This window comes from Stegodyphus dumicola, chromosome 3 (assembly GCF_044657685.1).
Source record: "Stegodyphus dumicola isolate Sdum_Otavi_A_Nest chromosome 3, ASM4465768v1".
Classification (NCBI taxonomy): Eukaryota; Metazoa; Arthropoda; class Arachnida; order Araneae; family Eresidae; genus Stegodyphus; species Stegodyphus dumicola.
In genome coordinates this window covers 51,547,409-51,619,497 of record NC_140770.1, presented here as the reverse complement: position 1 = coordinate 51,619,497, position 72,089 = coordinate 51,547,409, and the positions used below count along the sequence as shown (strand labels likewise).

Sequence of the window (72,089 nt, the reverse complement as noted above, 5' to 3'; positions counted from 1 at the left end):
AATGCGTCGTTGTTATTCACTGACACAGATTCTCTCACGTATGAAATTCGTACGAAGGATGTATATGAGGATATGAAACATCGCAGCGACATTTACGATACATCAGACTATCCCCCTAATCATCCTCTTTACAGTCAGAAAAACATGAAAAAAATTGGATGTATGAAAGATGAATTTTCATCTAAATTGGTTTATGAATTTGTGGGTCTGAGAGCAAAAATGTATTCCTTTTTATCGGAGACGGGGGAGAAGAAGACGGCAAAGGGCGTTTCACGTCACGTCATGCGAAGTAAAATCCTGCATGAGAATTACAAGCACTGCCTTCAAAACCTGCAGTCTAGACGTGAGATTCAATATAGAATTGCAAGTGAAGAACATCATCTTTTCACTCTTCGCCAGAATAAATTAAGTCTCTCCCCATTCGACGATAAAAGGTATATTTTGGAGGATGGCATCCATACATTAGCGTACGGTCATTATAAAATAGAGGCTGATAAAGAAAAAGTAAATTAATATTTTTTTGAATGTCATCATTGGTCAATGACTTCACAGTGGAGTTGTGGGAAGGGGCTGGCACCTGGGAATTCAAAAACAACCCCATGACTGTGAAACTGTGAAGAGAAACCCTCAGGTGTCAGAAAGCTGAGGCTTTCGATAAAAGCCCATGTGTATGTGTGTGTGTGTGTGTGAAATTTTAATGAGTATTATGTTATTCTTTGCAATATTTTTAACAGTTATTTCTTTGCAGAAAAGCAGATATTTTGTTTCAGGGTTCGATCCTATATTTTGAATCATAGAACATTTTTTTAATAAAAGAAACTTCTAAATAAATTATTTTCTTTTTTCGTCCCTAGAGGACGCCATGACCCCGTTGCCAATTAAAAAAAACTAACTTCAAATGAAAAGCAGGAGGTCTACAACTCAATCAGCAATCTAAAAACAACTCAACTCCACTCGAAACCACGCCTCCTAGTGTGATGACGTTGCCTTTGGCCCCGCCCTCTGTGTGACGTCATTGGCCACGCCCACACCGCACACCGCGTGTGGGTGAACCCGTGTTTTCTATCTACTGCCGTTACACAGCAAACGGGGAGAAACCCCCCCCCCGGTTACGGATCCACACCGCTCAGAGCATGCCAGACCCCGAGACCGGCCAATAAGTGACCTTTCCTAGGGCCTTCAGAACCACCAAGTTCATAAATTTTATACCCCCGTGGCCGAGACTGCCTAGGTACAGATCCTAGCCAGTAGCTTCGGAGAGTTCTCTACGTCGACCCCCGGGCGGGGGAAATCAGCAACACAGCTGAAAGAATCAGTAATCAGCCTTCAGGCTACAACGGTGAAGACAGCTTAACGGCAAAACACTAAAGTACAGCTTCCGACGCGGGCGATCGCTTTCGCGGCTCAAGACACTACTACTGAACTCAACATACTCAAGACACTTTCCAGATAAACTCGATGATACTCTGCTACTCCGCGTACAGGCAAGGTTTATGTAGCTTTTGACCTGCCATCGAGAACATTCTGGGTTAAACCGGTAAGAATTCGTTCTAGAATGTTCTCGCTTCGTCTATGACATATCGACAATTTTGTTGCCAAATGGGTTATTTCTCGCTAAATTTGGCAACACTAAACCCTCTTACCGCGTCTCGGCATTTACAATCGTAGAAAAGCTACGATAAATACGCTGAAACAATCAGCAATCAGCCTTACGGCTATAGGCTATGTCTTGAACAGTAGTCTTCAAACTTTGTTAACTTATGAAACTCTTAGAGAATTATAAGGATTATTCGGAGAATATCTTAATATTTAAAGCAGATCAGTATGTTTAGTTACTTTTTGTAAAGACAATTAAAGAAACGTGTTCAATTTTTTAAAATAATTCTAACATAAAATTAAAGTAATTTAGTTAATAGCATTAATTCATGCTGGCAGTGCTGGCAGGTAGCCATAATTAACGGCCAGTCGCCCATCCCATCGTGGTCTCGGTCAGGCTGGGACGGTGGTTCTAGCTGAACCGTGTTTAGCAGTGGATTAGGCTAGACTTTGAGGGAGCTTAAATGTGTTGGTGTTTCGGGGATGTGGAACTCTGGTCCCAACAGAAGTGTTACATTCCATCCGTTGGGTGGGTTGACTGGTGTTGCGGAACCGGTCCCTGGAATGCCGTTAAGTTGACGAGACAGGTACGAAATCAAGCATATAGTGTCTGTGCGGGCAAGGAGATATTCCAAATATTGAAGGAAGGTGACTAGAAGGTCAAAGTGAACTTTTTATTTAGGATATACATTTATGGTGCTCCCCATACGTTTCGACATTTACTTACAATAGATTGAAAATAGTTTTTACTTTTGAGGAAATACTGTTTAACTAGATTACGAATTTTATTCGTTATATAAGGTATTTCTCCCGCTTTCTTAGCGTGCCTTCGTGGTGTAGTGGTCTGCATGCTGGCCGCGTATTCCAGAGGTCCGTGATTCGACTCCCGGCGAAAGCGTTGCTCATTTTCCATCTCTCCTGCTTCTAAAATACCTAATGTCTCTACAATTAGTAATCGAAATTTTAATTAGAAGAAAAGTATTCATTTTTTAAGTTACATATTATTTCAAATGCTTATTTAGTCGCAGTAATCATTACTTAAATTTTTATTTTGACTATAGAAATGTGGGAGATTGTTGGACCTCTCCCGAGGGGTTGCTTTCTCTCAAAATTGGGGAGGAAGCTTAATAACTAGCAAATCTCGACATGAACGCACAGATGTGGACCTTGCTTCTACTTGTACCTGTTCTTACGTTCGAAAGTTTCTGTTAAATCAAAAATTCTCCGACAGACACAGATTTCTATTTAGCTGCTGCTATATTCTGTTCGCCGTATATGATTTATATAAGCTTCTTGTTAACATTTAGACTCATTCCATGTAAATGAAAGCAATTACATCTGTTTTAACTGCTTTTAAATATTATTTTAATGTTATTGTAGCAGAATCGATTATTATAAACTTCCTAACCTTCTTGCATCTTGGATAAGTTACAACCCAACTCTGCTCATAATCGCAGTACAATATATTTTCTAAGTTTCTTGTTTAGAATTTGCATGGAATCCAATACTTACGCATCATTTGACCTTTAATCTTTCTTCGTTCAACTAATGTTAAGTTAATCGGAATGCAGACACGTTTGTCAAAGCTCGGCTAAACGGCTTGCTGACGGGAAATCTTTAATTTCCATAACGGCAGCTTTCCCTAGCGTCCAATTCATCGGAGGCGAGATCAACTCGGAAATTGCACACATCTTCATTTCCGCCGACCTTTACGAGTGGGTGAAGAAAATGGTGCCGCTTTCTCATTTGCGTTCCCATGTTTATTTCCAGATTAGAGAACGGAATTACCTTGTTTGGCTCCATTTCCTCCATCTGATCCATTCAGCTCGAGTTTGGCGCAGAGAACAAATTGAATTTTTATTGCTGAGATTTATGAAGCGATTTGGCGGATCGAGGGGAACCCACTCGCAAGAAAACATCCATGCGTAGGATATACATGTGTGATGTTCCCCATACCTTTTTTCATTTACTTATAATAAATTGAAAACTACTTTACCGTTTGAAGGAATAATATTTAACTGAATTATGAATTTTATTCACAATTTAGTAAGCCCAATTTCAGTCAGAAGAGAACTATTTAATTTTTAAGTTATACGAGTATATTACGGCAAAGCAATATCTGCCTTAGGGGAGATATATTTATAAAGGATTCTGTAAAGGAGATTAATTTTTGTTTAAATTCTACACAGAGTAAGTGCGAAGAACCACTTAAGCAGGCCTTTCAATTGCTAAGATCAGAATACGGGACTGTCTGTTCCTGAAAACTGAAAATACCAGTTATTAACTTGCAAGATTGGTCTTATCTATTCTGGTATTATTATTTTGATATCTGTAAAATTACGTCATAATAACGTTTGCATTAATAGGAGAAGGTAGAAGAGTTTTTGTTTACATTCAATTTTTATTCAACATGTGTCATTTCGTGAAGGGTAATGCTTACTGCGACTAAAATAATTATTTAAGAAATTAATATCAATAACACATAACTAGAATATTCAATTAATTGAGTTAATTAATGAAAACATTTAAAATTTATAGTAGTTATCTCTACATATAATAAAAGAAAGAGTCTATGTGTCTTTCGTTCGTACTGCGCGTAAACTAATAGACCCAGGGCTACGAAATTTCGTATATAGGTGCATCTAGACTCGTTTAGAAATGTGGTTTTGGCAACAGTTTTTCATTCAATTGCCCAGCAAACTGAGAATTTTTATTGAACAGTTGTACTTTTTATGTTCTTGATCCTTTATAAATTTCATTCAATTCCCGGGAATTAAATAATTTAAACTGCTCTTGTGACTTATCTCACTTGTCTGAAAGTAACATCAGAGCAAGATAACTGGATTCATAGTGGCAAGAAGTGCAAGATTGCGCCTGTGATAATTTAAACTAAAAGATATATTAGAAGCTCTTAAGTTATAAGCTAAAATGCATTTCCATAGAACACTTATGTTGCCTAAAAACTCAAAGAAGATTAGGTTAGGTAATAATAATGATTGTTATTAATTACGGCAAAGCCTCGAGGGCTAACTGCTTAAGGGGAGAGATGCCTTCGTGGAGGACTTTCTAAGGAAAACTGGCTCGTATACACGTTACACATGGGGAAAACCACGAAAACTCAAGAAGAAGATTCAAGAAGATATTCTCAACAAAGAAGATATTCTCACAAAAAAATCTGAAAGCTTTCAGATTTTATATTACGCTCAAAGTTTTTTTTTTCCCTTAATGTTTTGTATGTTACCTATATTTATTAAATATCATGTTCTTCGCATTTAAACCAAACAAAATTCGATTTAACACCAATATCACAAAATATTTAAAAAGAGTACACATTTAGAATTTTCGATATATAGACTCGCGGTTGAAGATAATTACCCCCCCCCCCCCCCCGTACAGTGTTGGCATTGCTCGCTTTGAAAGCGTTGAGTTTATTAATAAAAAAAATTCGTTAAAGTTTTACAAAACATGAAATAAATAATAAAACAAATTGCAAGTTCTAAATTTGGGCTTTCAGATGCTCATACATTCGAGTGGAGGACTACGTTATTCAGAATTTAATGGACTCTAGGTACCTTTGTTTTTTCAAAATGCGAGAAACATGCATGCATTCACGCAGATTCTTCGTTATTTAATTTCTTAAAATATAATCCAGGGCTCTAACATTTGGTGGCAACAATTTGAAAGTGAAACGCTGTCTTACAGTAGACGACACAAAATGCCAAAACGTAACTAATAACCCTTCCGGGCAAATTGCGCCTTTGGGCTATTAATGCATTACAAAGAATGCGATTCAATGAAAGCATATAGCTTATTAATAGCATATAACTAGGCTTTTCTAATAGAGCTTTTTTGTTATGCCAGGAAATAATGATTGTTATTATTTAACGAATTTATTTGCTGATAAATTTCGAATTTAATCATTGAGTGTAATCAGAAATGAATATAGTTGATGATATTACCAACTAATCATTTTAGTATTCCTTTTTATGACTTATGGAAAACTAAAGTAACTAAATTTTAATTTTTAGGAAGTAAACGTAATACGTAAAAAATAATTTTATATAATTATTTACAGTACAATATTTGTTTTAAAGCAGTAGTTGCCGAAAATGTAGCAAACCTTTTAATGACAAAATATTTTCTCTTATGTTCAACAGATGGCGCTACGTTATTTTTAATATCTACAGCAGTCGACTTTTCATTCTTTAGATTTACTTTTGAGCTTGTATTTTAATGATCTTATTAAGATTGTAAAGAGTTTTAGATTGAAAGAAACCTGTAGCAGAAATAAAGAAAACTGAAATTCTTAGACAAATTTTAAGACTTTATTTTTACTTTTTTCTCACAATAATTTCTTAAATGTTAAAAGTATTAGAGCTGCTTGTTTTATATCAAGTAGAAATTAAATTAATCCTGTATACAATGGAAATTACTACTGAAAGTCAAAAGTGAATAAAAAATATCAGATGTCAGTACCCTTTAATATGTAAGATATTATAAATATGCGCATATATATGTACAACGTCTTTTCAATCACATAGGGTTTTCGACACAAATGTGTATAATGTGGATAATTGATTTATCTTTATTAAGACTATGTATTTTATCTTGAGGCACGGAAAGGTAAGTTATAAGAATATAATTTATAAAGGGAATCCGAGAAAATAGTATGCTAAAAACTTTAGACGTCATAGATCATAATTTAAAATTAACAAGTAAGAGCATTAAGTTTATACTTGTGTACTCCCTCCGTAACGAAATTATTGTCTTATTTGCGTAATTACGTGAATCTAAATAATTATTTCATCCTAAAAAACAATGTTTTCTCCTTCTGTGTCACTAATTTCAAGGCGTAGGAACAATTCATTAATACGATAGAATTATATTACTATTTAGAGCTATAACTTTTATAAGTGGCCGCTTATAATTATTCTCTCCGCCAAACTGCATAGTGCATTCCATGACGTGCTGCAAAGTTTTAAAAAAGAAAGTTTAAGTTTTCGATATTTAAAACTTTGAGTGACATACAGCGGCTGTTCGCACATTGTTTAGACGAATTTGGTAAGCGGTAATAAAACATCGTTTGCTGCCAAAGAAGTAATTGCAATTGTACTGTGTTTTTAAAAGTTAAAATTATCGTCTGTGGCTTGAAAGTTTTGTTTTTATTCAAAATGGCGAATTTAACAAAGCAGTGGTTCGAAGGTTACATTTACACTCATTCGAAAGAGAAATATGCATACTCCGTTGTCCAAAAACGATGTGAGAGTCACGGGTTTGTGATATTTAAAGCGTCGATAGGTAATATCATCAACAAGAAAGGAAAAAAACGTCAAATTGGAGCCTCAAGTGGGACAAAAATTCCAAACAAGTATCCAAGGAAAAAACGGACATCTTCGACTATTGCAAAGGTACGTTGTTTAATGTTAAAAGAAAATCCCCCTAGTCAAAGGACAGTTGCAAAATCATTAAAATGCTCGGCGTCCACTGTAAACAAAATGATAAACTTTGATTTAAATCTTAAGAAAGCGAAAAAACGCAATGTGCATCGACTTCTTTCAAAGCATATCGCTCAGCGAAAGACACGCTGCAGAATTCTATATGAGAAACACTCATCCAAAGAAAAATGGAAAACAATTGTCACAATAGATGACGCATGGGTGTATTTAAATGACTGTAACAAAAAAAGAGCCATTTATTATCATAAAAGGGGAGGAAAAAATTTAAGTACATAGTTCAAAGAATCGAAAGAAGGTTTGTCTAAGGGATTCATGATTGTTGCTGGTTTTTCTTATAATGGCAAGTTAAAATAAAGAGAGTGCAAAAAAATGTCAAGATAACTCCAAATACTATCAGGAACATATTTTATTGCCAATTTTTCTGAATGAAATACCATCGCTTTACCCACAGTGCCATCCATCTGTGAGACTCCATCAGGACAAAGCTAGCAGTCACACATCAAAATCCACTGTAAATTTCCTAAAGGAAATGGAACAAAAAACTGTTTTCAAGGCCATACCCTTCACTGATATCCCTACTAAATCTCCTGATGTGTCATCTATGGATTTTTGTGCTTTCAGACTTTTAAAAACTGCATTATCCAAACCGTTGTCCACAAACCCTAACGGGACTCTGGAAAGATGTTCGGGAGGAATGGGATAGAATACCTATTCTGCCACTTCAAAAAGCATTATTATCCTGAAAATTGTGGTCTCGAAAGATAGTTCAGAATAAGGGATGTCAAATAGAACATTTAAAACACAAGAATTGTATGTAATTTAGTTTTGTGAATACAATATACATCGTCTAAAAAATGTGTGAACAGCCTCTGTACAAGCAGCTTGAATAATTTGGTCTGTACTGCTGCGCACCACTTGACGTTGTAATGCTTGTATAGCATTAAAGTATTACATACCCAAAATGCTAAAGTCAGGGCTGTTGGGAGGTTGACAACGCAATTTTGTCCTTATCTTTGCCATAGCATATACTACCGTTGCAGTATTTAAGAAAGAATTTTGACCGACACATCATGCTTTTTACCAATAGCCGCCACATTACCATGCTTAGGTCTTTCAATTTTAAAGTTTCACAATAACGTCTGTAGAACCGCATTTTTTTCTAAAGACTTTGAATTGCGTTTCTTCCTCATAGCTGTAAAGTAGCAGCTGTATAAAGCTTCATAGCTGTATAAAAAAGAATGAAAATAAATTGGAATATAGTATAAAAATTCTATTTTATAAAAGTAGAAGGCAACATATTCAAAACCACTCTATCTACTTTTATCGAACAGTCAAGAATGAGTTACCGAAAACAGAAATTTATAGTCACTTCAATCCCCTCCCATTTGCGATTGCATTTTGTGTCGTCATCAAAGCAATGCATTTGTTTTCTCCACATCATATAGATTGCAGTTCAAATTAGCCTTCAGCAGCGTGCTTTTCATGAAGCGAAAGGCTTTTTACCTTAGCAGTTTTTTCGTTGATTATTAGTCAAATCAGGAGGCAAAAAAAGCTTTTATTTTAATGTAACAGGCAATTTCTGTTTAAGAATTTTGCCCGATTCAGTAAGCACGATACTCTGTGCCTGGTAAGCAAAAACATAAAACAAATTTGTTTTTTAGTTTCTTCGCAATTTTAAGCTTGTTTTAGTAAGTTTTAAAGTTGTTTTCAAAAGGAATCGGTTGAAAAAACACTGCGGAGATGCTCACGGAAAAGATAAAATAAATGAATAAATAAAACAATATGTAAACTGGAAATTTCAGTTCCAAAAGAAGTGCTTAATATTAAAAATTAAAAAATATGGAAAAAAAAAAATGGAAAAATTCTGCACCTACTTCGCTCCTTCTCTTAAAAATAATATCTATTGTTTTCACCGTGTAAAACTAAATCTTTACTGTTAAATGGCAAGATTAGCTTAGAAAGAACTTCAGTTTTAAAAAATCCAATATTTGTTCCTGCATTATATTTATGAAAGCAAACGGTTATAAAAAGAAGAGCATCAAAATATTGAAAAAGTATATTATCGTTTGAACAAGATTAAAAAATAAAGATATGTATAGACTGACAAATTAAATTTTTTTTTTATAAAACTTCAAGCCGTTTAATTTTATTTTCAGGAAAGTAAGATTTTTTTCGACAGCGAAAAATATGAAAATTTCCGTTATTAATAACCCAACTGTTTTCTTAGTAAGTCGTTGCATAATCATTTATTTAAAGAAGCTATATATTATTATTATAATGTTAAAAGAAAAACTTAATTTTTATTTTCAATATCATATATTTGGAGAAAAATCTTGAAAGCTTCTTGAAACGATAGATTTTGAATACAGGATCATCCTTAGGAAAATATAAAAAATTTTCTTATTCATAGAGTCACTACAAATTTGCATTGATCGTTACAAATTTATTCAGAAATTAAATAAATTCTATTTTTATTCTAACATATAGAGTCACAGAAATTGGAAAAATTCTTTCATTCAAGAATGTTCGAATTTTTATAAAAATGTTACATGTTTTTAAACAAAGTCAGTACCTTAATAATGTATTTCTTCTTGGTGAAAAATTGCATAATTTAAGTAGATTCACTCAATACATTTAGGTAAGTAACAGGATAAAACAGAATTTAAGGGTTTTTTTTTTCCAATACCAGATTGTGAACAATTACGAATGTAACCCAGTCCATTAATCTATACAATGCCGGATGTGGTCGTCTCTTTCATGGAGGCACCTAATAGGTGGGCCAAAATCGTCTTTCCTATGAAAGGAGGGATAGTTACAACCACACCTTCTACTGTATTCGAACCCAGGCCCTTCGGCATGGCCCTACGGCATGGTGTGTGTGGTGTATTTAATTATGGCAAAGCACACTAGGGCTATCTGCCTAAGAGGAGGGATGCCTTTCGTGGAGGACTTTCTAAGGCAAACTGGCTCGTATACACGTTACACATGGGGAAAACCACGAAAACGCCCATGCAGCCAGCCCGTTCGCGGGATTCGAACCTCGGACCGAACTACCAGTGTTCAGCGACTTTACCGCTCGGCCGCTGGTGGGCCCCTACGGCATGGTATTCAGCCTCCCTGACCACCATACCGACCGGGCGGCACACAATTTAAGGTTTGTTTGTTGAATAGGATTTTATAAGAATATATGTAAATACTGAAAAAATTTCGTTTGAGAAAAACAGAAAAAAACGAAACAATTAATTTTTTTAAATTTATTGCACCATAATCATATTGTGATGATTGTTCTGCACTTTCCTATTTCCTTTTATTTTGCCTTTTAAATATTTTTATTGACAGAGTGATTTTATGAATCATTGTTTCAACTTTAAAAATCCGAATTTGTGAATTTTTCGAAACCCATCTATGTGTATTATTATAAATCAAAGTTAAATTTTGAAATTATCAGCACTTCAGTTAAACAACAAAAAATTCTTTAAAACATATAATTATATATTCTCTCCAAATTTTAAGGATTTTACCCCAACAAATCTGTTTTTAGAAGCTTCACTCGTCCATGGAGATGCCCAAGAAAATCGAATCGAGACCTCTAAAAAGTTATTTTATTGCTAAAAGACGTAATTCATACAAGAAATGATTATGTGTAATACCGCTGACATAAACAAAGGATACTATTTAAGAAAAATAGTGACAGACTCATCTAAAAGTTATTTAAAAGACGCATAATTGAAAATTATCTTTTTAAAAAGGCGGTGTGTCTGTCTTAATTTGCAGCTTTAGTCTTGATTTATTAGCGTTTGATGTTACAAACCTAACCATGTTATGTATCTTTGAAATCACCAAGATTAACGTTAATTTTTAAGATCAGAATTGAAATATCTATTCTTCCAAGAATCATGGGAGGGAATGACGCCCCAAATAAAATTTAATACAAATAAAACTGTAACTTATGTAGATTTTATTTCAGCATAAACGATTTTAAAATTATCTTATTCGTCCTTTATGATGCTCATAATACAAAATAACACTTGTCTCAAAACTCTGTTAAAAAAACCCAAGTAAAATAAATTTTTAATTGGCAAACTTAAAAAACGTAATATTAACACATAGAAAACTGAAGCCTTCGCTAACATGAATGCTTAAAATACCGAAACGCCCATCCCATCCGCTTCTTCCCCTCTCCGTCCATTAACGCACAGAGAGATAGGATGATTTCAAATAACATCCTTTTTACTTCCTAACAAAGAAGCTTTCATTAGCCTTTTAGGAACAAGCTATCCGCAATAAATAGACATAATGCCATTTGGAGAAACTGCATCTGCTACTGCATACCTTAGGGGGAGGAAAAAAACAATATCGTAACCTCGGCCGTTTCGGACGGATGTGGTCGTTTAAATGAAAGTCTATCTCGAGCGTTTTGGCCTTCAAAGGGTTAAACATGCTTCGATAATACTGATAATAAGTGAAAGGCTTATTTACCATTGACTCGCTTCAATATGGCCGACTCAAAAAAGCTAAATATTTTATTTCTATCTATTAATTGGTGGCTCAAACGTCCTCTATTTTATTCAAACTTATGCTAAATGTGAAAAAGCAGTTTTGTGCAGACAACTGCATTTCATTTTGAAAGTCAAAACTCAAAATGTCTTAATTTTAATTATAGAATTTATAACAAACCGTTGAAAACTAATTAAAGTCTGACATACATTAATTACAAACTCACTTTAATCCAAAATTTATACCTACGTAAGAGAGTTCATAACTCTGATGAGTAATACTTCATGAACGTCTCAGAAAAGATGTTGGCAGACGTCGTATTTTCATGAAAATCGTACGTTTCTACTATGCACTGTTAAAATTGTAAAAAGGCAGTCAAAAGACATATGTCAATTGGAACATTAAATAAAGTAGAAGCGAAAATCATGGTGATAATAATTTATTAATACCTGGCCCTTGCATGGCTGCCAGACATTTCCTTTAAAGCAACTGACTATTTTTCTAATTAAAACAATGAATAAAATAATAAAAATAAAGGACTCTATAATCAAAACGGGTCGGAAAAAGGGTTTAAAATGGATTCAGAGGAGATTTTTTTTCGTGATGTCGATGCTTACTTACGTATGTATAAATCGCACATAAGTCAAAAACAAGTAGCCTCAAGACGTTGAAACTCTGTATGTAGAACTGTTATGGCATGTAGCTGTGTACGTCCCGTTTTGATTGCAATCGGCCGTGCCAAACGCAAATATATATCCCACTTTGTTAGCCGGCTTAGTGAGCTCAGTTTTTTTATTCTTATATGTTGGTAAGTTGTGAATTTTTTGCTTTAAAATGATTGAATTGTGTTGTTCTTATCTTCCGGTTAAGGGCTTTATGCCTTTAGATCATCTGCATGCAATAGTTGTAGAATTAACAACAATTTAAAAGTTTTTTAAGTGCGGCTAAGCCTAATTTTTTTACCATAGCAGCCATATTTGTTTTCATTTGAAGCTTAGCAGAACAATGAATTAAGTGAGTTTGTGCACCTTCAGTGTCTTTTCGCCGAGTGGGACCGAAAGTAGACTTTTAGCTTTGCGCGCCAAAAAATCTGCTTTCTTGCCTGCTGGCCGAATTGTTTGCCTTTTGCGTAGAAGCTCTACTTTTAATTGCAAGAGTTGCTTTTTAATTGTTTTAACTGTTATTTGTGTTTTACGTTTTTCTGTATTTTTCAATTTTTAATGAGGATATTTTGAAGTTTTATGCATTTTTTGCCGTGCCGTGAAGTGAGAACTCAATTAACTGAATGATAACTATATCTTTAATGTAATTGGAGGAAATAAATTTAAACGAAACGCGGGAAAAAATGGGTATAATTTAATATTCCATACAAGGCAGTCGTGTAGTGTATATATCAGATTTTTATTTATGGGCATGTTATAGACGTCCATAAAAATGCACATAACATTAATAAAATTATGTTTGTCGTGAGTTTGTAATTTATAATCTTGACATCCCTTAAGGAACTGTTTTCCTTACGTCTTTTTTTTTTTTTTAGTTTGAATTTTTTAAGATGCTCGGGATTTAATTCTAACATATATGCCGAAATACTTTCTGAGTACAAATGCAATTAAAATCCCATTAGCGAATGGGGATGAAAGTTTCTATCTCTTAATGCTGCCATTCCGTGGAAATCGAATTTTATTTTCCGTTCGGGAGGTTACACCTGATAGGAGGCGAGAGAATCAAAGCGAATATATTTGTTTATCCTTTCTCTGAAAGAAGTAACCGTATTTTTATTTTTCTCCTTCTCTCAATATTCTCGACTCACTACAGCTTCACGTGTAAATTTCATTTCCGCATCGCTTACGTTGGCTGAAATACTACTGTTACCATAGATACGGAAGTCCCGGATTTCCTTGTAGTTTAAATTAGTGTTTTATTAATGCTCTTTCTCATAATAAACAGCGTGAAGATTGCACGATCATCTCATTTTGGTAACTGCAAAGATATATATGTTATTTGATTAAAGAAGCAGTTTATGTTTGAAGCCGAAAAAATATAGTGAATCATTTTTTAAAACTCCAAGTTCAGCTTGTTAGGTATTGAAATTTGTTCGCAGTTTGGTTCGAACATTCCTATTTTTAATTCTTCAAACATTATGCAGGGCATGACAAATATAAATAAGCACCTGACTTTGAAATAATATTATTTATGTTCTACGGTAGGAAGGAAGACAGAGCTAATTTTTTAGTCCAAAGGTTCAATTTGCCCAGAAGGACTATTAATTTCGTTTTGGCATTTTGCGTCGATTTACTACAAGCGTTGTTTCATTTTTCAAATTGCTGCCACCAAATGTTAGTCCTGCAATATATTTGAAGAAATTAAATAATGAAGAATCAGCATAAATGTATGTTTCTCGCATTGTGATAAAACAACGGTACCTAGAGCCACCCAGTTTTGAATGACGTAATCTTACTGCGAATATGGGCATCTGAAAACCGAAATTTAAAATTTGGAATTTGTTTTATGATCGATTTCATATTTTGTAAAACTTTAACGAATTTTTGATTAACAAACTCAACGATTTAAAAGCGAGCAACGGCGACACTCTAGAGGTGAAGAAAAAAAAAAAAAAAAAAAAAAAAAAAAAACCTTTTTATCTCCAGCGCGCGGAACTGTGTATCGGAAATTCTAAAGATAGGCTCATTTTAAAATTATTTTGCGACATTGCTGTTGAACTGAATTTTATGGTTCAAGTGCACAGAACATGATATTTAATAAATAAATGTAACACACAAAACGTTAAAATAACTCCATTTAGACGTAATTTAAAATCTGAAGCTTTCAGATTTTTTAAAAAATATTTTTAGTCCAAAGGGGCGTCGTCCCTGATCGTTTTGCGATTTTACGTTGGTTCACTACAAAGGCCCGTTTCACTTTTCAAACTGCTGCCACCAAATGTTAGAGTCCTGCATTATATTTGAAAAAATTAAATAATGAAAAATCTGTATTAAATGTATGTATGTTTCTCACATTGTGATGAAACAACGGTACCTAGAGCCACTAAATATTGAATAACGTAATTTCCTGCGAATATAGGCATCTGGAAACCCAAATTTGAAATTTGGAATTTGTTTTGTTGTCGATTTCATATATTGTAAAACTTACGAATTTTGAGTAACAAACTCAACGATTTGAAAGCGAACAATGGCAACAATCTACGGGGAGGGAAACCTTTTTATCTCCAGCGCGCGGAACTGTGTATCGGAAATTCTAAAGATAGGCTCATTTTAAAATTATTTTGCGACATTGCTATTGAACTGAAATTTATGTTTTAAGTGCGATGAACATGATATTGAATAAATAAAGGTAACACACAAAACGTTAAAAAAGCGCCCCTTTAGACGTAATTTAATATCTGAAACAACATTGATTAACAAATTAACAAATTTGATTAACAAATTCAAGGATTTCAAAGCGAGCAATGGCAACGTTGTACAGAAGAAAAAAAAATTATCTCCAGCGCGCGAGACTGTGCATCGAAAATTCTAAAAATATAATATTTAAAATTATTTTGAATATTGCTCTTGAACTGAACTTTATCGTTTTTTAAGAGAGAGAAGAATATTATATTTAATAAATAAAGGTAACACGCAAAATGTTAAAAAAACGTCCCTTTGGACGTAATTTAAAATTTGACACATTTCAGATTTTTATACTTATTTTTATTTGCTTGTATGTTCCTTGCTGAAATTAAATATTCATATTTAATTCTTCCTTATAATTGGAAATAATGTTTTGCGATAATTTTGCTTAAAGCATTCGAAATTCACTTACCTCCAAACTCTAAGCACATGCCTCGGGCAGCTTACTAAGAATTGTATATATAATAGTGAAACAAATATTTTGAGGTATGAGATTTGAAGCTACAGATTTCATTATACGCAGTGTTTCATAGACCTTAAAAATACATGAATACATGAAATACATGCAATTGAATACATGAGATTAGCGGTTATGCTGCTTTGAATTGAGTTTACGATTCATGTAACTAGATAACAAATGTACAGTGCGACAAAAAAAAAAAAAAAAAAAAAAAAAAAAAAAACTGAAATGTTTCAGATTTTAAATTACGTCCAAAGGGGCGTTTTTTAACATTTTGTGTGTTATCTTTCTTTATTAAATATCAAGTTCCTCGCACTTAAACCATAAGATCCAGTGCAACAGCAATATCGCAAAATAGTTTTAAAACGAGCATATCTTTAGAATTTCCGATACAGAGACTCACGCGCTGGAGATAAAAATGTTTTTTCTGCACAACGTTGCCATTGCTCGCTTTGAAATCCTTGAGTTTGTTAATCAAAAATTCGTCAAAGTTTTAAAAAATAGGAAATCGATCATAAAACAAATTTCAAAATTTCAAATTTGGTCTTCCACATGCTCATATTCGTTGGAGAATTACGTTATTCAAAATTCAATGACTCTATGTACCATTGTTTTATCACAATACGAGAAATATACATACATTTATGCAGATTTTTCATTATTTAATTTCTTCAAATATAATGCAGGACTCTAACATTTTGTGGCAACAGTTTGAAAAGTGAACCGACATTTATGAGTCCGACGCAAAATGCCAAAACGAAACTAATAGTCCTTCGGGATTCAAATCCCTTTGGACTAAAAAAGGGGGGGGCATGGGGGAACAGTCTTTTATCTCCCGTTCTACTGAGCCGATTGACGAAATTCAACTTGCGTATTTCATGTTTCGAAAGAGCAACTTGAGATATGTATTAGATTTATATATAGCATTGTTAAAATATACGTATTTTGGCACAAAATCGGACTTTTTCTGAAATGAATGCGAATTTCTTTCCACATTTCGATTCTACGACCCAAATTATGCCAAACTGCCAAGTTTTGTTAAACTCGTACGAGTAGTATTTAAACAATTATCTCCTCCACGTTAATTGAATTTAGTATATATTTAGTAATATCACTTTTTTATTAAACTTATTTAATTCCTTCTTTCACATTTCGAAATTTAGGTATATACTAAATAAAATTCGCTCATTTTTTGTGATTTAGTTTTAAAATTTGTATTTTAAAATCATTTTTACAAATTTTTGGAAAACGAATTTAAATTATAACCTATCAAATGTTTGCCATCGCTTTAAGTAGATGTATTTCTAAGCGTACCTGCAAAAAATTATAGTTGTTAATTCAAAATTTCCTAAGATATACGTGAATTTACATTTTGGGCCGTTTTGAAGTTTGGCATATTTGTTATAAGCAATAATAGCGCCAAATGTGATTTGTGCACTTTGTTAAAATTATTTGAAAGTAATGAACGATGACGATTTTTTCGCTCGTGTGCAACGAAAAAAAAGAAAGGAGAAAAGGTTGCTGTAAATTAAGAAGTTCGCGAAGTGAATTATTCTTGACGCAAACTGAAAAAAATGGCCAAGATAAATTTTTGAATTTCTCCGTAAATTTCAAACCAAATTGTACAAAATTGAATATTTAGGCATAATGTGAGTCGTCGAATCGAAATATGTAAAATAATTGTCAAGTACAATTTTGTGTCAAAATACCTATATTAGAACAATGCTATATATAAATAAAATATATATCCTAAGTCGTGCTTTCGAGGTATGAAAAGCGCAGTTTGAAGATCGTCAATAGGTACAGTAGAATATAGAACTGTTCTTTTTTTTCTTTCTTCCCCGCACAAGTTTCGTTCAAGTAACATTATGCACCATGACACGGAAGACATTGTAATAATCATTATGCACCATGACACCATGACATTGTAATTATTGTATTTATCCATCCAACTAATCGCGATCTAGCACCCGTGCAAAGTACCTGAGTCAATATTGTTTCCAATGCAAATTATGTGCCATTAATATATAACTGTGTATTATGAATGCTACAATGTAAACAAATTCCCGAACATGTTGTTAGCGTGCCCGGTCAGGGTACACTTCTGTAGATAGTTAGTGCAGTGGAGCGATAACAGCTTTGTCCATGGCGATGTTTTGGTGCCTCCTGTACTTCTTTCTGTCTGTCTGTTTGTGGGCGTAGTGCAAACACCCATACTTTACTTTCTTGTTGGAACGTCAAAAAGTGGAGGTATGTTTTCATCGCCAGTTACGATTTTAGAAATAGCGCGGTGGCCACCATCTTTAAGCAATTTAAGGGTTTCTTTATTGATTTTCACATGCTCATATTTTTGGTTTTCAGTTAAATTATGGGAAACCCAAAGGCAAACTAGTTTTTTCATATGCAATTCTTCAAGAATGATTTTATGCATGGTAGCGGATCCAATGCTAAATTCCTTCTCTTTCATTTGATAGGTGCTTCGATTATCATCAATTAACATTTTCCATATAGCAGACACATTATCCGAGATTACTGCTTACAGTGAGTGGCCTTTCTGTGTGTACTTTATTGTTACGAATTTGGTATTTAAAAAGCTAATGTTTGTTCAATTATAAATTAAATGGTTTTATTTCTCGCGCAGTGCAGCGCGTGACGAATATTAAAAGAAAGCTAAGCCGGAAAATTGAAAATGCAAGAGCGCGTGCATTAAATAAATAAATATCTCTTTTTGATTTCGAGAAAGTACTGGAAAATTCTAGCGCGTGATTTTAAAATCTTATAAAAGGAGGAAAACATCTCAGTTTGTAGTAGTTGTTTAGTTTGTTGTTGTTTAGAAAACTGCTCTTGTTGATTGTAGCGAATTCGCATATTAGCGTTCTTTAGCTGTTTTGAATTACGTTCTATTGGACATTTGAGTAGTTAAAAGAAAACTACTGTGAGATATTGTAATACTGCGTGATAATTTGAGAAAATGTAAGCATTTTTGTTGCGATAATAATAAATTTTTGTTCATTTTTCATCGGACTTGTGCATTCATTTCATAACGAACCCATACGCACGCAACATTATTCTAAAGAGAGTTGGGACCTCTGTGAAATTCTGGAAACCATCTGAATACTCTAGCAGGAGATGGAGCTTAATTTCTAAATGCTGGCTGTAGACGTTGAACGCATTCTTCTTGATTTAATCTCGCTTTAAAATCATAGAAAAATCATACCGCTATAATGATCTGGCGTCAGCTCCATTTTTCCTGCTGCCTAAAACTTGTTCTACGCTAAACTACTTGCAACTGGCCAGTAAAATATCATCTGCTAGTCTAAAATAGTTAATATTTTCAAATCTTACCATTAATTCTTTTCTGTAGCTATAAGTGCGCACATCTCAAGAATTTAAGAGTAACCTACGTATTTGCTTATCGCAAAAGAGGTTTAAATCAAGAGAGTTTTCTATGCTATTTAGGAGATTAAAATTCTGGAACTTGCTTAAGCTATTTTGAAACCCAAACAAGATTGTTGTGAAACCTGGTATATAATTTGCATTGCAGACAATATTGACTCAGGTACTTTACACGGGTGCTAATAGATGGCGATTAGTTGAATGGATGAATACAATAATTACAATGGATAATTACCATAAGTTATTTACAGATGTATGTACATATTTCTTTTATGTTTCCGTTTGGAGCTTCTATAGAAGGTTTGATAGCTCAATGACATCTCTAGAAGCTCCAGGATGACCTAGACTTGATTAAGAAAGTCTGAAAATTCTAGTCTGAAAAAGTCTGATTCAAGAAAGTGGGCTTCTATTCCCACATTTTTGATTTCATCAACACGGAGTTGATTATTACTTGAATAAGTTTAAACCCACAGCCTGATGTTGGCTGCAGTTCTAGAATTCTATAGCTCAGATATCGGTTTACCTGAATAGTCGTTCTCTTAGTCAATTGCTTAGTTGTTTGGTTTCCTTGGGTTTTCATTTATTTATTTCGTAGTTCCAACTCAGATTAAGCAAATTAGCGCATAAAATCTGTTGCAGTCAAACATGACAAGTATCTGTTCTTTTCATGCCTCTGGACAAGTAGAGCAAGAATTGAATTTAATTATTAAGTTTATAAGGTATTTCTCCCGCTTTTCCTTCCCCCCGCTTCGTGGTGTCGAGATGAAATTATGCTTTAGCGATAATTCGGTAGCGCAATAGCGATGCAGGAATCCATATCCATTATGTTTAGCCTTTTTTTGTATAAATTATAATAATGATCTGAAATAGTTATTTACTCTTATGATTCCATTCAGTTATGTTTAGTCTTTTTTATATAAATTATAATAATAAAAAAGTATTATATGAAATTAACCTTTCATATAAATTAAAACAATAATCTTTAGATAGTTATTTACTATTATACTTCCTTTCTTGCGTTAGGGTTGCCGCAATTATTTTTGGCAGCACTGGCATCAACAATAGTTTGGCGATTTTTTACGGTCCTCAAAACGGAATAGTACCACTTTTAGTTCCAGAAGTAATTTAAATGACGAAACTATTCATGTTGAAGCAATTTCAAAATAAAAAAAAATTACCTTTCGACACATAGCGGATTCTAACTTTTAATGCGGTCTCCTTTTTCCTATGCTTAAATTTGGGAAAGTATTATACTCGTGATGAAAAAATAAAATTTTAAGAAGTTTAACTCCCGTACTAGAAAAACTAAACAAGATGTATAATTTAAAAAAGAATTGTGATTTTTTATGTCATATTCAACTTGCCTTGGGGGATCGCTTAATTAAGCTAGAATAATTCGAAGAAATACATTTGAATGAAGTGCAGCCATAAATGTTTATAATTTAATAGGACTTACAAAGAAATCATATAGTATCCAGAAAATAATGAGGGCTCACTTTTAACTTTTTAAACTATTTATTTATAAGCATAGCATATTATATGTTACAGAAAACTGCAATATCAGCATAATTCTATTTTTATATGTATCGAAAAGTATTGCCAATCACAGGTTACTAAATATTAAATATTGCCATTTACAAATTACTAAATATTAAATGTTACAATGTCCACATCAGATTTTTAAATTAAAAAGCAATCGATGTTAGATAATTGAGTCTAATGTTTTGGTCGCAATATGCATCAAATAATCAAACTAGATTGTGTATAAAATTTCATCTAACAAAGGCCTGAATATATTCGGCGATGTGCAGATACAAAATTATCTGTATTATAACAGAAATGAGAACTCTTTTAAAACATCTCAAACATCTTACTTCGAAATGCCTATTGTTTTCAGCGTGTAATTTGCATTTTGCCATTTAACAGAAATATTTTTTTTAAAGCCTCGTGCTCAAGCATTGTGTTAGACTGCAATTTGAAATTTTCAGATTTTAGTAGATTTTCGATAAAATTTTAATGTATAAAAATATCACAAACTTATAAAATATATTAGTTTTAAATTGCTTGAATAACTAATTATTTAAATTCTTTTAAAGACGAATCAGAATTTAATTTTAAATTGGCCGATGATCAAACAATACATTTATTAGTTATTATTAATTTCTTTTAAGTCAAACGTGCATTTAAATTACATCTCAACTCCACAATTACAGTTAGTTGAAAATTTAAATGAAACAAGAATTCTTTCTAAATTATTATGGCTCCTAAAAGTGTAAGTAGTTATTTTTTTCCTTTTGTTTTCTCTTTTTAAGAAATTTTACTTTCATATAAATAGAGAAAGAACAGCTTAATAAAGCTAAACTCGGAGGTAATTATCTAGAAATTTGTAACTGAGTGTCTTTTGTTTTAAAAATTCGCTTTCGTTAAAAATTCATTACTGCTTAAATTCTCTGTAATGGATGAAAATTATGAAATTTTAAGATAAAGCTCAGTTTTTACTTCTGTGTACAAAGAAAAGGAAGTATGCTAAAATTTCAGGTATCACATTTCAAAATAAATATCGAATTCGACCGCGTTGGAATCAGTTTGAACAATTTTTTTTGCGTGACATCTCTAAGTAAGGACAGAATAAAGAACTCGTTTTTTCAAAAATGAATTGTAAAATGGATTTGAAATGGATTCAGAAGAACGTTTTCGAGACATCTATATGTACTCATGTATGTATCTTGCATAACTTAAAAAGTGTTAGTCGCAGAATGTTGGAAGTTTGTATATGGGATTGCTATCTGTGAGGTCAAGAATTTTGCGCATTGAGCTGCAAAATTTGAAATAAAATTGAAAAGTAAATTCTAATTCTTCAAGCTATAGCCTATGAGCTAAAGTGATACTTTTCCTTTGCAAAATTTTAAAGTTCCTTTGCAAAATAGTATAAACACAAAGTAAAGATCCAACTGTAATTCAAAACTTAAAAACACAATACGTATGATATATATATATATAAGAAAATTAAATATTAAATTATTAAATTCAATTATAAATTCAATTGCAAACAAAATACATTGGTTAATTATTACTGGGAACCAATTTGCAATATCATTAAATTCAGAAAACATAAGTAATTGAAGTGCAAGCATGTAAATACAAGGAAAAATGTAGGTTATATATATATATGACAGGATAAGAATGGTGCAATTATTTTGTAAATAAGATTATTGTTTAAAAGTTTGAATTTTAAGAATTTTCTAATTACTTTGAGAATGAAATATAAATATAAATGAAATAATTGTTAAATGCGAGAATATTAAATATTGTTAAAATTAATATACAAATACTAAAGATTTAAAAAAACTGAATAATGGTAATAAAATTTATATGAGAATATAATTAAGAATAAAATGTGTTAAAATTTGTTTGGAATTATGGTAAATGAATGTTGTAATTATCAATAATCGTATGTTTAATATAAAGTATGTTGAGGGAGTAGTGGTTCAGAAACAGAGGCCTATTTTACCTCTGGCGTAATTGTTCCTTTTACCCTCATGTAATATAAAATTTGAAATTTTCATACAGGATTTTTATTTTTTTCATATAATGGAGTGTAATTTTTTTATAAATGAAATGTGTAGTGCAATTCATATAACCACTCATGAAAATTTTAATACATGAGTCAGTTTAAAGTGGATATGCACGAATAGCTGGATACGTGTGCACTACGAGAAAGCTGTGGGGTCTTCTAGTTTGTGTAAAATACGAAAATTGTAAAATGTAATAATAAAAGTAAAAACCATAATTTTAATCATGTTATTACAAATGATAAAATATTACTTATAAACGTGAAAATTAGTATGGTGGAAGATTTTAAGATTTGTGATTATTCGTAATAATTAATGGATATATAAAATTTTTAGAATTGTGATATTGTGTGCAAAAAGTTTTGAAAATCCTTCCCTGAAGTATCAATGTGAATGACCCAGAAACAAGAACTTATTACAGATTGGACTCAAATCTTAAGAGGACTTTAAAAATGTGCAATTTTTTAAAACAATATGGAGCTTAAAATTATTTTTGAATTCAAAATTTTACATATTATAATTTTATTGTTCAAAAGCTAATATTATGTTTTGTGTGTTTCAAAATTATATTTCTCATATTTTGCTACTGTAATGCTTAACTCAAAAAGGCTTCTCTATCGCTCCGCCTTTTTTCTTTTGAAAGGGGGTGTGTGTAAGATAAAAAATATGAAACCAAACTTCTGAATTTAATTGGCTATAACTTCTCTTATTTTTATTTAATTTGGGAACTTCATCTTTCTGAGTTGCTTCTACAAATGCAGCAAACCATAAATTGAATTTTGCATTTTATTTTTTGCACATGGGATTAAACAAATTATAAACTGCATGTAAAGCATACAAACTGTACAAAGAGATGGGAGCAGAACTTTTAACATAAAATTGCTTGGAAGAAGAAGTATGCACATTTCTGAAGTTCTCTAATTCAAAAGAGGAACATGGCTTGAATATTTATATAAAGCATTTTTTATTGTAAAAAAAATGTGAAGTACTTCTATGTATCGTGTTCTTACTTCAATGTTTCCAGAATTGTGTTAATATTACACACACACACACATTTAGAGTGATAAAATACCTAAATTTTAGATGTTTGAATAAGTTACGAATATTTAAGCATGTAAAACTTCTAGTATATATACGAGTATTTGAGCAGTATATGTACGTTTGAAGAGTAAAGATAGCAAAGATTAATTAAATAAATGCGGTATATGTTTCAATTTAAAGCCTATATGGTTAAATATATATAGAAAATCCAATGGAAATAAAAATATTTGTAAATTTACGCGTGCATAAACAGCAAAAAATTTCGGTACTTTTCCGTTTTGCCGGCGCAAGCGATAAAGTCGCCAATAATGGTACAACCGATGCCAAACGGAATATTCTCGCTGGTAACCTTTTACGCCTCATTTTCAAAACAAGTCGCAGCTTTTTCTTATCAGATTGATTGTTTCTTCAATAGTGGCATATAATTACATAGAATTTTTATCAGATAGTTCAGTTTTATGTCTAAGGCCATTTTCGGTAATTAAGTCAATCAGGATGCAATCACAGCGCTTACCCGAAGCCGAAAATATAGAAAAGGTAAAGTCAAGGGTTAAATTCATCAATTCTAATGAGAATGCATTAGCGAAGTAAAGCACTGCGGTTTTACATAATTTCTGAGTAAGCTATTCGTACGAATTGAAATATTTCTTGTATTTAAACTTGCGTTCCAAATTAAGATTTAACTTGAAATTAATGTAGATAATTACTGAAAGCATTAGATTTTTGTAGAGTAGTTTACGTGAGATGAGATCGCTTGGGGTCACGTGATATGAACCCGCGAATCAGGATGTTGAACCATGAAAGCATAGTAAATTCTTAAATTAATGTCTTTTTACAAATTTTTTGTCTTTATTTATTGGCTTTTTATAAAATTTTAAGCGATATTAAAATGTTTATTTTTTTAAAAGAAAGCAAGGAAAAAACATTGAACTTCAAAAAAGAATTCTTAGAACTAACATTTTTTTAAAATATTTTTTATGTGTATACTGTATGTTGTCGCCAATAAAGTCTGCTTGGCAAGATTTGCGCCGGCCAAACGGAAAAGTACCAAAATTTCTTAGCTTCTGTTAGTAAAAGAAGAATAAAAACGTTTATTATCAGATAAACCATTTCCATAAGGTATTAATTACACCATCCTTTACCAGAGGTATTACAAATGAAAATAAAAACTATTTTTAAGAAACAATAATGGAGAAAGAATAGAATTATATTTCTTTTCCAATACATATTTGTTTCACATTCTAGTTTTTTTTTCCTTTCTTCCACAGAAGTTATCAAGCGAGATATTTCGCAGTATTGATTACGAGCCAGATCCAGATTATAAAACAACAGCCAGCTGGCCTTACGGTTTGGAGGAAAAGTTTCGTTTTCTGCCGAATTTTGTCCCCAAAGTTCGACGAGCTGGTAGCTGTAGTGACGTCTCTCGATATGAGCGTTATTTCAATGTCGTGAATGCCAACAGTCGAAATACTTTCTCCTGGAGACATTACTTGAAAATATTGCATGAAGGACTAAAAATATTTGGCATCAAGATCAAGAGGCTGCATAAAACTAGCTCGGTTTCATATTCTGAGAAATCTGCTTATGCCACGCCTCCCGAAACCTTTATATCTGACACGCCAAAATCAAAGAAGAGACCATTCTTGAGCAAAAAGTTGGAATGTGGTCGAAAGCGTGCCTGTGTATCGTCTGCTGACGAGAGCGCAAGTACGGCAACCAATAGCTGTTCTTCCTTATTTTATCCAGGTGATCGCTGGCTGAAAGTAAGATATAAGTATTTGAGAATAATTTTTAAAAATATGGAACTGAAACTGTACATAGTTTTGTCAATTTTTTTACTAATTAGTTTATTTACTATTTATTTTACTTTCCTGCTAAAGCAGGATTCTTGGACTTTACTCACATGTTCAAGCAGGATAAGGACTTGAATGTTTAGTTGTTTTTCTAACATATACAAAAATATTGTGATTGAGCAACAATGACCAATGGGATTGCTGCTTGTGTGCTCGCATAACAAGAACTTCAATCTCAACTGCACATACTTATTTTTCATCTTCACTTGTTACTTTTTCACCATTTACTTATTTTATGTACTTACTAGCGGAGGTACCCGATGGCAGTTAAGTTAGATTGGGGGTAGTGCATCTAACAACAGAGAGAACGATACCGCTGAAATCCTTCTATAATAATACGATTTCAGTCTGATGCAATATGGAACACACATATAAAACTTCGATAGAAAAATTAATTAATTCTCTCTCATTATATCAGCAACAATGGCACGCAGTTTTTAATGATTTTCGTCTTTCTAATCAAATGGTCGTAAAAGTTCAAATTCCATCCAATATTTCATCTATATTCAATTTTAGTCGATTAAATGTGGCAAGAAATTGATTATAATTGATCAGAAATCATTAACGCGAACAAAGAAGCACACAGACGTTCTTCTTTATATATATAGATTTAAACTTACAATTTTTTATTAACAAACTCTACGATTTGAAAGCCAGCAATAGCAATACTTTTCGAAATAAAGCATTTTTGTCTCCAACGCGCGAGACTGCTGCCACTCGGAAAAAATGAGTGCGAAAAGTAGCGCTTTCAGAATTTTTAATTAATATCTCGGCTGTTTAAAGTCGTACGCAATTGAAATGGCTACCCACGAATTTTTCGGATCGGGAATAATGTATTTAATGTTTGGCAATGCTATTGCTATTTCATTGTAATATTTAGAATTTTTTTATTAACAAACTCTAGGATTTGAAATCGAGCAGTGGCAACAACTTTCGAAATAAAAAAAGACTTTCATGTCCAGCTTGCGAGACTGTTGCCACTAGGAAAAATGAGGGCGAAAATGATCGTTTTTCTTAGTTTTTACTTCCTTGGACGAAGTAAAAAGGAAGTATTGTAATCGCGAAAAGTTTCAGGCCGCATATTTCAACGAAAATATCCATTTTGACCGCTATCGAATGCAATTTAACGATGTTTTTGCTTGATATCTGTGCGTAAGGACAGAATAAAAGACACCTTTCCTCCAAAAAAATTATAAAACTGCTTTAAAATTAATTCTGAAGAGAATTTTTCGTGGCGTCTGTACGAACGTATGTAGGTACGTGCGTACGTACGTATCTCGCATAACTCAAAAACGAGTAGACTCAGAACGTTGAAATTTTGTATATAGGACTGCTATAACATGTAGATGTGCACCTCGTATTTTGGTTGCAATCGGGAGCACCAAACGTATATAAATATATTTATATATATATCCACTCTGTTACCCGGCTCAGTGATCTCAGTATCTTTACTCTTATATGTTTGTAAATTGTACATTTTTGCTTTAAAAATGATTGAATTATGTTGTTCTTATTTTCCGGTTAAGGTTTTTATGCCTTTCGTAATTCTGGAAGCAATATTTGTATAATTATCAACAATTTAAAAGCTGTTTAAGTGCGGTTAAGTTTTAAATAACATGGCGGACACATTTGTTTACATTTGAAACAGCAGAATTGTAGATTTGATGCCAATCTAGAGAGACTAAGCTTCGCAACACAAAAATAACGCCTTCATTTATTATTGCGAATTAAGTCATGCTTAATCCTTTCTGGAATTTTTTCGAGGAAGTAAGTGTTTAAGATTTACTTCGTAATTTTTAATGCAGATATTTTGAGTTTTTACGTATTTTTGCCTTGTCGCGAAGTGAGACTGAATTAATTAAATGAGAAATACTCAATCGTATGTGAAAAACTGTTTCTTTTCTGTTTTGTTTGCTTAATTTCTTTCATACATCGTTTTAACTTTATTATAGTATTTGAATAGAACATGAGGCAACGATAATTCTTCAAATGATATAAATTTTCTGCACTCAGTGTGTCGTTATAGTAAACAAATATAGTGAATTTTAATGAGTGAATTTATTCTATTGTGGTTTATGCTCTGTCGACGAAGTAGATTTAATTGAATCCAATCAATTTAAATGAAATTCAAGAAAAAATGCGTATAGTTTAATATTACGTGCAAGGAAGTCATGTGGTGTACACATCAGATTTTTTAATTAATATCTCTGGTTTATACTTTTTGTTTTTTGAAGGAAAGTGGACTTCGACCTTTCCCAGGACCCAGAAAAGAACGATAGAAAGTTTGGTGACGATAGCTATAGTAGTGGTTGAGCTATTAGCGAACAAGCACAGTAAGTTAGGCTCTACAATAAATAAGCTACAGTTCGCTAATCGAAGTTTGAAGTCATTTTATATTATTTTTTACTATGTTATTAGTACACTGATGCCATTCAAATAATGTCTTATAATTTCAAATTATAAGGATTATATTACTAAATAAGGATTACGCGATACATTAAAAAAATAAAACACTTATAGTTTTTTTCAAATCTTTCTGTAATTTTTTTGTGCTATTCTTTTCCCGAAGTACACAGCGATCTGTTTTCACTTAAAAAATATCAGAGGATGACTCAACTTTGTGCAGCCCTTGGCAAAAGCAGATATCTGGGAAAAGCATTTCCTCGTAGTTCCGTTTAGAAAATTTTCAGCAATATTCTGTATTCTTGGAGAAATTTTATCGCAGTTTCTTCCACTGCTGGCATAATCCGCAGGCTCATATTTAAAGTTAAGGCAATAATTATCATATGATTTGTTTATAAAAACCACTGAAACTTGAACTACAACAACAACAACAACAACAACAACAACAACAACAAAAAAAAAAAAAAAAAAAAAAAAAAAAAAAAACGCATAAAAGATAGCGGAGAAGCTAGACTGAAGGATCGTTGTGAGCATGGTTGCTGGAAGAATGTTTATGCAGCTGGTTGCCAGAACTTATGAAATATTATATTATGAAAATTTGGCGACTTCCTCTAAGGTGGTTGCGTTAATACGTAAGTACCGTCAAAGTGCGTCGAGTTATATTTGTTATTAACAGGCATTGCACTGCAATACAGAGTTTCACTGGGTTACTTATTTTCGTGAAGAAAATATCAGTTTGAAAGATAATGAAGACAAGAAGACCAGAGATATCACAGACGAGCGAAGTGTGAAATTTGTTGCTGATTTCTTGAAGATGGTTTTGTTTGGTTTGTTTGATTACGGCAAAGTACGTGAGGGTTATCTCGCTAAAGGTAAGGGATGCCTTCGTGGAGGATCTTCGAATGCATATTGGCTCGTATCCCCGTTACACACGGAAACCTCGAAAATGCCCAAATAGCTAACCACTGGCCAGGAATCGAATCCGGATTGAATTAACAGTGTTCAGCGACTTGAAGAATATTATCGAACTTCATGCAACGGTAAAAAACAAGAACACAAAGAATGGCCCTTAAGAAGATTCAGAATTGATTTACTCATCAAGTATAAGTGGGAAATGTTGTGCACCCGCTGCTCCTTCCAGATACGAGTTCATTAGATTTACGCTTTTTCATATATTTAAAGGTTTCTTTGGCATTGAAAGCATTGGTATTGGCATTAAGACATGGGCTTTGGAAGGCATTGAAAACTCTGGAAAAGTTTCTCAGAATTTCCTGAAGCATCCGGAAACTGGAAGAAAGTGAGATACTACAAAGAGTGGCGTGTGTGGGACGTAAGTTTGAGAAGCAGTAAAACTGCATAGAAGGACTGTAAGAAGAATATGCCAGAAATAAATTAAACTTTCATCAAAAAGCATTTGATGTACACTGTTTTTAAATGATTTTCATATGACTTATGTAATGTAGAGAAGAGCATTTCAATTTTTTAAAGAGGAATTACTTTGTACTACTTCATTTGTATTTTGAGGCAGAAAATTTAGTTCCATCCGTGTTGGTGTTTGACATGGCTTTATCTTAAGATGAGTTATTACTTTGCTTTTGATTATCTCAACAAAGGCAGAGTGGCTATGGAAGCTCAATATTGAAAGTTCAGCTCGTTTCCAAACCCAGGCGGTTGATGTTTATGTGCTTCTCGTGGTTTTCCTCAATGTGACGAAGGTATCCCTTTCCTTAAAAAGATAGTCCTCGTGTGCTTTGCCAACTCCAAATAACATAATCTAACTTGAACTCACTGGCAGTGATTGGATTATGCATTTACTCTGGACATCAAGACGTAGTTAGAAATCTTTTAACTTGATATTACAAGGTGAAAATTTATATTCCCATAAAATGATAAAATATTTGAATGATTTTCATTTAAAACTCCAAATGTTCCACTGACATTTATTGAAAATCAATTCAGACATTAAAGAAGATATACTATCGCTTTTATAAACTATCGATAAAAAAATCTATGCTGCTGTTTTGACAAACAACTATCGATAAAAAAATAGGCTATCTTTTCTTCAAACTATAGATAAAGAAATCTCTGCTATCGCTTTACGAACTACTTTTCATAAATGTGTATCAAGAAGTAAGAATCAATAATCAAAATATAATTTCCATTTGTTTGAACTAATATATGAAAACACTAACTGATAATAGTTTCTAGAAAGCAAATATATTTCTTGGCTATAGAAAGAAGAGACAAAATTATCGAAAGACAAACCGTATCCAGTATATAATGTCCATTAACTGAATTTTCTAGAATAATCAGCATCTGTTCCAGAAAAGTGCAGAAAAAAGTTGCAGTTCTGTTAAAAGACATTACATTACATTTCTGCCAGAGCAAAAAAAGTAAAACATTATAAAATATATATTCTTATTCCTTGCTAGAAAGTACAGTTACAAGGAGTGTGCTACCTTGAGGCGTATGACATTTGGTAACGGCGATTTCAAAAAGTGCTTCTGCTTCAGCTGCTTTCTGCTTATTGATTACAGATATTGCCACATACACATAGATAAAGCGACATAAAAGTTATTAAAGGTTAACTAAAGTATATGAATTCTTTCTCAAAAAGACAGAAATATTTAAAATTAGTATGCTTTTTTACATAAAGCTGAAAACTAATGAAATCATATTATCTTGTTTCAAACAAGTTGTTAATATATATTAATTCTTTATGAGTGCCTTTATCTGATGAAGAAAGAAAATGCACTTGGAGAAAAACATGTTCCTAGCACGTTCACTAGCACAGTGCACTTGATTGAATTTATTATTATCTACTTGAAATAAAAAACATATTTCATTTGAATATATTAGAACTGTATTTGAATAATTCTGAGTACATTATACAGGAGCTTTCCATTTTTCATTTTCAGAGCATATTTTAATCTGATTATTTTGCATCAACCGAGTGAATCATGAAACTTAAATTAGGATAATGTAAATATAGCATTTTCATTCTTTGACGCACGAATCTGTATAAAAATATCATGTTACAAAGGACAGCATTAGATACTCATGATTTAAAACATTCTGAATCAGATGATTAAAAATGTTACACAAACTACTATAAAAATATAAAGATATAAAAGTTTTATAAAAATGATGTATTTTCAAATTTCGATTGAAGAAGAGAGGGACGAAAAAGAATATTACTCTCCATAACCTATATCATAAGATACAAACAAAGCAGACATTGCGTAGAAAAATTTTTTTATTGTTTTTAATTACAAAATTCTCATGACTATCAGTATAAAAGCGAATGAATGTCAACAAAATGTAGAGACATTAGGAGTCTTTGAAGTAGATGTACATGAAAAGTGAGCAAAGCCCTCGCCGAGACTTGAACCTGGACCTCTCGAATACGCGCCGAGTGTACTACCGGTTACACCACGAAGGCATGCATAAAAGAGGGAGAAAATACTTTATATACTGCTCCTTTTGAAGGGCAACTGGGGATTAGGGAACACAATCGCCAAATGGTGAAAAATCATGATCCAAGACATTTAGTTCGGGCTCCACTGTAGAAATATTAGGTTTTTCTTCTGATACGGGAGACATGAAAAATGTGCAATGCCCTCGTCGGGGCCTCTCGAATACGCACCGAGTGTGCTACCGTTACACCAAGAAGGCATGCAGAAAGGAAGGAGAAAATACTCCGCGTACTCCCCATGCCGCAGGGCGACTGGGGACCTGGAGACCTAATCACCAAATCCTGGTGGTGAAGAATCATCATCCACCACCTTCCAGATAGGGAGCTACCGCAGTCTCCACGTTATTTTGAATCTGGAGATAGGAAAAATGTTCAATGTCTCAGGACTCGAGCCAGGAGCTTTGGAATACGCGCCGAATGTGCTAACCGTCACATCACGAAGGGATGTAGAAAAGGATTGAGAAAATACCTTATAAGTGATTTGATAGAAACTAGAAGGAACTTCCCCGTGTGTAACGTGTATACGAGCCAGTTTCCCTTAGAAAGTCCGCCACGAAGGCATCCCTCCCCTTAGGCAGATAGCCCTCGAGGCTTTGCCATAATCACACACACACACGCATAATTTTCAAACTAGACACTGGTACCTTTCATCCCATGGCTTATTTCTGTTCTAGATACTATAAATTGTACTTAAAATAATTTGTGCAAAGGTGTCTGCTAATTCAACCTGAATTACCCAGGGCAGGCGGCGAGTACGGCCCTTTGCTTACTGCTCTACGGTGTTTTCCCCTTCTTCTTGCTTAATTGCTTAAAGTAGAGTGCAATGAAGGAAATCTCTAACGGTACATTTCTTAAGAGCCACCACTAGCTCCATAAATAAAGGTGATTTAAATAATAAAATGTTAATTCACATGTCATAGATCTCTTTGTACACAACATTTCTTGAGTAGATCTTTCCATCATTTTTAAGCTCGCCTTGCAGAGGACCATCCATTATTTTTAATTTTACGTCTGTTCTTTCACGAACTCTTGGCCGGGCAACATAAAGATGACCGTGTCCAAATGCAGACTCAGGTAAAAAAATGCCAACGAGCTTAATCGTTTGGCCCTGAGACTTATGGATGGTCATAGCAAAGGCAAGTTTTACAGGAAATTGTCTACGTCTCAATTGAAACGGAAACCTTGTGCCGTGGCAACTTCACCCCATTGCCTAGTAGCAACCAATAAACTATCGGCGACAAAAAGACACTTAAGCCGCATATATATATGAGGTGAAGTAACATTATCTTCTCGGAAACGGCTGGCTCCCGGGCTTAGCGAAGCACACCGTTTGATTCCGCAGTTAAAAACTAATTTCCCCCTACGTTTTCCCTACATTTTCCACTTTCTTTCTTGGGTTTTCCCTATTAGAGGGATTTGGCTAAGTGCAAAATTCTTTTTTCTCAAATATCTACGGAACGGCGCCGATTTGAAATTCGAGACGCGTATCTTCGGATTCCAAAAAAATCTCCGAATCCATCAATACCATTCTCATCTTCGTACGACATTAATCGCCCGAGATATTAATTAAAAATTGCGGAAACATTAATTTCCGCACTCATTTTTCAGAGTGGCAACAATAAACTATCCGCAACAAACACTTAAGCCGCTTATATATATTAAGATTCCCCCTTTCATAGTTCCTTCCATATCTTGTTTAATAATAACTTCATAAATCTAAAGCATGACATAAACTTACTATTAAAAATATCTGAAAGCTTTCAAATTTTATATTACGCCCAAAGGGGTGTTTTTTTAACGTTTTGCGTGTTACCTTTAACTTTGCACTTAAGCCATAAACTTCAATTCAACAACAATATCCCAAAATATTTAGAAAAGCATATCTTTAGAATTTCCCATACACAGCCTCCCACGCTGGAGAAAATTTTTGTTCTTTTGGTACGGTGTTGCCACTGCTCGCTTTGAAATCGTTGAGTTTCTTAATCAAAAACACATAACTGCTTTACAAAATATGAAATCGATAAAACAAAATCCGACTTCCAAATTAGGGCTTTCAGATGCCCATATTCGGGTGAAGATGCACGTTATTCAAAATTTGGTTCAGAAATCAAAATATGAAAAAATACATACATTTATGCAGATTCTTCATTATTTAATTTCTTTAAATGTAATACAGAGGTCTAATATTTGGTGGCAACAATTTAAAAAGTGATTCTGCGTTTATAGTGAATTAACGCAAATTGTCAAACCGAAATTAATAGCTTTTTTGGGCAAATTGTTGGGCTAAAAATTCTATTTTTGAACTTGTATCGAACAAATCTGTAGGAAAATGTATTCGTATGCTTTAGCAAGCTAAATCATCATGCATACATCTTTGACATTATCTTCAAAGCCCTTTCGTTACACCAAATTTAATAACCGTTCAGTGTGATTAACCGGCTTCTAGCAAAGAAGTATTATCTTCTCTATAAGAGTATTTTCAATCAATTTGGCCAGCCTGCAGGGTAGTCCATTTAATGCATGTTGGCCAATGCAGAGACTTGGCATGGCTATCATATCTTTATTTATGATGCACAACAGATCTTGATGGTGAATAGATGTTGTTCGTCGTCAGAACGATCATCATTTCTCTCTGTGTTGTACCTTTCTTAGGCACTGGTCTTACTTACATGTATTTTCACTTACGTTGTTGCATTCTTAGTATCAAGGAACAGCTCAACTAGATACAGTGATGAAAGCGCTTAAGCGTTTCAAGTGAATAGTGCTTCTTGTGTGAGAATTTATTACCAAAATTGTTTTTTAACAATTTTTCATTCTTACTAATTTCTTATTTGCATGTATACGAATTTCCTAAATTGAATTGGTTTTTCTGTTTACTGGTGTTAGTTAAGTTAGTGGAAAGAAAATTTCAAATAATATTTTTCTCCTATTCCCTATTTTATTGTGTTTCGGAATAAAAAATAAGTCTTGTTAGTACTACAGCGGAGTATTCCAAATAATACTGTATTAAATTGGATTTAATCTACTTCGTCGATAGCACATAAACCACAGTATTACTACACTGTACATATTAGAAAAATAATGAATTTTACCTACTTCGTTGATAGCACATAAACCACAACATTAAAACACTATACATATTATAAAAATACTCTTTGAACTTTTAGTAAATTTATTTACCAGAGCGTCACTCTGGCAATACGTTTACTGAGCAAGTTACATCTCAATCACATTATAACTCAGAATGCACAAAATTATATCATCTGAAGAATTATCTAATCGTTACCGTACGTTCTATTCAAATACTATAATAAAACTAAAACGATATATAAAAGAAATTAGAAAAAGAAATAGTTTTTCAAGACGATTCAGGGCCGCTTACGATTAACGCGCAGGCGTTACTCCTAAACATTCTCCTTTGTCGGAGACAGACCGAAGACAGTATTTTTCTGCTAATTCGAAAAAAATACCGTTGAGAAAATTTAATTCAATAATGAGTTTTGTTATAGTTCAATTAGAAGATAAAAATTAAAACAAGACTGAAATGGAAATTGTTTTCGTAAATCTTCTATTTTTGTTCCATTAACGAAATTCTTTCATGTAAGTAAATGGAATTTTAGAATTATATTTTATGAAAAATTACTTTTATGTATGAGATGGAAGAAAATTACCTCCCTATTAAACTGATTATAACTTTTAAAAAACGTAAAGAAATTTAATGAAACAAAACATATTTTGCTCCTTGCAATGCTAGAATTTATTACATGATATTTCATACGTCATTGCAGATATCAATGGCGTGACATGACACAATGTCTAAACCTCGCTTGAGCAAACTCAGCTGGAATCCCGCTACAAAATATGACTGTCCTCTGTACAAGTACAACGGAAATTTAACACTTACTATCCTATTTACCAGAGAATATCCGTTCCAAGCTTCACTGAACAAACACCCATGTGGGCACATCGCTTGTGACGGGACAACTTCCGTCCTAAGGCTATTGCCAATCGGAATTAAATGCCGCTCCGCACTATCTATCTAAAATGTAACGACACCACGACTGAGTGGCAGACACGACAGTACCAGTATAGTCCCTGCCAAGCCTGGACCAATCTGAACGAACTCGGGTTCCAGTCCTGTGAAGATTTTCTACCTCCGTGGTTGAGACTGTTCAAGTACAGATCCTAGCCTGTACTTTCCAGGAATTCTCCTGAGTCAACACCGGGGGGGGCCCATGTGGGCACAGTAGGCAATGAAGCAGCCGACCAACTGGCAAGAAATAGTGGAAACGGACAACTTGCCGCAGCCATCTCTCTGCGAATTCCATTTTCACATCTTAAATCAAGACAGGAACGGGACCTTATGTCCCTGTGGAAACCTAACTGGACACTAGAGTTAACAGGCAAGAGGACATTTAATTTCGTCCACCCGGCGCCCTCAAGGGAATTAACCACTACAGACAGAGCAATGAATGACATATTTCCTGATGGCGCATGGCCCTTTTGCAGCCTATCTCTTTCGCTTTGGATTGCACCACACAGATTTATGCATATGCGGCTCAACAGCCATCGATTACTATATGTTCAAGCTCAAAATTACGAAAGATCTACATTTCCGGCCGTATACAGCTGAAAATGCCCAGGTACGGCGGAAACGATTTCAAAAGAATAAGCTTCTGCAAAACAAACTTAAAACTCTCATAGACTACCTGGCAGTCAACTGCGAACATCTAAAAGCAATCTAAATTAATTAAAAATCATTCAGCAGCATAATCAAAGTTTTGACAGGGTCTCTTTAATAACCACAGGTCACAAATATCCATCTTCCGAAGTAAATTTATAAATTCCGCTCAATTTTAATATTCTATAAAGATTTTTGGCTAGGCCTAGCAACAACAGAATGTTCCACCATTTAAGTACAAATGCTGACAGTCATATAACAGGTAGTACAGCAACTCAGCTGATAGTAAGAGATGGTGACGAAATGTGAAAGGACCTCGTGCCTCGGTTGACGCAAAGACCATAAGGAATTGCCACACGAAGCTAATGGACACAAGTTTTGTATCATATGTTAGGAGACGCGGTCGCCACTGAGCATTCAGGACGGAAGGCAATGTGCAAGTGGTTCAAGAAATAGTCACTCGAAGTGATCACACAGACAGGCACCTTGCGAAAGTCGTTTAACCTGACATCCATTCCAAACCAGGATGGTTATAGGGATGCCAGCTAAGCCCGCTCACATGATGTTAGATGAACCGCCACTGATACCTGCAGTCACGAAATAAATATCGCTGTAATAAATTCTACTATTGTAAGGAAAAAATGGTTTTTGTTTCATGAAAAGTTTGTAACTATTTAAAAGATAATAAGCAATTCTCAAAAGCGAGTTAACTCTCGCCCGCCGTGTACATATATTCCTTACATTAAGCAATGCGTAAATTTTTAAAGTTATAATTTCAATACTTAAATGAAATATCTCAGGTGAAAACTTCCTGTAAATTAAGAGGTTGCAGTAAATCTTTAAAAAATTTTTTTAGAAAATATGCACTGAGACACAGACTCTAGCTCAGAAGATATGTGAAACTGCCCAAGCTGTCACCAGTGTCCCAGCAAAATGCCCTTGTTGCGACGCTCCTTTGGGGAAACGGAAGCATAAGCATTGCAAAGAGTCTCTGAAAGGTGTCGGTGACATTTTAAAGCAACAGAATCCCCAGTGTTTTAATGGTGAGTTAGAATCTTCCTGAATACCTGCTATCTTAATTTCAATTCGTTCCATAATTTTGCTATTGAAAAAATTAATTTTTTAGAGTATTTTTCAGCTTGTTGTTACTCCCTATGCTCAGTTCTGTACGTGACATATCGTTTCTTTAATTGATTAAAAAGTTAAAACCTGTAACTTCTACTCACTTTGCAATACTCACCTTTATTCTAGGAGTCGGTAATGTTTATAAAATCCTAATCATGACTAGAAAAAGCTTCTCCTTTTAATAATTAAAGGCAGATTAGTAATTATCATAAAACGGACTATCGATAGAAATTATTTTATGTTCTTTTAGAAAGAGAAATAGTCAATATCATGTAATCAAATTTGGAATTAGAAGAAAAAGTTTGTTTTATTCAATGAATGATCGGAGAAGATGAGAAAAATTTACTGACTTGTTGAGACATTTATCTTCTATCACAGTATTTCTCTCATGATTGAGATAAGAAAATATTTCTCCTCATTAACCGATTTGATAGGAGAATAGGTACTTCACCGTTTCCCGCAAGACAGACTCGTTGATTTGAAGAGTGTTACCCGAATCTTTAAACGATTTTAATATCCAATGACTATCTTAAATACAGAACTAAATATGTAAAATATGTATAAATGTATACATATATGTGTTTTAATTTGGCTACCTCCTCTTGTCCTAATGAAATTCATATCTCAAAATTAATCTATCATGCCATATTATGTAACACGTAGAAATATGGATAATTTTTATCCATTCACAAATCAGCATAAAAAAAACGCTACTTCCGCTGTTTCTTTTCTCGCTTTTCTAAATGCGTACTTACTTTTCGCTTTTCTCTCGCTCTGCTAGCACTTCTAATTCGCCTCTCTGTGTCATTCATTATCTAAGGATTAGATAACACTATATAAAATTGTTGGATGCGCGCCGCACCCATAATTATGAGTGACTGAGAATATGTATAAGAATATCCAGCAATAAATTATGTCTCTTCTATGGTCACGTCTGCAGATTTTTCTTCTCCGTTACGTATGTAGAATTGCACCAGCTCAAGTCAAGTTAATAAAAGAGGTCATCATTCTATATAGGCAGTAAAGAATGTCAAGATATTTCAGATTATATTAAAGAATATTTTTATGAATTGGAGAACAACTCTGTACGATATATACAATATATGCTATTTCAATGACAAAAAAGTGACTTTGTACAATATACACAATACATGCCATTTCAATGAGGACAAAAAAATCTGATGTGTACACCACATGACTTCCTTGTACAGAATATTAAATTATATGCATTTTTTCTTGCATTTCATTTAAACTTATTGGATTGAATTAAATCTACTTAATGCCGACAGCGCATAAACCACAATAGAATAAATGCATTCTTTAAAATTCACTCTAGTATTTGTTTACCATAGCGACACTTTGGCGGTATCACTTCACAGTATTATATTTCGTTCATATTATAACTCATAATGCACAAAATTTATATCATTTAAAGAATAGAATTATCTAATCGTTGCCACATGTTCTATTCAAATACTATAATAAATAATAAAGCTAGAATGATGTATAAAAGAAATTAAGCAAATAAAACAAAAAAGAAACAACAGTTTTTCACAGACGATTGAGTATTTCTCATTCACTTAATTCAGTTCTCACTTCGCGAGAAGGCAAAAATACATAAAAACTCAAAATATCTATATTAAAAATTACGAAGTAAATCTTAAACACTTATTTCCTCGAAAAAAATTCCAGAAAGGATTAAGCATGATTTAATTGGCAATAATCAATGAAGGCGTTATCTTTGTTGTTGCGAAGCTAAGTTTCTCTAGATTGGCAACAAATCCACTAGTCTGCTGTTTTAAATGTAAACAATCAATAACCGCCATAAAAAAAAATGCTTAGCGGCACTTAAACAACTTTAAAATTGTTGATAATTCTAAAAATATTGCATACAGATTTACTAAAGGCATAAAAACCTTAACCGGAAGATAAAAACAAGATAATTCAATCATTTTTAAAGCAAAAAATGTACAATTTACAAACATATAAGAGTAAAGATACTGAGATCACTGAGCCGGGTAACAGAGTGGATATATATATAAATACATTTATATACGTTTGGTGCGGCCGATTGCAACCAAAATACGAGGTGCACATCTAGATGTTATAGCAGTCCTATATACAAAATTTCAACGTTCTTGAGGCTATTCGTTTTTGAGTTATGCGAGATACGTACGCAAGTACGTACGTACGTACATACGTTCGTACAGACGCCACGAAAAATTCTCTTCAGAATTAATTTTAAAACAGTTTTATAATTTTTTTGGAGGAAACGAGTCTTTTATTCTGTCCTTACGTACAGCTATCACGCAAAAACATCGTTAAATTGCATTCGATAGTGGTCAAAATGGATATTTTCGTTGAAATATGCTGCCTGAAACTTTTCGCTATTACAATACTTCCTTTTTGCTTCGTACAAGGAAGTAAAAATGACTTTTCTCATGAACATGTTTATCAAATCTTTCATATCTTAATCATGAAAAATGACACCTAAAAATGTAGTTTAGAAATATTACAGAAAATACTACATGTATGTTGTATGAGAGTTCAAAGCCTCTGACGACACTTTTCAAAGCTATGAATCTGTCTCAGGGAAAACGGTGAAATGGATAATTATGCAGAGAGTGTCTACACATCTGTAACAATGCAAGAGATCTTCTCAAGAATCTGTGCTATTACTCACGTAGATTGAATAATATGATAGAATACTCATCAAAGCATGAAATGAAAATAAAAAGACAATAGAAATAAAAAAACTCTGAAACTTTTCATATTTTACTTAAAGTATTATTTTAAAGTCCAAAGGGACTTTTTTTTAACCTTTTCTATGTTACCTTTACTTTTTAAATGTTCTTTGCACTTAAACCATAAAACTCAATTCAGCAGCGATACCGCAAAATAATTTTAAAATGAGCATATCTTTAGAATTTCCGATACACAGTATTCGCGCGCTGGAGATAAAAATTTTTTTCCCGTACACTGTTGCCATCGCTCGCTTTGAAATCCTTGAGTTTGTTAATCAAAAATTCGTTAAAGTTTTACAAAATATAAAACCGATAATAAAGCTAATTCCAGATTTCAAATTAGGTCTTCCAGATGCCAATATTCGGTGGAAGATTACGTTATTCAAATTTTGATGGCTCTAGGTACTGTTGTTTTATCACAATGCGAGAAACATACATACAATTATGCAGATTCTTCATTATTTAATTTCTTTAAATACAGGGTGTTTACAAAGTCCCGAACCCATTTTGATGTTTAATAACTCATAAAATAATAAAGATAGATTGAAATTAATAACATAAATGGTTAGATAGGCTCAAAAAGTTTCATGACCCTTGTCAATGAACTCCCACGTGTGCCCCCTTCGTCACCCGGAGAATAACAAGTCGATATTCAATTTCACGTCAGGTACCGGCAAGCATGTCGGCATCCACAGAGACTTATTGTAGTAATTCTGTCTTTTAGGTCATCCATGTTCGACACTCTCCTCCAGTAAACGTTGCTCTTTACAAATCCCCAAAGGAAAAAGTCCAGCGGTGTTATATCAGGCGATCTGGGTGGCCAAAGAATTGGACCTCCTCGCCCAATCCATCTTTCTGTAAAATGGTCATTCAAAGAACTACGAACAATGGTATCCCAATGAGGTGGTTCACCACCTTGTTGCAGAAAGACATGTGGCTGAAGCTCTTCTAGTTGTGGAAATACGAAGTTTTGCAACATGTCTAAGTATACGACTGATGAGACCGTCTTTTCTGTAAAAAAGAAAGACCCAATGACTCGGTCGTGCATTAGTCCACACCGCGCATTAACCTTTGGGGAATATCTTTGTGCCTCGCGGTATTCATGGGGGTTTTCAGATGGTGATTAACAATGCCAGAAGGATGAAAGGATGCTTCGTCAGAGAACATTATGCGCTTCAGAAATTCATCATCGTCATCTATCTTCCTTAGCATATCTGTTGCAAAGGCCATCCTCCTAGACCTATCGTCCGGTTCCAAAACTTGAACAATTTGAACATCGTATGCATGACTCTTAATTTTTTCTTAATAACCTTGTAAAATTGCAATTAATAAGCAGACGATATTTAGAAAAGTACAGATATTTAGACTGGAAAATGAAATTATCTGAAATTAGCCGCACGCTCAGACGATATTCACAAAGGTAAAGATATTCAAACCTGAAAAGGAAAATATATAAGTTATTCCATCAATAAATGCCATAAGTTTGTTTATATCTTTATTATTTTATGAGTTATTAAACATCAAAATGGATCCGGGACTTTATAAACACACTGTATAACATAGAGTGATAATATTTGGTGGCAACAGTTTGAAAAAGTGAGCTGACATTTAAAGTTTTCGGCGGAAAATGCCTAAACGAAATTAATAGCCCTTTTGGCCTAACTCCTTTTGGGCTAGTAATATGCTCTTTTGCGTAAACGGTAACACAAGAAACACTGGGGACCACTTCTCAGCGCAAGTCAGAGCTATCTGTTATAAATACGGTAATTACGTACCATTGTATGATATTATCAATTATGAGCATCGTGATTCTTCTGTGCTAGAGGTGTATCCTTTTGCTTTAAGAATAATAGCATCCAAATGTTTACCTTCTCGCCATAGGAATCTTTGAAGCCTAACATTAAAGCACTGAACTGTTCTCGTCATTTTGTGCGATAATGATATTGTAATTTCGTATCAAACAACATTCATGAATTCATAAATAATCCGAGATTTACATCCAAAGATCTTGCACTTTCAGACTTCTGTCAGAGACCTAAATGTGCCGCTAATGACAGAACTTTCTCGAAATCTTTTGTTTCTCCAGATCAAGGAATTTCCAAATTTATAAAATTTATTTCTCCGAAATAACCTTTAGGAAATTCTTGAGATTTAAAGAAAAACAAGTCATTAAAGAGACTTTTTTTTTATTAAAAAAAGAAATGAGGAAGGCAAAACCATGCAAAATGTAAAAAAGATACATCATTAGATTGTGTTTATGAGTACATATTTTTAATTTAATATTTTTATTATATTGAAAAGTAGCAGAATTTTAGATTTTACTAAAGAGTTTTTCACCGTATACAAGTAGTATATTAACATATCTGCTCAATGGGTCATATGCTTCACTCTTAGTTCTAGAAATGGATAAATTTGTATTTAGCGTTGGCTTTATGAAAATGATGCATTTTGCAAGATATCGAAAATTTCGGTGTCCACCGAAAACGTCGAGGCAAAAACATCGCGAAAGAAAACATCGTGGAGAAAACAACGCAAGGAGAAAACGGCAAAAATATCGTGGTAAAAAATAAAGTACCTACAAATCATCGCATGACGATAAGATCGCACACATGCGTTTTCAGGTTTTGAAAGTTGTAAATGCATGTTCGTATGAAGATCATAGAAAACAAGAAAGAAAGAGGGATTCTTTTCTTCTATATTTCATATATTTGAAGGAATTAATAATTTTTTGGTGGAAAAAATAAGAAGAAAACTTAAGCATTTAAAAATTGAAAATCTTTAGAAAATTAATGTAACTTAAAAAGTTTAATAAATTAAGATTTTTTCTTTAAGTGATAATTTTGTATGAAAAATACAGTCTAAAAATGCTTAGAAAAAGGAAGATAAATAACTCCATGAGGTTACCTCTATAAAAATTGCTTAGTTCAGGATCAAATTATTCTCTTTCACATTTGTTAATCTGATATTGTTTTAATGAAAATTACTAATTGTTTTGTTTCCGTTTATTCTTAAAGTATCGTGAACATTTTCATGTATAGCATGCAATCAATGTTTTGGATGTCAATTTGTTAGTTATGGAGATAGTCAGTTATATATGCGATTTGAAAAACGCATGCATGCGACGTTATCGTCATGCGATGATTTGTAGTACTTTATTTTTTACCACGATATTTTTGACGACGATGTTTTCAAACTGCGAAGTTTTTGAACTGCTTTATTTTCGACAACGAGTTTTTGTACCACGGTATTTTAGGACTGCGATATTTTCTCCCACGATGTTTTGTACCACGACGTCTTCTCCTAGCGTTGTTTTCGTTCGCGACGTTTTCGTCCGCGATGTTTTTGCCGCGATGTTTTCGGCTGTAACCAAAAATTTCATAGCTATGAAAAATATGTTTATGTTGCGGAATACTTTAACCTGTGTACTAATATTTAAATCATGTTTAAAATCTCATGATAATGATAAAAGTCAATAACAAAATAAATACTAGAAGAGAGATTGGTATTCAATTTAAAAAATGCATGGTCCGTTACTTATTTTTCTAAAGAATGCTTTTCATGGGTCTGTACAATCAGATTGCATTGGAATACACTTGTTATAAAATTTCTTCCTCTTTGCTGATTGTGTTTGGTATTAATTATGCTTTCCCTGTCGTTAGTGTCCTTTGGTAGAAAGCTGAGTTTAAAAGGACACCCTCCAGGCGAATGCATTGGAACATTTTTGTTACTGAAGTTTTTTGCCAGTTAGTGTCGTATTATAAAATTTCGAACAAAATCTGCTGAAGGTTTTAATTTATACTACTTTATAGTTTATGTTAACTTTATGTTATTGTTTTAGCTGTAAGTGATTTTCGTTTGACTTATTTCTGCATTTAGGGAAGCAACAATGCATTTTAGGTAGATATCCCGACAAAGTCTGAGTCATTTTAATTTGTAGAGTCATTAAGTTATCAGTCTTTTAAATTTGTAGAGTCATTTTTTTTTAAAGCAGAGAACATGAAAAATATGCAGTGCTTTCATATGCAGTGCCTTCGTCGGAACTCGAGTCTTAGACCTTTTGAATAGGTGTCAAGTAGGCTTCCATTTACATCCCGAAGGCACGCGGAAAGTGGGGAGAAAGTAATTTATACATTCCCCTTTTAAAGGGATTAGAGAACCCAATCGTAAAATCCTGGTGGTGACGAATTATCGTCCATCACCTTTAATTGCAGACGCCACTTGTAGAGTAATTAGATTTTTTTTTTTGAAGCAGAGGATGCGAAAAATGTGCAATGCCCTAGCCGGGACTCGAACCCTTGACCTCTCGAATACGGGTTGAGTATGCTTCCAGTTATGTCTTGAAGTTATGCGGAAAGGAAGGAGAAAATAATCTTACAAATTCAAAATTATTTTTATTTTAGTTACTGTTAAACTGTCTTTAAATTCTCTCACAACGTGTGCAGGTATTTTTAGTTCCTATTGCATTTCAACTTGTTTAAGCGCACTTTTTCTTTATTGTACTTACATATATTTTTATCAGTTTAGTTGAATTTAACTAGGGAAAATGGAAACACGCTAAGTAAATTATAGTTTGGTAGTCTGACTATATTTTACTTAAGTGACTACCAATGAAATTTTCTTTTGTTTATTCGATGTACACACACACACACACAAAATATATATATATATATATCAAAACACGCAAGGAGTATCTGTCTAAGGGAAGAGATGCCTTCATAGAGGACTTTTTGAGGGAAAATGGTCGTACTTATGTTACACATAGGTTATGTGAAACTACCTGTGCTCAGTGGTCTTATCTGATTGGCAATAGTTGGTCGCCAAACGTACATGAAAGTTAAACTCATTATTTAATGACAAGAGAAGAGAGACTCTGACAAATACTTAAAAAACCTTGGGATTTCACCCAAAGTGTCGTTAATTCAAATTTGCTGTGAAGGGTTGGAAGTTTAAAAAAAATATTGCTTGCATCACTGTTTAGCCCAGATTTAGACACAAACGATCTATATACTTTTCCTTTTTGAATCGGTTTAAAAGACATTTACTACATGAAGATTCTTTAAAGCTAAGTAAACTCACATAAAGAAGTTTTCGAAAGAATACGAAAATAAACATATAAAAATTCCAATTCAAGAAACATGCTATAAAACCGCAGATAACATCTACAGAAGGAAACTCGGTCTACTTATCTAAGGAGGGTTTCTTGATTATCTTTGATTCCGGAAGATTATTTCAGCAATCTTGTCATATATTAGCTTTGAAACCCACGGCTCGATATAATCTTCTGAATAATACACATGCTCTGTTCTCTAACGTTAGCAGCTGCGTTAAAGTAATTACTCAAGTTTAGCGGTAGCGAGAGCTTTTAACAACAAACTGTATCATTAATCCTCGTCCAGAAACGATTTGTCTTCCTTCGTGTTAGGATACGAGGGAAGAGGAAGGGTACACAAGTATGCCACTAACGTCAAATCAGAGACCTCTCTTTTTTTAAAACTTTCGGTAGTGTTTTTTGTTTACGTTGGAAAGTTCTCACTTCTATCTTTTACTCGAATAATTGTTCTTCGTTAGGTGTAGTATTTAGTTAAATTCTAAATTAATTAAAGAGCATGAATTTAGACATTTTTAACGTGAGTGGACTTTCAGAATACAGGAATTCAGGAAGCTTTTATGAATTTTTAATGATTTATTTCTCAGGTGAATGCTTTAATCAGGATTAAAGAATTATTATTTCCTTGTAAGAAGTAAAGAAAGTATTGTAATCGCAAAAAAATTCTGGTTATCATATTTCAACGAAAATATCCATTTTGACAGCTATCGAATGTTGTTTAAGCATGTTTTTGCATGGCATCTGAACGTAAGCACAGAATAAAAGACTCTTTTCCTCCAAAAAATTCATGATCTATGAAACATTCTGTAGTTACAGAGCTTGAAATGAATATACCTAAATTTAAATTTTGTCTGAAATAAAGTATTGCCTGGTTTAGGAAAGAAACATATTTATTTTCTGTAATCGTTAATAAGACCCTTTTCCTAGTGAAAATATCAAATAAAAAAGGCCATTGGTTGGAACATGTAACATAAATACGTCAAACTTCCATATTCCATATCATGATCTTTCAGAAATATTTCTGCACTTATAAAACATATAAGTATTTCTAAACTGAGCGTCAACACTGAATTAAGTATTATTTAATTCAAAAGCATTGTTGTTGTCAAAAGCACTAATTTCTCCTATTTTTACACATCGTTTTCTTTCTTCGAAAGAAAGTAGGAGTACTTATTGGTAGGCACGGCGCATTCATACGATTATTTAATTCTTATTCCTGTAACTTTGATCCAGGAAATTAAAGCTATCAGTGTCATCAATGAAAACTAAAATCAATTTTGCAATACTAATCGTGATCTAATCGTTTTCGGAATTTATTTGAAATTCCTCCCGAAGTATAAGTAGTTCGGGGTTTTGCCACTGAATGTCTTGAGTCTATATTATACAGATGACGTGCTTGGATTGATCTACCCGCATCGTGATAAATCAGGAGAGACATTAGGGTTTTCAGAGCAGGAAACATGGAAAATGGGCAACTCCCTCGCCGAGTTTCCAGCTCCGGGCACTCATAGCTGAACGTGCTTCCAATTGTACTAAAGGCACACGATGAGGAGGTGAAAATAGTTTACAAATGACCGGCTAGGCAATATTCAAGTAATATGATGGCTAGGCAAATGACTGGCTAGGCAATATTCAAGTAATTCAAGTTTTTGTTTCCTATGAAAAAACTGTCACAATGTTTAAAAAGACTTTTAAGAACAAAAATATAGGCTAAACAAACCATTGTTAGTCTGGAAGCAGTTTAATCGCTTGAAAAGGAACAAAATATCAGTTAGAGATCAGATTTCATATCATATCAGTTGATAATGCTCTCTACATAAAATTTTACAAACAGTACTGAAGCAATGTAACATTTATATTCTCTGCAGCTTGATGTTACAGGCTTGCTAGTGTTGTTGTTGTCTTGTCCATGAATTTTCATGGAGGAATGGTTGCCAGAGCCTGAAGGAGCCCCTACCACCAATCCATACAAGAGGGCTTTCGGCCTCGTATATTTAGAGTGCCCCCATGCCGTGAAGACATTATACATTTAAAAACATCCATGCCTTTCGAACCCGGGCCCTTCAGTACCGCAGTAGGCTCCCTTAATCACCATATCGTCTGGGCGGCAGGTCTACTAGTGATTGAGGGATTAAGACGGAGAAACACTGATAGTTCGACCAGGGTTTGATATTCGGCAAGAACTGTATGAACATTGTTGTGATTTTCCCATGTGTAATGTTAGCAAGTCCTCCACAAAAGCATCCGTCCTCTTAGATAGCCCTCGAGGCTTTGCCGTAAACATATAAACCAAACCAAACCCATGTATAATGTGAATACAAACCAGTTTCCTTTTAAAAGTTCTACCACAAAAGTCTCTTTTCCCTGAGGCAGATAGACTTCGGGGATTTTATCTTCGCACTTTTCCCGAGGAAGTTTCTGAAATAACTGGCATGTCACGCAGTTTATGCCGCCGCATTTTTATGAAACGTGCGACTGTGAACCATGTCGCAGAATATGATATCTCAAACGCCCCTACCAATTTTTGAAAGATTTTTTTTAAATCAGAATTAAATAAATTCTTGGAAACATGAAAAATATATTAATTTTGAAATAAATGCCTCACAAAGGATTAGAGCTACTTACGTTTTGGTCTCGACAGGGCAATCTTTAATATCGTCACATAGCTTAAAGTGATAGATTCTTCCTGTATTTGCTTCTTATCCTGGGTTACGGTTTCCAGTGTCTAAGATGATATTTCCTGAGCTGCATCGCTAGTACGATTTTGACTCATCTACAACAGGCATGTCAAACCCAGTATTTGAAGTAGGTCAAATAGTTATGAGTGTACAATAGCACAGGCCGCAAGAAACAAAAAGCCATTTTCATGCTTAATTATGCAGTGAGTGAAAATGTGAGTAAATAGATAAAATCTTACTTAATACTGTAGTTCTTAAAAAATAGAAGGAACATACAAAATTATGGATAGTTAAGGTTTTTGCCAAGTTCTTTTTATAAATGGATACCTATTGTTTCTTTCCTACTCCTAGCATCTTTTTCCTGCAACCAGCGTTCGGATATCTAGAGATACGTATTCCACACTAACAACTTTCAGAATAGAGATCAGATCAATATCTGTTAACCTGGGTCTCGCTGAGAAAGTGCTCTTGTTCAGATGTCAGAAGCGTTCTAAACACTGGCACATAGTACCGAACATGGAAACTATGTAGGATGCAGATTTTGAGCTTACTGGAAACATCGCAGGCAAGAATGTGTAAAATTCGGAGATACCCACTTCACTGAATTTTTGGGGTTTCGGAAATACCCACTTCACCTTATCAGAGATATCTACTTCACGGGGTTTAGATTCGCACTAAATTTCTATTAATTCTAACTGAAAACGGGCTGGTAAGAAAGTAATTTTGTAAAGACATCGTCTCAAGAGTCCTAATTATCACTCGAGACTGTATATACGCTTTCATATGCAGTGGAAGTTTGCTTTTTATTAATATACATATTACAATCATATATGTACTTATTATTTTATTTTCATAGTTTGAAAGAGGGCAGCAGAGAGATGAGTCAAGAGGTAACCCATGGGTCGCGAGTTTGATATGCCTGGTCTATAACAAGATTCACTTTAATGACACTTCAGAAAGATATATCGATGACATTAAACTGAGTGACCATGCTGACCATGGTCATGTTATTTCTTGATGAATCTGACAACATCAAACGTTAGGTGGAAAAGCGTCTGCCAGTATCATCATATAATATAGTTGCAACAGCAATCAACAGTTAATTTAGAGGTCAAACAACAAAAGTTAGCGTTATATTTGAAAATTTTCCAGCACTATTTTCTATGGCTTTACCGAACCAGCTTCCTCAGATGGCAATGTGCAAATGAGCCATTGAAAGGTAAAACCATCTAAAATTTGCAAATATAACGCTGATTTTTGTTCTTTGACCTCTAAATTAATCGTTGTTTGGCGTGTTATTTTTAACCTAAACAATCAACAGCTCAGTAATGCAATACATACTCTTATGCCAGTATAGCCAGTCACTTTTGAGACACTTTGTGTAATTCATTCTATAGACTCATAAAGTGTTTTTGAAGCAGGAGACCTGAAAATGTGCAATGCCCTACCCGGGACTCGAACTCTGGACTTTTCCAATACACGTCAAGTGCACTACCAATTACACCACGAAGGCATACGGAAAGAAGGCAGAAAATACCTATTCAGAAGATACAAAACGAATCATGCAGTTTATATTTTTCTTTGATATTTGCTCTATACGTTGAAATAGTACTTTTTGTTTTAGGCATAAATTTTCCTTGCAGGAAAAGAAGTGTTCTGATGAAAATTTTGAGAATAGGCGATCTTGTTTATTTTGCTTAATGAATCTGTGTTTTCATCTTTTCATTATAAATGCGTGCCTTCGGCTGTAATTACACAAGTCAAATTTTCGTTCCAGAGTTTTCTTTTGCGTATTCTTTGAAGATCAAATATTGGTTCGTATCTCTTTCATGCCTTCAGATATAAACCTTTTTTTGCAAAACAGACAGAAACGTTCATTACATTAACAGTTCATGGAAGTCATCTTATGTACTGTGAGATTAATAAGATTTCAGAGATAAATACAATTTTGTTTATCTTTTAGAATTCTGATTCAGAAACAAAAGCACTAATTTTATTTCTTCGTAATACTACTCTTGCCGAGAGCTGATTTATCATTATTGTTCCTGTTATTTCAGTTTTAATTTTATGGTCATTAGAAGGTCGGTTAGAAGCTAATGACAAGGGTTCTTTTGTAATTTGGACATCAGTTTGAAATGGCTTTTATTGTGTGTTACAAATGAGCTTCGTTGAAAGAAAGAAACAAATTTTTTTACTGAGTATTTTCTTTGTTAAATAAATGCACTTTGCTGTATAATTATTTTGAAATTTACTTTTCCAGATCCTTTTTTCCCTTTCTAATTTGTGCGTTTAAAGGGCGTATTTTCTTTCATTAAAGTTTTTATGAATACTGTTGAAATACCTGTTCCAGGTGTTACACATTTTAGGACTAGCATTTCATAATAAACATGTACGCTTTGATTTGAAAAAGTGAATGAAAGAAAGTTGATCCTCCCACTCTGTGTTGAAGTGATATATCTTTTGCTTCTTATTTATGTTATCGATCATGCGCTGAAAAGAAAATAAGAACAAGATATAAGTATTAGAGGAAACACATATATTACTTCAGAGTTAACTACAGCAGATATATCTTTAAATGGGAAAAAATAGAAAAAGAAAAAAAAATCTGATTGGCAACAAAGCGGTGAATTACAGGAAGAAATCAAATGATTGTTATCATGTATTAAGGGAAAAGTTAGGAATAAAACAGCTCTCTCATTGGCTTTGAATGGATTGAAGAAAGAATAAGATGAGATAATCGAAGGAAAAATAGCTAAGGTCTCAATGCTCGCTGCATCCGGCTGTAAGATACTAATGGTGGTCAGGAAGACTTTGGCGAGTCCCAGTGTCTCTCAGTCTGGGATGGAAGAAACCTCCAGGCTATGTGAGGGCTCTTTAGGGCAGAAAGCAGCACCTAGAGTTGGCATGAAAACATTGTGATCTTTATTAAATGTGGTTAAGTTATTGAAAATGTGGAGAAACAAGTTGGCATACCGTAACACTGATGAAAAAAATCATGAGGCAGAATAAAATTTATGAAAAGGTATAGCCTTCAGTGTCAAACACCAATGCAAATTTAGGGATTAAAAAAACCAAACATAGTGTGAATTTGACTAGCAGAACTGAAACTGATTGTTGCGGAGATTCTCATTTATTTTTGAGATTATAATTCCTGTTGCGATTTTAATCTGCCTGAAACTGAATTTTTGAAGGCGAAAGCATTTTGAATTTTAGATCGGCTTTTAATCAGAAGCCAAATATGAGTTTTACATTCTAATGTTCTTGACCAGGAGATTAATCCTATTTAGTGAGAACAGTATGTTTGATACTTCTAAGGATGCATATCTGAAAGAGTTTCTTATCCTTTATGCAAAACCAAAACAAAATTTGAAAGCTGGAATTGGTTAGATATAACATCATGATGTCTTGATCATATCGTGAAAGATTATACCGAAATTCCATAAAGCAGCTATGTTATGTAGTCAGCTGTAAAGTGTTGGAAGTAATTACTTTTAAAATAAATAAAATATCACAATTCTTGCAAAAGTCACATATTCGAAGATTATGATCGGTTTAAGGGTATGAGCCCACTTAAGAAAAGTGAATTAAACTGGCAAAAAAAGACAGTGCAGCATAGTGTCCATTTTTGGCAGCTCTCTCTAAATGAGTTGAACTTTCCTTAAATACTTCTTCTAACTCGTTTGCATAAAATGTGATACTGAAAACTCATTCTGGTAGGGAATAGTAGATGGAGAATAGACAGTAAAGCCTGTTTAAACTTAAAATAACTGTTAGAAACTGAAAGTATCCTCTAAAAGGTCGGCAAAATATTTATGATGATAGCCATAATGAAGACCTCATTGAAACAGGTTGGCATTTAGTCGTTTCAACTTACAATGAAGTCTACTTCATTGTAAGTTGCTGCATACATTCAATATTCCATGTTACTCAGTGAATTTTCGTGAAACACGGTTAATGTTTCAGAAAATTAATTACTGAAAATTTTAAAAGACTAGAATATAACAAGTGCTTAAAAGAGGTATATAAAAATAATCAACTGATATGAAATGTTAGCATTTTATGATAGAATTAATTGGTTCCTCTGACTCAACAATCATTATTTTATTTTATAAGCGATTTTTATTTTAAAAGAACTGGCGAAACAAAAAGTGAAATATAATGCAATTAGGAGAAAACAATAACGTCAGAAGAAAACAACTAATTAAATCCTGGGAATTAAGAAATTGTTCCCGTCCGTTTCTGCAGTGAAATGCAGCTGTTTGAAAGAGTTTTGTTTCCTTTAATATTAATACTTAATGTTTCCATTTTTATTTCTACGTATATTGAGAATATTTCTATTGTTTTGCCATTTGTGTCTCGTGTGTTATTGCTTTTTTCCTGATTTTGCGCTCTGTATTCAATTTTTATTTTATAATCTGATATACTTAAAAACATTTTAACACACAATGTAGAAAATGTTTACAAAGAAGAACTGTTTATAAAGAGAAATCAACTATTCCTTCATTTTTGACTTTCTCATTTTTGACCTAATTATATCAGAAAAGAGTAAAAACGTGAATACAGAGCGTGACACCATTCAAAAATTTAAAACATGATAAATAAATACATGTAGTATGTTACCTCAGAGCTTTTGTTTGTTTAGCAAAACCGTAAATTAAATAATATATTAACAGTTTCCTTTTAATGGAAATTGTATGCTATTTATCATTATCGCTTTCTCTGAGTCCCTTGAGAGAAAGAAATCAAAATGAGCCCTATGAGATCTCTCATTGTATACACATGAGATAAAAACAAACTTAGAAGCGAACGACCAGCAGGAATTGGAGGCGAAGGCAGATTAAATCTCATTTTTTATTTCAGCTAACATGTTGCGGCCACAAACAAGTTGGCATATTACATGTGCCTATTCCAAAACGTTTACATTTTAGATAAATTTGCAGTATGATAGAAAAAGCAGACAGAATGCATACTGCAGTCCAGTTAGGCGAAAGCATAGAAAGCAAGTGCGTTATGTTCAGGGTGAACTCTTAAAAACAGTAACCTCTTTCTGCACTGCGTCATTTCTAGATTAATCCATGTCATATGACTTACATAATTCTGATGATGTAAATGGAATTAAGTCTCAAGCAACCAATAGTAATTTCACAGCAATATTAACTATCCAATCAAAATGTATAGGGAACCAAAACTAACTCAGTCTGAATTAGAATTGAGAAGGGAAATTTACACTGCTAATTTAATCTTCTACATACTCTTTATTTTCCTTACATCGCTTATGTAATCTTGGAGAATCTAAAAGAATAAGGATTTGCCATTTAAATTGGAGAAAGATGTGTAATTAAAGTTAAATTCTTCTGTGTTGTGATTCTGCTGTAAGACACCCAGCCACAACAATGTCCGGATTTTCATGCCAAGCTTCATTCATGTGCCCGACTGCCAAAATGTAACATACATGCTATAACGAAATATCATGTTGATTATCCAGCAAAACTGTTCTAGTTAGTTGGAGTTTAAAGTATGCTGGAAAGTTAATTCCAAAATGTCGAGAAAGAAATAAAATGGAAAAGCTAAAATTCAAAAAACTTAAAATTAGTTTAAAAGAGAAATATAAAAAGTTTTTTTTTTTTTTCTAAATTTACATTGTAGAATCATTAAGATTTTTTTTTGAAGCAGGAGATGCGAAAAATGTGCAATGCCCTTGACGGGATTTGACCTCTCGAATACGCGCCGAGTGTGCTATCCTTACACCACAAAGTCATGCTGGAAGGAGGGATAAGTCAACCTGCTGGAAGGGGTTAACCGAACCTGACCTTTTGAATACGCGCCGTGTGTGCTAATTTTACACCACGCAGAAAATACCTTATATCAGATATATTTTCATTTTGCAAGCAGCTGTATATATTATTACGAATTTGGTATTTAAAAAGCTAATGTTAGTTCAATTATAAATTAAATGATTTTATTTCCCGCGCAGTGCAGCGCGTGACGAATATTAAAAGAAAGCTAAGCCGGAAAATTGAAAATACAAGAGCGCGTACATTTAATAAATATCTCTTCTTGATTTCGAGAAAGTATTGGAAAATTCTCGCGCGCGATTTTAAAATCTTATAAAAGGAGGAAAACCTCTCAGTTCGAGTAGTTACTTAATTTGTTGTTGTTTAGAAAACTGCTCTTGTTGACTGTAGCGAATTCGCGGATTAGCTTTCTTTAGCTGTTTTGAATTAAGTTCTATTGAACGTTTGAGTAGTTAGAAGATAACTACTGTGACATATTGTGATACTGCACGATTATTTGAGGACATTTAATCATATTTGTTGTGATAATAATAAATTTTCTTCATTTTTCATCGGACTTGTGCATTCATTTCGTAACGAACCCGTACGCACGCAACAATATTTTCATTTCATACAAATAGCCTTACATCGCTACGAAAAAAAAAATGATGAAATGTTCGTGAACTGCTAACTTTCGACACTTCAGCCAACTTTTAGATTTTTCATAAATATTGTAGTTTTTTGTACAATAGAGACTGCATAAAGTTAAAATATCAGTCCTTGTCCATACTAAATAAGCTTCAGAAGCACTGTGTTTTCTCTTTGCGCATTTCTCCGATTGCTTTCGCAATATCTACGTTACTTAACTCTTCGCAAACTTATTGTTCGCATAATCTGTGAACGATAAATTATCACACTTGAATTTTTTTTAAAAAAAATAAAGAACTGACTTTCCTTGCTAGATATTTCCCTCTCCATGTTCATATTATCCCTGGATGACTGAATAAATTAAGCACACTTAAATAACATTGTTAAGTAATCAGATACACGCAGATATATAAGCATGTCAAAAGGGAAAATATAGAGAAATTCTGGATTTTGTTTGAACTATCCGAAGCAAAGTTGTTCAAATGAACAAAATATATTAACTTATCAAATCAAATTTTCAAACCTTCAGTTTGTAGGGTCATACATTATTTTTCTAATAGTTATTTTTATTTTAGAAATAGCTTCTCTTTCCTTCCTCATTTTTCTACCTACGCTTTTCTGCCAAAAAGGGTCTGCAGTTTAACGCTTTATGCAAATTACGGTAGGAGCTACTATGTAAGCTGAGGTATGAGCTGCTTCTGTTAAATGGAGAGAGCGTGTTCTGCCTTACGCCTATGTTGTTAGTTGCTAGTCGATGCTTGCTAGTTTACGGCCGGGCTTATTACGTGCCTGTTAGTCTAAGCGGGTGATTTGGTGATTTTAGTTAGACGAAAACTAAGGTTAAGGACTCTGTGCAGCTTAGGCTGTTTATTATACTTAGTTTTAGTTTAGTTGTACATTTTTTATTTTTAAGTTCAAACCAAAAGTTTTGGTTTCCTGTACGCCCAAGAGGGGGCCATTTGTAAATCTACTTGAGCTCAAATAAAAGGTATTTTAACCCTTCTTCGGAGTTGTTATTTACGGTAACTATAACTTAGCTAATAGTCGCTACACGGTTCTACTAGGTTCTAGCAGTTAAAAAACTTTATTTCAGCTGGAACACTCACTAGCTTTTTTGCGATTGAGCCAAATTTCCGGTCATCCGATTTCGAATTAATGGAAGGTTCATTGAAGGGTATATTATCATGGTAGTTCTAGAAAGATGCAAACATCTTAGGAATTTAAAAAAAAACAGTAGGATGGAAATGCATATGTAACTGACGTACAACTTACATAAACTGACGTACACTTAACACCTGGAAACGAAAACACTGGAGTTGTAATATTACATTAGTTTTATATTACGATAGATGTTAGTTAATTAGTTACATATATTGATAAACCCAAAAGCGGCATCAAAAATTTAATAAATCGTATTAAGCATTTAATTGAGTAAACAGTGAATTAGGTGTGCTTGTTTACGCTTGCCGAGCTCCTCAATGGTTGGCGTTACCCTACTAAGATAGAGTCACAACGACGTTTGTAGTCCTGCATGTTCTGGATAACACTTTTTGAAGAAACTAAATGTAAAAAAAAAAATCTAGCTTCATATACGTAATTTCTGCGAAAGGTAAAAATTATTTGATGAAATTGTAATTAAGTATTTGTTAGTTATAACAGCAATTTATGTTAAGCAAAACGGAATTTTCCTTCTCCGTTCTTTCTCTTAAAAGTAATGAAGAGGGTTTTGAAAGTAATCCTTTTGAAATTATTGTCGCAAGATATTCCAATCAATTCTTCTTCGTTGGATAGTGGAACATATTTCCCCAAAGTAAATGGGAAAAGACTGATTATGATAAGAGAAGAGATACCTTTAATGTAGAACTTTCAAAAAGAAACACATTAATATTTTCAAACGAAGAAATTTACGAGACAAGCGAGGAAATTTACGAAATTACTCAAGCTAGCAGCTTGTCTGCCGGGATTCGAGCCTCGGTTGAACTACCAGTATTATCCTATGGCCAGTGCGTATGGGCTCCGGATGCGGAAGAATCTCGAAATTGAAAATATTACATTTTAAGAATTTTAGAAGTGCTTAAGTAAAGATTTAGCTACTTGTTATCAATACCATAACGATTTTGTTATTCGATCTTACCATTTTGAAATATTATGGCATAACCCCAGAAACTTTACCGCGTACTCCAAATTGCAAAGCGCTGTTAGACAGAATTATATCATTAATAGACAATAACGTTAAACTAATAATTTATTATTTTAGGAAAGAATTTTAAAAATTTCTCCTAAACAGTGTTATGGTTTGGTTCATCACAAAAGTTTTCTTTCTTTTATTGCCTGTGCTTTAGAGTGATTAATTTAGGCTTTGAATATAAACGCGCATGGTTCACCATATTATAAACTACACGTAAAATGTGCATATTTATGCGTGTTTTACTATATTATGCTTTTTTTCAATTTTGGATCCATTTACCTTTCAATCTGCAAGTCTGTTTTGAATTGCTTGCTAAAGTACTTTTAGGACTAAAATCGATTGCAATTCTCTGGCATGAATATGCATTTATCGGAATAATTATACGAGAAAAAGTCAATAAATGAATTACAAACTGCTTTGGGATAAAAAGAATATTCAAGAATGGTTTCAAAATGCATAACCTGGTAATAATACAATCATATTTTACAATGGTTGAATTCATAAACATACTGTGTTTTGTGGGTGTGGAAAGAATGAAAATGAAAATGGCTATCATACTGAGAGAATTTATATGAGACAAGGAGTGAAGTGTAAATGCGTTTATTAGTCTACTAGTAATCCATTTTAGGAGGAAAACAGCGAATGAAACAGCGGCATAATATTACAATCTAACGTTGCAGGCCTGAGCTGCAGTGTATAGAAAATGTCCAGGTGCACTATATCACGCTTAATATTCTATGACGGCAATGTCAGATCTCATGTGATACTGAGAAGTAAAACATTTATTGCAGATCCCGGTAACTTTATTAACAACCTCCGTACAGTTACAGATAGCCCAAAGTGATTTTCACTTTTTGGTTCCCTGAAAGCTCACTTTTGCAATGCCTGTTTCGCTGACGATGCAAACACTGGTCTGTATGCGGCTGTGACAACAACCCAAAACTATGGATGCAAAAAGTATTGGGATCTCATAAAGAGCTAGGTTAGTTTAAATATAAAGGAATGTTTGGAAAATCGAACTGCTTGCCAAGCAAGTAATTCATGCAGCTTTATTTTGATGATATTTGTAATCTGTTTACTAGCTACTCTACCTATACACTATCTACCAATAAAATATTTGGACAGCCATGCAAATGCCGATATCTTCGGTCCAGATATACATCACGCCCACCATCTCCAAATATCATGTAGGAAACAACATTGGCATTAGCGGCATGCAAATGCCACGAAGTGCAGAGTTATCTGATTTCGGGAAAGGTGTAATCCTTGAGTATCACAAAAATGGCCGATCCTTAAGGGGCATATCTAGTGAGCTGAATTACCCAGAATGAACCGTGCCTATGTGATTCAAAAGTGGAAGGTGAGTGGTAATTATCGGAATGTGCTTCGAGTCAGCAGATCGGCGAAATTGAAAGCTAGGGACCGATTGGTGCTGTCCAAACAAATTCGGAAGAACCGCATCCATCCGATGGCCCACACTCTCCAGGAATTTCAACAGGCAACTGAGAGTGTTGTTTCAATGAATACCATCTATAAGAAAGCACACATGCTCTTTCTTCATGGTTATGCTGCTGCCCATATAAAGATCACAAAGTTAAAACGTTGATTTTGCTTATGTTATTTTTGAAGATGATATTTAAATTGAGTGTCACCAATTTCGCATTAGAAATGAATGTACTATCTGAGCTTCTGTGTATTAATTTTGCAATTAAGTGGATAATTAGCCAGGATGGACGTAATTCCAGCTACGTAATCTGTACGGATTCATTCTCTTACCTGGAATCCCTTAAAAATACCTCTTTATGTAATGATATTATTGTTGATATACAGCAGTCTCTCGGAGATCTGGAGAAGAAGGGTATTTCAATGTTTTTTACATTTGTACGTGGTCATTCGGGTAATTATGGAAACGAGAGAGCTGATTGGCTTGCTAAGAATGCAACTAAAAATGATATTAATGTTGATGTAAATAATTCCAAAATCTTATTTAAAAAAAAAAACATTCAAAGCTAAAATGATTGAGCAGTGGAATTGTGATTATGTCTCTCCTGATAAGGGATCTGCTACTAAAACATTCTTCCCAACTATTTCTGAAAGACTGAAAAGTAAGGACTTGTTGCTCAATTTTAAAGTTACGTAATTTTTGTCTGGACATGGTAAGTTTAATGTTTATCTTAAACGATTTAAGCTGACATCTTCCAATGTGTTATTGCAGTCTTAGCGCAGCAAAGTGTTTTCCACTTGCTTTTTGACTGCCCATTGCTTGATAAAGCAAGAAATCTATTGAAATGCAGATTAAAATTAATTGGAATTCATTGGCCCCCGAAATGTTATGATTTTGTATCTTCAGCTTTGGCCTACTGAGCTTTCAACAATTTTGTTGACTTTTATTTTAAACATTGTAAATGATTTCTTTATACATTTTTAAACTTTTGTATTTACATTTTTTGTGTTTTTTTTCTCTTTGTGCATGATTTCATTGTATTATTGAAAACTGATGTTATTACTTACAATTTTGCCTTTTTTACTTCCGATTTGTAAGTCTCGTGCGATACTTTGTGGTGCACGAGGATTTATTTTTTTTTAATAAAAAAAAGTTAAAACGCACTGCTCCGTCAATATGGTGCAAAGTAGACAGTAGTGTGCAGTGACAGTAGACAATTGATCAGTGAAAGCGAGTTCTCTGGAGCAACAAATCAAAGTTCACCATCTACTGTTCGAACAGTAGGGGCTGGGGATGGCGTCTGCCTGGAGAACGCCTCTTGCCAGAATGTATTGTGTCCACAGTAAAGTTGCGGATGTGGAATTATGATCTGGGAGTGTTTCTCCTGGTATGGACTGAATCCTTTGTCTAAATTCATGGTTAACTCAACACCGATGCCTAAGGCACTGTTTTGGGCGATAGTATACTTCCTACGATTGTGGCAGGTTTACTGGTTGGACTCATGCTGTTTTCAGTACGGCATCGCCAGCTGTCATGTTGTGAGGTCTACTATGCATTAGTATGGTGACGATGGAGTTAACCGAATGGACTGATCTGCCTAAAGCACAGACCTAAATGCTAGCGAAAACCACTAGGATGAGTTGGATCGCCGAACTTAGGGGTGCAAAAACCGTAAAATATCGGTGAAGGAACTAATATAGTCTTCTCCAAGCCGAGTAGAAGAAAATTACAATAGCGGTCATACAAGAACTCGTAGAAAGCATACCCCGGAGGTCTTGAGGCTGTAATTGCTCCTTGGGAAGGCTCTACCTAGAACCTGAATATGAATAAATTTCGTTTTTCATTTCCATGATAGGTGTCTAAATACTTATTGGTAGTTACTGTATACTGCATATGCACTAACTCAAACATGTGTATATAACCCTTTTTGAGTGTTTACTCTTAATAAAGTTTTAAAGGAATTTACGAATTAGGCAGCATGATGCATTTAATTTAATTTTTACTCTTTGTTTCGTTATAGATGAACGTTCGAAAGCTTCTAGCATTGAATCTCTGTCTTCTATAACGGACGTCAGTTCTGTTGGAGCGGGGGAACTGCTATCGAAGAAGAGGTGGCGAAAGTTCTGCCGTCGTAAGAAGATGCCTACAGTGCTCTGAAGCATTGACAGAAAACCATACCTCTCCTTCTAAACTCTACCAAAAACTAACATACAAATAAACTAAATTGCATAACCTACACATATACATAAAAAATTAAGCTTGCATACTTAAGTGTCATTTATTTAATACTATATTTTGATTTCATATGAAACAGTAAAAGTTGTTGATTCAATGCGCACGTAAATGCGCATGTTAGTGCGCACCTATCTATAAAATATCATCACATATTTCTGCTAACACATTAATATGGCGTTTTTTAAGTAATACTAAAGGCAAAGCGTTCGACGTCTTTAACAAACCTTTCTTAAACATTATGTTCGGATTAGGAAAAAAAAAGGTTAATATGCTTAATGTTCTCAGAGACGCGAAGACTGTAGCTAAAGTTCTGCAGTTTTTAGCTTATTAACGTTTTATTCATATATGAAATTTTTTTCATCTGATTTAATTTTTTTAGAAGAGAGGGCAATGGATACTTAAACCTTCTAAAGTTTTTGCTAGTTATGCTCTGCATTATACGAGTTCAACGGAATAAATCAAGCTTTGCTAATTTGAAATTGGTAGCGACTTAACATTATTTCGAAGCACCATTCTTCCAAATTTTAGCTGTATTTCCTGGGATTCGGAGTAACATGTGCCAGGTATGGAATTATCCTCGAACAAATGGGTACAATAGGGAAGGTGTATGTATGGAACCGTTTGGAGGTAGAATTTTTTTCATATTTTAGGGAAATTAAATTTTAGAATTTTAAAACAATCACAATGTCGCTACTGTTTTCTTGATGACAATATTTGTTCTTACGGCTAATCTCATTTGTATGAACTAATCAGAACAAGGCCATGAATTTTATCGTGGCAAGAAGTGCAGGATTGCGTCTGTCGTTGGCATGAGCCTTAAGCAGCTTGTGCGTAGAGGAACGACTTTACCCAATCCCGCTTTAGTTCTGAAGAACAGCAGCCCAGGAGATGAGTCAAGTAGATTTTAAGCAAAGTTTGCTTGAACTCCGCACATCCGTGTGTTTGCTTAGCTCTGCACACGTCGTTAAGAGTTTGCTTGAATTTTGCATGGAATAGAGTATGTGTAGTTTAGCGCACCTCCTGCATTCCATTTTCCTAAAAGTCAGTTACTTCCGCCCAAGACTAGAAAGTGGTTAGTGACTCTGACTGCCCTACCGAAGGGTTCGGTTTCCAATCTCGGAGAAGGGGAGGAAGTGATTTGTCTGTTCCTTCATAGGAGGCAATGGTGGTCGCATATTAGGTGCTTTCATAATAAAATGACCCCCACTTTTGGCCTTATTTGTGGCCAAAGCCTGAAATGTTTAGTGCCCGCCATTTTCATAAAGCGCCCGGCCATAAAAAAGAATTGAAACTAACTTACATTAGTTCTATACCTACAAGAAGTTCTCAAAAGCGAAAATGAAAACGAATTATTGAATCAAAAAGGAGGAAACGTTAAACTATTTATTTGAGTGAAATTTCCATTTAATGAAATATCTTAATAAATAAAATCATTTTTAGATTTAAGAATAATGCTACGTCTCAAGAATATGGAAACAAACTTGACAAAATTATGATTGTCTGCTAACTTTACCGAGCGTGGCTGGGATGTTGACCAATTTATTGATTGACAATGAATCAATGTGAAATTTATAGTTAAACTTAGGAATAATCGAAGCGAAGTTCTTTTGAAACAGGTGCGGGAAGAGTGTAGAACATAGGTCAGTTTATTTAAGTGGTCTATAGGGGATGGCTGGGATGTTGACCAATTTATTGATTGACAATGAATCAATGTGAAATTTATAGTTAAACTTAGGAATAATCGAAGCGAAGTTCTTTTGAAACAGGTGCGGGAAGAGTGTAGAACATAGGTCAGTTTATTTAAGTGGTCTATAGGGGATGAAAGATGAGTAAATGTGAAGGAAGACATGACTGACGATACGAGAGTAAAACGCCTTCTACCGCTCACGTGTGTACATGACGTCTGCATTAGTTACTTTTAATTATATATTTTTTCTTTTTTAATTATTTTACTTATACTATGACTCTTGCCATAAATTTAGGAAATGAGATAATTGTTATACATTACTCAACACTGAAATTGTAAAGATGAAAATTTGTGTTATGTAAATTGGAAACTCACAGTTGCAATTAAGATACACAAACGATCATAACATTATTAAGAACATAGCTACAGTCAGCGATGTGTGGGAGGAGAATCCTGGTCGAGTGCTATTGGTTTCGGCTACACGAGACCACAGAATTTATATGTTGTAGTTTTACGGTGCAATGCTTGAAGTTAGTCGAAGAGCCATTCATCACTACCTCTCAAATGGAGACGGACAGGATTCTTGAACTCGGAAATATTCATTTATCACTTCGATTCAGGCAAAAATATCGAAATATCGGCATTGTTCAACACTGCATATTCCTATAGTTTCGAGATTAACGACGACCTTGGATGACAACATGTAGCGGCAAAAGATTAACTTCTGGGATGAGTTATTGAATTAGAAATATGGCACGCAGAGATACCAACTAAACTGCGAGTAAAGTTGTACTCCATGTACTACGCACATCAAGTCCAGAAATTCTTCAGTGTACATTCTACAAAACCATCAGAAGGTGCTTCTGTGATATTGGTTTGCGAGTTAGATGAACAGTGACTGGTGTTCAATTGACCCTAACTTAATAAGGCTTTTATAATATATATCTCGGAGGCAGAGGAAGTTAAAATGGAGAACTATCCCCTTCAGCAATGAATCTTGAGTATAATAATAATAGTTGGTGACTACTTTGGAAACGACGTGATCAGTGTTATCTACAAGCCTTCACGTGTTAACGTCATACGAATCTTGCTTTCGGAATAATATCTATTCCAAAAGCGAGGTTCGTATAATGTTATGTCGGCATAATGTATGATAGAAGAACATCTACAGTACAGTATTCCTGGAACACTGGTAGTTGAATATTATGCTGATTTAGTTGGGGAGGTAGACCATGACTTTGGTCGATGAGATAGATTATGATCTATGGCGATGAAACAGACTATGTCTATATGAGATAGACTACGACTATGGCTGATTAAAGCGATGAGATAGACTATAAATTATCTCAGGAGCCGTGTTTCAACATTAGACTGCATATGGCAATGCTGTTGTGAATAACTTGCGCAATATTAGCGTTCTACCATGGATCGTTGTACCTCAAATTTGTCTCCTGTAGAGCACATGTGGAGCTACAGCAATACATTGCCTGTAGCAAAAGTTAAGAAGAAACAGCCTGCTTTTAATATTAATGTTTTACATATATATAAGCACTAATAACATGGCAAAATATTTGTCAAGCAATAATTAAATACCTCAGTGATATCTCAAATTGGTCAAGTCCGTGCTTTTCCACCTATGGAAGTTATAGTCTATACTGATCAAATCGAATTGATTTGAATATTTTCTTTCAGGTTGTCGTTTTTATTGCATATAATTAGAATGCCCACCGATCCTGTGAATTTCAAATTTCTACTACTTTTTTTTCTTGATGCTGCAATTCCAGTTGAATCTACACATCATTAAAATTGCATCGATTAACTATACACAGTTATTGTTCTTTAATTAAGATCGATGCTTCTGTATCACACATTAAAGGTCTAATATTCATGTATTTGATCTTATTACTTACTTGATTACTTCTTCTTATGAGAAATCGACAATTGCATAGTTAATAAAAGAAAAGGTTATATTTATTAGAATATTTTCTAGTAATATTCCTTAAAAACATTACATTTTACAATATTATCCGGAGCGGAATTAGTTTGAAATAGCTGAAACACTGTTTCCGTTTTATTTTGTGCATTCGTCATTCCTTCTTTTAATAGAATTAGACAGCATTTATATGATAGATGAACGAAAAGAAATGTACTTAATTTATTATTTCGGGAAGATTTAAAGGTGTTCAATACACCACAGCAACAAAGAGACATATGCACATATAGGTAGACTTGCACTGGTGCATCGCCAGAAACCGAAGAATTATGATGGCTCAATTATCACAATTACTGGTTTGTATAATTAATGCGACAAATATTAGCTGCACTTAGTGTTAATTAGTTTATATGCAGCATATATGAATAATAATATTATTTTACAAAAGTCGTCTATTCTTGGTGGAAATTCACATCCTTATTTATAGGTTACATACAACCAAAATAGACGGTTCATCTAGATGTGTAAATCAGTGCGCTTAAAATACATTTATGTAAAATTATAAATAACTATCTCTCCTCAAGTTGTAGTAATTTCTGTTTATTTTTACAATACATCACCAACTATCAGATCCATTGATAAAAATAATATTGTTACGAAATGCCCAACTAAGATAAGATAACCTCTCCGCAAAGCGGATTTAGGGTTGCCATAAAGTCCCAAGGAAGGTAGGGCTTCCATATTTGGTGCGAAATCGCCAATTTGGCGACAAAATCGTCGATTTTTACCGGTTTTCCCGATAATATTCTCGAAGGCAGGTTTGCCTGTACGCAGAGTAAGAGTTTATCATAAGAGTAGATAAAGTATATTGAGTTCAGACATTAGCTCAAGAACGATCGACCGAGTCGGGAGCTGTAGTTTAGTGCTTTTTCGTGAAGCTGTCTTTACCGTTATAGTCTGATAGCCTAAAGGTTGTGTTGCTGATTGCTTCAGCGTGCTTTTGATAGTTTTTCGATGACTGTAACGCGTCTTTGGAACTCCCCTGAGTAATATTGGCGAATAAATTGTGTTTTTGATTCCTCATCAAGGGTTGTCATCAATCACTCCAAATCAACGAATCCGTAAAAGCAACAATATGTTTATAATACTTTAAATTTTATTCTGTTGATAGTTATAAGAATGGGTTATTTCAAAATTTTTACTCTGATTACCTACCATACCACAATGCCAATACTGTTTTTTTTTTTGCCTATCAAATGTGAATATTTTAGAAATGATTTTTCTGCCTGGCAAAACCATGAATCTCAAAATTAACGAATTTCCTCTAAGCTATTTATTTAAAAACAATTCTTGTAAGGAATACTACCAACATATTGTAAAATAGTCTTTCAATATTTAGAAAAATTCTCAGTTTGTGTGATGAGATAATAATTTGTTTCCGCTAAAAGATTCTATTGGATGAAAATCTTAACAAAATTAAGGAGAAATGCAAATGCGTAAACTTTTTTCCTTATATTTGAAGAATATTGTACCCGTTAAGATATGAATAAGCAAAATCTAGCGTAATTTGGAAGAAAGCTAGTTTTCCTATGCTTCAAAACGTTAGATTGCTGGAATTATGCTGGAATTTTAATTTGAAAAGAATACCTTTCAGATTCTATTTAACTACAATCCATCATCTTTGCTAAAATATCTTAATAAATATATTATAAATAATATCTTATAAATATAAAATCTTAATAATATCTTATAAAGTGTTTATTAATTATACTGCCATCTGCATCGGTTTAGGATATAGGATAGATGAGATTTCTGCATTATTTTAATGTTCTTTAACTACTTTAATTCTAATCTATATTAAATCAGAATTATCGTAGAAGAGTTTAGGCATTACTAGAAGGGAATACTGTACTATATTTTATGTAACGTATATAAAATTTACGAATACTAGATACATAAAATATATATCTAAAATGTATGAATTATAAAAAAATAATATAATTAAAACAATAATTAAAACTGTGTTATAATTAAAACTGTTTTATATCCTCATGAAATGTAGCAGGAGCTACGCTGGAAAAATTACATTACAGGAGCACGAGCATTTAACATTTAATAAATAGATATCCCGTTATTGTAGTCTTTTGCTTTCCAGAAAAATCGAGAAAAAAATTACCAGAATGTTCTCGTGCATGATTAAAAAACTTAAAAAAGCCCCAGAAAAATATATCAGTTCAGTTGTTTACTTAGTTTTTGTTGTTGATTGTAGCGAATTCGCGGTGAGATCCCATTAGCTTTTTCTGAATTTGGAATTGTGCTCTGTTGAACGTTTTAATAGTTTAAAATATAACTATTGTAAGATATTACGATACTGCACGAATATCTCTGACGAAATTTCAGCAATTTTTTTAATTTCTTGTGATAAGAATAAATGGTACTTTTCCGTTTTGCCGGCGCAGGCGATAAAGTCGCCAATTATGGTACAACTGATGCCAAACAAAATATTCTCGCTGGTTACCTTTTATGCCTCATTTTCAAAACAAGCAGCAGCCATTTCTTATCAGATTGATTGGAAAAGATTGGAAAAGTCCGAATAAATTTTATTAACTTTTTATCGACTTGTGCATTCTATCTATTACGAACCCGTACGCACGCAAACAATACACTTATGCAGATTCTTCATTATTTAATTTCTTTAAATATAACACAAGGCGATAATATTTGAATGCAACAAGTTGAGATATGAAGCAGAAATAGAATGAAACATAATATTTAAAGTTTTCGACCCAAAGTCCCAAAACGAAATTAATAGCCATTTTGGGCTAACGTCCTTTGGGCTGAAAATTAGTCATTTATTCCGTGTACATATTCTGGTAATATCTGATATTTAGAAATCAGGAAATATGTTGAAACAACTTTTTTGTACACGATGTAAAATTTGAAGAATCCAAATTTGAAAGTTAATAACTGCGAAAATTTCAGTTTGCACGATTAATTTTTAATAAAAAGATCGACTGTATTTAACAATAGAACCGGAATGTTTGCTAGATCAGATGCAGTCATTCCAAAATAAATGACTGAGCATGGTAACTCGCTCCTAAATGCACTAGGTTTCGAATTGAATTAAGCCTATTTAGTTAAATGCAGAGGGGAAAAGGGTTAAATACTGCCACTTACAATACCTACTCAATAATGACCCATTACCCATATAACAACCCCATTCAGCAATCGGCGGTTAACAGCCTAAGCCTAAACCCGCTACTTAACGTTAAAGTTCTAGATTAAAATCGAAACATTTCTCCTGAACGGTTAAACTTTGATTTTGAACTATGTTTCTGGTGTGTCATTTATTACCATGGCCAAGCATGCAAAAGCTACCAAAGATTTCACGTAGCTTGAGGAATTATTTAAACTTGAACAAACAGCTTCGCATTATAGAGACAAAAACAGTGTTAATGAAAATCACGAAGTTTAAGCAAGTATTACCGAAATTAACAAATAAAAAAAATCTGAAAGGTTTCAGATTTTAAACTACGCCCAAAGGGACTTTTTTTTAAAAATTTTGTGGGTTACCTTTATTTATTAAATATCATGTTATTCGCACTAACCATAAATTTCAGTTCAATAGCAATGTCGCAGAATAATTCTAAAATGAGCCTATCTTTAGAATTTCCGATACAAAGTTTCGCGAGCTGGAGATAAAAAGTTTTTTTTTATCCCCCGTAAATTGTTGCCATGGCTCGCTTTCAAATCGTTGAGTTTGTTATTCAAAAATTCGTTAAAGTTTTGCAAAATATGAAATCGATAATAAAACAAATTCCAAATTTCAAATTTGGTCTTCCACATGCCCATATTTGTAGGAGGATTACGTCATTCAAAATTCGATGGCTCTATGTACCGTTATTTTATCACAATGCGAGACATTTATGCAGCTTTTTCATTATTTAATTTCTTTAAATATAATGCAGGATTGTAACATTTGGTGGCAACAATTTGAAAAGTGAAACGGACATTTATAGTGATTCAACACAAAATCGCAAAACGAAAACAATTATCTATCAGGGACAAAGCCCCTTTGGACTAATAATGATAGAAGAAATTTTAGAATTCGTTATCTTACAAATTAAAGATTTAGTACTACAAAATATAAAAACGTTTGACTGCGAAAAGAAACTCATCTTCAAATGGCATTGAAATTTCACTTTACATAAATGTGAAATTACAGTTGTTAATAATGCGTGTAATAATTTTTGCTTTTAGATGCTATCAATGGTGATGAAAGTCTCGATCGTGATAAACAGGTAAGCAATACAATGAATAAAACTAAAGCAATATATCATGGACAAACAGTGACTCATCATTAATTTTTACATATACATTTGAAACTGTAACGGTTATGAAGTGAGGGTAGTAAAACTTTAGGCAATATATTGTTACGAACTTTGTACTTAGATAGGTAATTTTAGTAGAATTATAAGTAAAATTGTGCGTAATATAGGTCTAGACGAATATCAAGAGAAAACTGTACCGAAAAAGTAAGAAAACAGGGGCAAGTGCATTTAACAGTTAGCAAATAGGTATCTCGTTAATTTAGCAGGATATCGCCAAGCTGACAAAGGTTTTGGCGACTTAGTTTTCGCCACATTTTACAAAAATCGCCAAAAGCCGCCAAATTTGCAAACTATTTCGCGACACTTTGGTCCGGTCCCTGTATCATCGTAATATGTATTGAAGTTGAATAAATGTAATTGACCACTATGTTAGCAGTGACCGTAATTTCACCCTCGTATTACTTTCCAGTAACTTCGAGAAGCAGAAAGTATTAGAAATATCTCACGGTCGATTGTTGAAGGCCGAAGAGAGAGCATCCGCTTTCAGTTGTTTATTCAGTTAGTTAGTTGTTGTTGCTATAGTTGAGAGTTCAGAGTGAGATCGGATTAGCTTTCTCTTTAGATGCGCTTTGTACTGTGTTTAACGTTCTTAGTAGGTTGAAGTATAACTACTGATTATACTTTGTGATACTGTGATGAACACTTGTTTATGGAATTTTTCTCAGAAATATACTTGTACGTATATTTCTGAGAAAAATTCCAGAGTTCTGATATATTTCTTTTGATAAGAATAAATTTTATTAACCTCTTATCAGACTTGTGCATTCTACCTATTACGAATCCGTACGAATGCAACAATAGTGTTGCTTGCCTACGGGTTCATAATAGATTGAATGCGCGCAGTTCCGATGATAGGTTAATAAAATTTATTTTTATCAAATGAAACACTTCAAAGTTATGGAATTTTCCACAGAAATACACGTTACAGGTATTCCCAAGTAGAGTACTATCAGTAGTTACTCTTCAAAATACTAACAACGTTCAACATAACGCAATGCAAAGTGCATCTAAAGAGAAAGCTAACGCAGAGATATCTCAGTTCACGCTGAACTAACAACTCGCAACAGTAATATCTAAATAACTGAGAACAGACGCTCTCTTTGGCCTTATATAGTATTCAACCGGCCACCGAGATATTTCTAGTACTTCTGCGCTTCAAAATAATTGGAAAACAATATGAAGGTCGAATTAAGGTTGCAGCTAATATAGTGATCAATTGCATTTATTCATTTACTTACAATTTCTATTACGTGAAACAGGGTCAGAAACAAAATGTCGCAAAACGGCCAGCAAGTTTGGCGTTTTCTCGCCGAATTTGGCGACAAAATAAGTGGCCAAAACTGTTGTCAGTTTGGCGATATCTCGCCAAATTACCGAGATACCTATTTACAGAATGTTAAAATGATTTTGCCCCTTTATTGTTTCGTTTCCGGCATAGCTTCTCTCTTAAGGTTTTTAGCATTACATTACACAGAAAAATACAGAAATTTCACATATAATTGCATTAAAATAATCTATCTATGTACAAAATTTGTAACAATATTATTAGAAGAAAGCGCTATTGTCTAATGGTAACCTTTTCAAATATTCTTCACGTAAGGATACAGCAAAGGAAGTCATGAAATAAAAGCTAGAGACTGTTTCATGCCAATAGTTCACCAACTACTAATAAAGAATATCCAGTTAAATAACAGGTGAGAGTATTCACAATATTCGAAAGCAAATTCTTTCCAGTGGATATAATGCCAAATGTCATCATTACATTTACCCAATTTGGGAAACATGGCTCACTTTCAAATTCTGAATGTATACAGGAAACTTATATATTCAAATTATCTTCGATATCTTACGATACTCTGGGAAGGTTTAAAATTATGTGCATAAAAATTTAAAGATTTTAATAAAAATTCTGTAATTTTAAGAAGAAATGTATTTTCCTCTCTTTTTTTCCTTTTGTTTTTTGTGCATATGGAAACACCATATAAATACGAAAAATTTATGGAATTTACTTTTAAAACTCCATAGCAAAGAATTTGCATGAAATTCGAAGAAGGAAAAATAACAGGCAAGCCATAAAAGAAAATAAACCTTTGTTAAAATACGACTAACTAATTTACAATTGCCAGAAGACTGCATAAAATGCTGTTATAAAACTAATTTATTTTGTATGACAATAAGAACAGGAACTGAAATCGGACTGTAGGCAGTAAAATTCCATTATTCATGGAATACGTTGGCTTAAGACACTTCTTTTGCAAGAAAAGTGCCATTTCTTTACTTTGACGAAGCTGAATAATAAATATATTCTGTAAGAATAAATATTACTAAAACCTTAAAATCGTTTTTCCTTTACTGTCAAAAGATTTTAGTTTTTTTTTTTTTTTTTTCAAAAACTATTACAGATATTTACCGTAGATTTATGAACCCTTCTATCATGTGCTAGGGGTAATTAAGAAAAGTATGTGCAAAATGAGAAAATTTCTTGACAGCTTGTTAAAATTAAAACGCTCGCTATTGAGCATAAGGAATCCCATTTTCTTATATGTTGACAACACTTATTTAAAATATAGTATTTAATTTGTTCTAAGAGACGTGGTAATTGAGACTTTTACCGAATATCTGACTTTTACATATTAATTCAGTGTCTTCAGTTTTTATTCTGTACCATATATAAATGGAAAAATAATACAATTTCTTTAATTTTACAAGTTCTAATGGTAAACGGCCTGACTCCCTAAACTAAATAACTTACTAAACTGACTTAATTCTACTATGAATTTTGATGGAATTGTTATGTATTATTTTTGTTGTGCACAATTATTACGTATTAATTTACTGTGAAAAGGGAATTTGTAATGTTCTTATCGGAGAATTAATTTTTTAAATATAGTTTTGTTTAAACTTGTCGTTTTGATTACGGCAAAGTTAGCAGAAAAGTTTGATACAGCTAAAAGGCGCAAGATTTTACTTCCGTTCTCACAGAGCGGTCAATTTGCGGCTAGCTGCAATTTCTTTTTCTTCTCTTTCGGGGTGGGGGTGGTGGGTTGAACACGTGTTTTCTGGTTTGGAGGCGAGAAAGAATTTTCGGCGTTTCTGAAGAAGAGAACTGCGTGATATGTTTATTACTTACTGGTGTCGCAAGTTTAAACTGAATTACGATTGAATAAATTCCTTTGGTTGCGTGGGAAAAAGGGTATGTCATTTTAGAAGAGAGATTTGAATTTCTTCGAGTTTTGGTAGTTGTTTATCACCTCTGTTTTAGTTGGCTGAAAGGATTTCAATTTTGTTTAAGATTGGCTAATTTTTAATTTTAGTGATGTTTGAGCCAATGATGAATTAGTGGCGCTACGTTTTGAGCGTCAACCGAGTTTTCTTAAGATTTTGGACGAGAGAGATTTTTGGGTATTTGATCCAGTTTTGATCTACTTTTGAGAGGAGCTTAGGCCGGCGACCTCCCTGGGGGGCGACAGCTGTTGCGGTTAAAGTTGATTATCTCCGAGGTTCTGGCTGCAGGAGCCTGTCCGAGCTCGTTGCGGGTTCCCATCGTGAGAGACGTCGGGGAAGTTGGCTGATGATTGGGGGTTAGGTCCCGCGTTTTCCCTGTCCAGCAGCATATTGGTCTTGATTTCATCATGGTGGGTTTGTTCCTTGTTGAAAGAGATACATATTTTCTGATTAAAATATGGAAAAAGGAAGGAACGCTAATTAAGAAAATTCACTTTGAATAAAACTGTGCAGTGGATATTATTATAGAACATCCTTTCTTATAGACTGCAATAAAAATGCTGACTCTTACTATTTGCATATATAATTACTAGAAAACTTGGCGGTCATACGAAATGACCGCTGTTCTAGATATTACAAATTGTATTAAAATGATTTGTGCAAAGGTGTCTGCTAATTTTATTGAATTACCCAGGGCAGACGGCGAGGGCGCCTCTTTGCTTACTGCCCCACGGAGTTTCCCCCTTCTACTTGCTTAATTGCTTAAAGTAGAGTAACCACTGGCGGTACATTTTTTAAGAGTCCACCGCTAGCTCAATCAATAAAGGTGATTTAAATAATGAAATGTTAATTCACATGTCAAAGATCTCTTTGTACACAACATTTCTTGTGTAGATATTTCCATCATTTTTAAGCTCGCCTTGCAGAGGACATTCAATTATTTTTAATTTTACGTCCGTTCTTTCATGAACTCTTGAACAGGCAACATAAAGCTGATCGTGTCCAAATGCAGGCTCAGGTAAAAAAATGCCAACACACTTAAGCGTTTGGCCCTGAGACTTATGGATAGTCAT

General features: G+C 33.6%; 1 protein-coding gene across 1 annotated transcript; it reads left to right on the top strand.

The window, feature by feature from the left end:
* The first annotated feature begins 21,030 nt into the window (after nucleotides 1-21,030).
* Nucleotides 21,031-59,805, top strand: LOC118197990 (uncharacterized). Its single transcript, XM_035369567.2, has 4 exons — nucleotides 21,031-21,084; nucleotides 24,694-25,188; nucleotides 36,694-36,880; nucleotides 59,566-59,805. The coding sequence occupies exons 1-4, from the start codon at nucleotides 21,070-21,072 to the stop codon at nucleotides 59,700-59,702; spliced, it is 834 nt and encodes a 277-aa protein (XP_035225458.1). The 5' UTR covers nucleotides 21,031-21,069; the 3' UTR covers nucleotides 59,703-59,805.
* Nucleotides 59,806-72,089: the final 12,284 nt, after the last annotated feature.

What these genes read in the sequence shown, in the direction of transcription:
- LOC118197990 (XM_035369567.2), top strand. An exon ending in CAGGTGATCGCTGGCTGAAA is followed by an intron (nt 25,189 to 36,693) that starts GTAAGATATAAG and finishes AAATTTTTTTAG; the next exon opens with AAAATATGCACTGAGACACA. An exon ending in GAATCCCCAGTGTTTTAATG is followed by an intron (nt 36,881 to 59,565) that starts GTGAGTTAGAAT and finishes GTTTCGTTATAG; the next exon opens with ATGAACGTTCGAAAGCTTCT.